The sequence below is a fragment of the Podarcis muralis genome, chromosome 16 (genome assembly GCF_964188315.1).
Source record: "Podarcis muralis chromosome 16, rPodMur119.hap1.1, whole genome shotgun sequence".
In the NCBI taxonomy this organism is placed as follows: domain Eukaryota; kingdom Metazoa; phylum Chordata; class Lepidosauria; order Squamata; family Lacertidae; genus Podarcis; species Podarcis muralis.
In genome coordinates this window covers 9,962,626-10,020,717 of record NC_135670.1, presented here as the reverse complement: position 1 = coordinate 10,020,717, position 58,092 = coordinate 9,962,626, and the positions used below count along the sequence as shown (strand labels likewise).

The 58,092-nt window shown below is 49.1% G+C and overlaps 1 protein-coding gene across 3 annotated transcripts; it reads left to right on the top strand.

Annotated features, from left to right (window-relative positions):
• Window positions 1–7,259: 7,259 nt before the first annotated feature.
• Window positions 7,260–53,340, top strand: ENTREP3 (endosomal transmembrane epsin interactor 3). 3 transcript variants are annotated; one of them, XM_028710331.2, is made up of 12 exons: window positions 7,260–8,406; window positions 12,968–13,024; window positions 17,267–17,380; window positions 18,776–18,877; window positions 20,062–20,169; window positions 22,997–23,157; window positions 23,923–24,022; window positions 25,202–25,289; window positions 28,309–28,848; window positions 32,269–32,340; window positions 34,669–34,934; window positions 50,609–53,340. In XM_028710331.2, the coding sequence occupies exons 1-12, from the start codon at window positions 8,182–8,184 to the stop codon at window positions 50,771–50,773; spliced, it is 1,998 nt and encodes a 665-aa protein (XP_028566164.2). In that variant the 5' UTR covers window positions 7,260–8,181; the 3' UTR covers window positions 50,774–53,340. The 3 variants fall into 3 exon arrangements, with proteins under 3 accessions (XP_028566164.2, XP_028566163.2, XP_028566162.2); XM_028710330.2 differs by having other exon boundaries at window positions 18,773–18,877; XM_028710329.2 differs by having other exon boundaries at window positions 17,267–17,443.
• The last annotated feature ends 4,752 nt before the right edge of the window (window positions 53,341–58,092 follow it).

Sequence of the window (58,092 nt, the reverse complement as noted above, 5' to 3'; positions counted from 1 at the left end):
GAGAGTGTGAGCCACTACCTTAGGGTAGTGATAAAGTGGGATATCAAATCCAAACTCCTCTTCCATATTGCATTAGCTTTCCTGATTGTAACGCCAGTGCTTCTGTCCCGCCACCCCTAACAACAACACTGACAACAACAACAACAATTTTATTATTTATACCCCACCCATCTGCCTGGGTTTTCCCAGCTGGGTGGCTTACCGTACAGCAAGTTGTTTCTCCGCAGAAACCCAAGAAGCCATTTTTATCTGTCTGTTCTCTTAAGCATCCTTTGTTTGCTAAGACGCCAAATGCACATTCAGCAAGTTTTCAGTTTCAACAACTTGAGTTCATCTGATAAACAATCTTCTGAGTACGTGAGCCCACCTAGAGATCTGCACTGATCCGTTGCAGTACAGTGGTACCTCGGGTTAAGTACTTAATTCGTTCTGGAGGTCCGTTCTTAACCTGAAACTGCTCTTAACCTGAAGCACCACTTTAGCTAATGGGGTCTCCCGCTACTGCCGTGCTGCTGCTGCTGCTGCAAGATTTCTGTTCCATAGCTGTCAACCTTCCCTGTTTTTGCGGGAAATTCCCTTATTCCAGCGCTGTTTCCTGCTGCTATCCCGGATTGTTAGATATCCCGTAGACTGTCCCCGGACATGTGAGGCTGCTGATCCCTTATTTTCAAATCTGAAAGTTGACAGCTATGTTCTGTTATCCTGAAGCAAAATTCTTAACCCGAGGCACTATTCTCTGGGTTAGTGGAATCTGTAACCTGAAGCGTCTGTAACCCGAGGTACCACTGTACACCCCTGGCGACTTATTATTGCATAATTATAAGATTTAATGTGTAATCTTGGAAGGTTGCAGAATCTTAAGAAGAGGCTGTGACTTAACCACGAAGGAGGGGCCCTGCCCTGCCTTTGCTAGCTAGCCCACCGCTGCTTCAGAGAATCCCCACGCATCCGAAAACCCCAGAGAAGACCTTCCTGGTCACGCAGGGTGTTGATGTTGTTGTCAGGCAGATCTGAGCCCTGCTGGCATCGATTTCAATAAATAAGACACATGGGGGGGGGGGAGGCTAATGGCTCTCGCTTTGCTCGTAAGCCTGGGAGCCCCGGCTGGTCTTTTCATGAAAAGACTTCTTGGCACCTCTTGCCACCACCTGCCTGGCCGTTTCCCACTGGTGCCAGGGAACGGGGGAGGCAGTTGGGGGGTGGCGGATGAGCAGGGAGCCACCGGGCCTGGCCCATTTGGGGTTTCCGCCAGCTCCGGCGAGCTGCACTTAGCGTAGGGCGGGGAAGGAGCTGGGCTGCGGCTGGTGGTGGAGGAGCATCCATTAAGCAGCAACGGAGGGCCTCTGGGGAGATGCCTTGATGGCAGGAGAGGAGAGCTAAAAGCTGGAGCTGCTGGGCTTTCGCCGCCTCTTCCTTCCCGCAGAACAAACCTCTCAGAACGGCTGCAGCATTTGTGGACCAGGCCATGTTGCATATTATATTTCCCCAAGTAGCATCCTCTGGAACCTCGCAAGCAGGGCATGTGTAGACGGCGGCCTTCCTCTGGTTGCCTCTCTAGGATTTGGAGGTATAGTGTTGCTGGAGCTGGAGGTTCTACTTGGCTACCAAAGCCAATAGCCCCCTTGCTCGCCCAGGGTAGCTGGTTCTGACCTGGGCACCGCTTAAATTTAAATAATCATGTTATTCCTTCCTCCCCCCCCCCCAAAGAATCACGGGAACTGTAGCTTGGTAAGGGTGCTGAGAATTGCAGCTCTGTGTGGGGAAAACTCCCAGGATTCTTTGGGGGAAATAATATCCTTTTTATTATTATTATTTCTTAATTTTTATTGATACAACAAGAAAAAACCCCCACAAATACCAAATTACACACAGGAATAACCATAGACACATCATTTTCTTAACAAACAATAAAACATATATTGGTCTTAACACTAAAGACCCAACCTCCTGTCTATTCCATATTTCAATTTCATATTACTTATTGCCAATACACACTTTTATCATAATTAAATTTATTCTTAATAAACCTAATTTCTTCTATCTACCTTGCAACTATTACTGAAGTTCCTGAAATGCTGCAACAGAATTGGAAATAATATGTTTTAAATGTGTATTTTTTGCGTAGTGTGCACAGCGCAAGTAACTCAGCATGTTTGCCCACAGAAGTTTCAGTCTCTGGTTAAAAGGGGGCAGATACCTAGTAATGGGAAAGAGAGCCTTCCATGCTTGAGACTTTGGGGTGTTGATGCCAGTCAGAGCCAAAATACTGAATCAGGTGCTGGGAACTGGTACTGCGACAGCTGCTGCTTATCCCGTATTTGTAAGAAATTTATCCTCTAGTGTGGCAGCACCCAACCTTCGGAACTCCCTGCCTATTGACATCAGGCAGTTGCCTTCTCTCTGCTCTTTTCAATGCCTGCTAAAAACATTTTTGCTTACACAAGCGTTACGCAAGTTGCTCCCAGTTTCTGGGACCTTCTCCCCAGGGAGAGTGGCCTGGCATCTTCATTGTACACCTTTAGGCGCCAGGAAAAGATGTTCCCCTTCAACCAGGCCTTTTATATAATTATTATATATATATATATATATATATACACACACACACACACACACACACACACACACACACACACTCACACATACATACATACATACCCCTCCCATCTGACTGGGTTTCCCCAGCCGCTCTGGGCGTCTCCCAACAAAATATTAAAAACACGATAAAACATCAAACATTAAAAACTTCCCTAAACAGGGATGCCTTCAGATGTCTTCTAAAAGTCAGATAGCTGTTTATTTCCTTCACATTAGATGGGAGGGCATTCCGCAAGGCAGGTGCAACTGCTGATAAGGCCCTCTGCCTGGTTTTAAATATGTTGTGGAAGTGGGGGGAGTTATTGGGTTCTCTTTGTTCTTATTTTAGTTATGTGATTTGTGTTTTTTTAATTGTAATTTTCTGTAGTGAACCGCCTCGAGAGCTTTACAGGTATACGGCAATACACACATTTAATGAACAACAACAACCCAGTCAGATGGGCAGGGTATTAAAAAAATAAAAATATTATTATTATTAAATAGGACACCCTTATTTTCATCGGAGAAATATTGGAGGATGTGATATCTTTGGACCGTACATAATACGGCACCAAGCGCTTTGCAAATGCTCCCTTTAGCTGGAAGAACAAACACCCACATGGCTTTTAAATCGGTGGAGAAGCTAGCGCAGAGAGAGTAAACAAATAATGGGAGACTCAGCAATGTGCAATTTCAGGCCCTGATGAGAAGAGGGAGGGAGTTGAACTGTAAGATGCTCGTATGAGAACAAGCATTTTACAAAGAGGTCCTCTCTCAGAGAAAAATAATAATCTGTGAAATGGACAAATGGATGCAGAACGGCCATTTCCAGAGCATAAAAGGGGCCCTGGCGGATCAGGCCAAATGCCCCATTTAGCCCCAGCATCCTGTTCTCGTGTAGCCAACTCAGTGCCTCTTGGGAAACTCGCAAGCAGTAACTGATTGCAACAGCAATTCTCCCCAGCTGCGATTCCCAGCAATTGGCTTTCAAAGACATTCTGCCCATGACAGTGGAAGCAGCATGTGGCTAATAATAATAATAATAATAATAATAATAATTTTTATTTATACCCCGCCCTCCCCAGCCAGATCCGGGCTCAGGGCGGCTAACACTAATAAAATTTCAGTACAGTGGTGCCTCGCAAGACGAAATTAATTCGTTTCGCAAGTCTTTTCGTCTTGCGATGTTTTTCGTCTTGCGAAGCACGGTCCGTCGCAACTGCGCCTCTTCAAGCGGCTTTCAGAAAAAAGGAACAAACTCGATTTTCCCTATGGGAAAACGTCTTGCGAAGCATCTCAAAAAACGAAAAACCCTTTCGTCTTGCGAGGCATTCGTCTTGCGAGGTACCACTGTAAAAGCATAATAAGAAAAAAGAAAAAGAAAAAAACAACTTAAAATACAGTGGTACCTTGCAAGACGAATGCCTCGCAAGACGAAAAATGCGCAAGACGAAAGGGTTTTTCGTTTTTTGCGATGCTTCACAAGATGATTTTCCCTATGGGCTTGCTTCACAAGACGGAAACGTCTTGCGAGTTTGTTTCCTTTTTTCTTAAAGCCGCTTGAAGAGGGGCAGTTCTGACGGACCGTGCTTCGCAAGACGAAAAACATCGCAAGACGAAAAGCCTCACGAAATGAATTAATTTCGTCTTGCGAGGCACCACTGTAGAGCTTAAAATGCACCAACAGCCTTTTCCTCCATGAATTTCATAGAATCGTAGAGTTGGAATGACCCTGAGGGTCATCTAGTCCAACCCTCCTGCAATGCAGGGATAAGCAGCTGTCCCATACGGGGATCAAACCTGCAACCTTGGCGTTATTTGGCCAATCCTCTTTTAGAGGGATAGTCACTTTAGTCTGCTGCAGCAAAAACAGAAAAAAATCCAACTTTAGGACACCTTAAAAGTGAACAAATTTGTATTTCTGTGCATGTATGGAAGTGTAAATGCATTAAACCAAGAGTGATTAGTTGCTTATATGATGGCAAAAACCACCCAAAATAAACACCCCCAAAACCTACTGCGGATAGGGATGGCCATTGGTGTGGGTTGGAACCTGCACCTTGAATAATCCTCAAATAAAAACATATCATCAAGACCATGGGTAGGCAAACTAAGGCCCGGGGGCCGGATCCGGCCCAATCACCTTCTAAATCCGGCCCGTTGATGGTCCAGGAATCAGCGTGTTTTTATGAGTAGAATGTGTCCTTTTATTTAAAATGCATCTCTGGGTTATTTGTGGGGCATAGGAATTCGTTCATATTTCCCCCCCAAAAAATATAGTCCGGCCCCCCACAAGGTCTGAGGGACAGTGGACCGGCCCCCTGCTGGAAAAGTATGCTGACCCCTGATCAAGACCCTTTCCAAATGGTCATTGGAACAACATTGATTTCCCCCATTCCCCGAAGTGAGCTGACTGGCTGTATTTATTCAAAAGAAGAGGCACTCTGTGCATGCTCAGATGCAGACACACACACACCAATGATGAAGCACCTTTGGTGTCAGGTTAAAATTCCAGCTCCTCTTTCTCAGCATAAGGGTTGTGAACAGAAGCAGATTTAAGGGAGCGCAACCGGTTCACTAAGGGACGCGGGTGGCTCTGTGGGTAAAACTTCAGTGCCTAGGACTTGCCGATCAGAAGGTCGGCGGTTCGAATCCCCGCCACGGGGTGAGCTCCCGTCGTTCGGTCCCAGCTCCTGCCAACCTAGCAGTTTGAAAGCACGTCAAAGTGCAAGTAGATAAATAGGGACCGCTTTATAGCGGGAAGGTAAACGGGGTTTCCGTGTGCTGCGCTGGTGCTGGCTCGCCAGATGCAGCTTCGTCACGCTGGCCACGTGACCCGGAAGTGTCTGCGGACAGCGCTGGCCCCCGGCCTCTTGAGCGAGATGAGCGCGCAACCCTAGAGTTGGTCACGACTGGCCCTGTCTGGCAGGGGTACCTTTACCTTTACCTTTACCTTTAACCAGTTCACTCCCACTGAGCTGAGAGGGTGCTGCTGAGGGTGCTACAACAATGACTTAGAATGGAAGCTGAACGACAGAGGGCGGGGGGTGAATTTTGGCGTTGCGCAGGGTGCTGCTGAAATCTGAAAGCCCAAATTACTGCTTGTAAATTTGGACAGGCCAGATGATACGATTTTATGGGACAGCTGAAGCCTAATGCAGACCTTGAATTTATTGCCCTGTTTTGGAAGCAGAGGATGACTGAACAGATTTCTCCTTAAATACAGGAGCTATGCATTATTATTATTATTATTATTATTATTATTATTAAAAAGTATGTATGCAGTTATGCCAGGATTAGCACACGAGTCGAGTTCTCAATCAAAACAATACAAAACCAAAAAACCCAGCACTGGTCCTGTTAAAGTGGGCAAGCTGCTACCAACAATACCTAGCTCATTCCTGAAATAATTTTCCCTGTTCTTCTTATGTCCCTTTGCCCCTTGCCATCCAAACAGGAAAACTCTGGAAACACAATTCCCCACACCCACCCTGCCCAAGCTGGGCTCCGTGTACCCTTCCCCTGGCAAGGCAAAAGCACAGGATCCTAGTCCTTGGCTGATTAACTACAACTCCCAAGATGCATCACGGCAGGGCGTGCCCTTCCTCCTTGCAGCATCAGGACCAGCCGAGCATCCTCCAGAGAGAGGGATGCAGGCGCCTGGCAGGGGGAGGTGGCTCCTGGAACATCCCTGGCCAAGAGCTGCCCTGCAGCTGGGCAGGCAGACTCCTCCCATGCCTGGTAAGTCTGCAGCTGTGTTTAGCTCCTGTTTTTTTTTGGGGGGGTGAGGAAGAAAGATGAGATGGGGGGGGCAAAGGGGAGCAGGGTGGGGTGAGGTGGAGGGTGTAGAAGAATCTGTAGCAAGCCAGGCAGGCTGATGGCTGGTCTCTTTCTTTTAGAAGCAGTTTAGATGGAGGGATTTGGGTGTTTTGCAAAGTTGGGGGCTTCCCAGTAGACCTCTGGGGTGGGGTGGGGCAGACCAAAGTTTATAGGGAGAAGCTGAGGGAGGTGAGCCTCCTGCCCACACTGTGATAGGGAAGCCAAGGTGCCCAGCTTTTAACCAAGACGGTTTATTTTATCCTGTGGCAATTCTGTTTTTCAGACGGCTCGGAGTTTTGTGGCCTCTTTAAGAGCTGACGCCTTCTGTCTGCACGGCGCAGAAGAACAATCCTCTCTCCCCACGGCTGGGACCCTCTCCCCACCCACCCCCCAAAAAACTTTTCCTGGGTAATGCTTGAACTCTGGCAATTGCCAGCCTCTGTTCCGGATGAGACTGGTGCCTTCTGCCGTACCAAGCCGAGCTGCCACCATCTCCTGCTCAGGGTGGTTACCGCAGCGTCAGGTCGGTTTGCCAGCGGTTCAGTGAGAATCCTCTTGGGTTTTGGAGCTGACTCCGGACATCTTTTCCTGATCCATCTGCCAACGCTGGGCTGAGGGGAGGAGGGAGGAGGCAAGCCGCGTGGATGGCAGCGGTGGTGCCAGGCCGCCTGTCAGAGGAGCAGCGGTCGGCTGAGAATCCATCGCACGTCCGGGAACCGCTTTGTGTTTCTCATCCATCGGAAACAGCATCAACCGCTTGCTGCTGCTGTTGCGATTCTGTCTCCTCCTTGGGAGCAAACTCCTGTCCGGATAAACAACCACCCCATGGCTGCCGTGCGAGGGTCCCCTTTGGGCCATGATGATCTAGGAAAGATGGATCTTTTGAGGACCCCGGCTGTGGAAAAAGTCAGAAAGCCCCTTCTTTGCGTAACAATCTCTCTGCATCCAGTCCTTCATCTCCTGGTGGCCTGGAGGCCTTCTTCCAAAGGGAGAGCGCAAAGGCCTACAGATTCAAAACTGCACAGTTCATTTTAACCACAGCTGGGCTGAGAAAAAGGGCTAACTTTCCCCATTCGACTCCCAAGTGATGTGGGTAGATGCTGTTCACATGGGACCTGGAGGATTCACATTCTGCTGGACCGATTCACGGGGAGGACGGGAGGGTTGGGTTGGTGGCTGTGTCTCTGCAACCTCTGGGCTTTTGAGGTTGGGATGATCCCTATCCTGAAGCTAAGCTCTGATGTTCCTTCTCCTGGGCAGTAGCTTTCTTGGGCGGGGGGAGATCTGGAAGTTGGCATCTGCATCTCCCCGGAGGTGGCGTACAGCTAAAAGCGAAAGTGTGCCAGGGCCAAACTCTCCTCGACACCCCTCGTCTCCTGTCCTGGAATCCCTCTCCCGTCGGATGCATTTATGTGCGTGTTTGCTCAGGGCAGAGGCCCTCCACGCATGCTCAGAGGCACCCTTTCCCCGTTGAGACATCTTCTAGGGCGGTGCCCTGGTGAAGCCGTGTTGCTGCCTTGGAATTATACACCAGCATCCGCCCGCCTTTTCGTTGGTTTCTTCTCACATGTACAGAGCCCGGAGAGTCAAGTGGATTTGGGGTCAGCCAACGAGAAACTGCTTCTTGGAAAGCTGAGAGTCAACCATAAAAAGCTTGCCTCCTTTGAAAAGCGGATCCTGTGCCTTACGCAGGAGGGTTCGAGGCCTAGCCTTTGAGGACCAGGGTCGCTTCTGTTTACGGCTGCTTCTGGGGTCCCTCCGGAAGCAGCCCTCCTTTGGGCCAGAGTCATGCCCTCCCGGAGCGATTCCAGCTACTCGCTGACGGCCCGCACCACGTCCCGCAGCTTCACGCACCTCCGCGTCCGGCGGGCCTGGCTCCAGATTATCCTCCTTCTCGGCTTCGTTCAGATGATCCTGGGCGTCCTGATCGTGACGCTGAGCCTTCTGGTAACTACCAACATGCCCTCGCAGAGCCACATCCGGAACGCGTGTCCCATCTGGGCTGGTTTTCCGGTGAGTGCATCTTGCAAAAACACAGCTGGGTGAAACCTCAGGCTTTCCCCAGATCCATTTTTGGATCCATTATTGATAGATATTGGGCTTCCCCCACCTTCCCCATCCAGCACACATTGATTAAAATGTTTCTAGCCACTTGCAGATGATGTTTTAAAAGAAGATGAAGGGGGGAAAGGCAAAAAAGCCTGATGTTATTTCCTTATTTAACAGATTTCTGGGATGCCATCCATCAGCCAACACTTCCAAGAAATATTTTTTTTAAAAAATCAAACAAACTACCCGCACTGAAATCAGCAGCAAAAATGAAAGCAAGTTGATAAGTAGCAATCATAATTAAAATATACAGCAGAAAATCCAGTGAAAGCCCAGGGAAATCAAAAACATATAAGCTGGATCTGGAGAGACAAACAAAATAGATACCAGCTAACTGTCCCAAGGCTAAGAATTATACAGTTAGGGAGCCACCACTAAAAAGGCCCTGTCTGATTTCACCGCCCACCTCACCTCTGGCAGAAGTGCCTGATGCAGATTGCCATTAATAGGCAATAGGTTCACAAGACAGCACTGAGAGCAAGTAGTCATTCCAGTTCATTAATTACTCATTAATTACTCAATAAAAGAGAATAAACTACTCTGCAGACACAGTGTGTGTTTCGCCAGAGGGATTCCGAATTCAAACAACAACAACAACTTAATTATTTACAGACACATTTCTAAATACCGCCATATTGTAAAATATCAAGGCGATGTTGTGTAACAAGCCCTTGAACTGGAATATCCCCCCCCCCCCATGAATGGGAAGTCAATTGGGGGCCACAGGTAATGGTGGGGTGGACCCACAGCCAAAAGACCATGTTGGACCTCTGAGGATGGCACCCAAGAGGGTCTCAAGGGAAAGAGCCAGCCTTTCAGTCCTTTAGAGCTTTAAACTAGTGTGAACACCTTAAATTATGCCCAAAAAGCAACCGGCAGCCAATACATCTGCTTTAGAACACGGTTTTATGAGTTCCGCCTGGCCTTTGGGCTGGACTCAGTCTAACCCCCATCTATCTATCTATCTATCTATCTATCTATCTATCTATCTATCTAATCTATCTATCTATCATCTATCTATCTATCTATCTATCTATCTATCTATCATCTATCTATCTATCTATCATCTATCTATCTATCTATCTATCTATCATCTATCTATCTATCATCTATCTATCTATCATCTATCTATCTATCTATCATCTATCTATCTATATCTATCTATCTATCTATCTATCTATCTATCTATCTATCTATCTATCATCTATTTATCTATCATCTATCTATCTATCTATCTATCTATCATCTATCTATCTATCTATCTATCTATCTATCTATCATCTATCTATCTATCTATCTATCTATCTATCTATCTAATCTCTATCTATCTATCTATCTTATCTATCTAATCTATCTATCACATATGTATCTATCTATCTATCTATCTATCTATCTATCTATCTATCTATCTATCATCTATCTATCTATCTATCTATCTATCTATCTATCATCTATCTATCTATCATCTATCTATCTATCATCTATCTATCTATCTATCATCTATCTATCTATCATCTATCTATCTATCTATCTATCTATCATCATCTATCTATCTATCATCTATCTATCATCTATCTATCATCTATCTATCTATCTATCTATCATCTATCTATCTATCATCTATCTATCTATCATCTATCTATCTATCTATCATCTATCATCTATCTATCTATCATCTATCTATCTATTATCTATCATCTATCTATCTATCTATCTATCTATCTATCTATCTATCTATCTATCATCTATCTATCTATCATCTATCTATCTATCTATCTATCTATCTATCTATCTATATCTATCTATCTATCTATCATCTATCTATCATCTATCTATCTATCATCTATCTATCTATCTATCTATCTATCATCTATCTATCTATCTATCTATCTATCTATCTATCTATCTATCTATCTATCATCTATCTATCTATCTATTTATTATTAGATGGAACCCCTTATATGGGATTTGTATATAATTTTTCCCTTGGCTCTTTTTTCTGGCCCATGTAGGACCACCATGGATAGTTGTCCCCGGTAAATATTTGATGTTTTCTCCCCTTATGGCTTTGATCTATGGGCCACCACTAAAACGAGGCTGCATTTTAAGCTGTGTTTTAAACTGTATTCTAACTTATATTTTAATCAACTGTTGTTGTTTATTGTTTTGTTTTAATGTTTCTACTGTATTTATATTCAGTGTTAGCCGCCCTGAGCCCTGTCTTGGCCGGGGAGGGTGGGGTATAAATAAAAAATTATTATTATTATTATTATTATTATTATTATTATTATTATTATTATGGCAACCCCAACCAGTAATCTGGCTGCTGCCATCTTGCACCAAACTGAGTCGTCTTCTAGGGCAGCCCCACGTACAGCGCATGGCAGTCCTCTAGCACCCAATCTCTAAATATCTCTGAGAGGAGGGCCTGGAACCTCAAACGACACAAAGATACTTGGCTCCCGCCCCCTTCTAAGCATTGTTTACACTGAGATCCAACGAAATCCTGCTCAGAATAGACCCATTGCAGAGAGTTGGCCTCAGTTAACCCTTGAGCATTAATATCAGTGGGTCTCCTCGGAGCAGCACTTAGCTTTAGGCACCAATCCTGCGTTTCCTCAGCTCGAGGGAGGCAGTTTCTGCCGGCTGTGTTTTCAATCACATCGCCTATAAAAAAAAATGTAATCATGAATAATTTAGAGCAAATGAACTCCATTATAAAATAATAATAATAAGATCCACAGCCTACTGAGAAATGCTGCATCCCTCCTCTGCTATCAGAGGCAACTCGGCTGCCAGCAGCCATGGGAAAGAACGCTGAGCTTTGCAGCCTCTCTCCTCTGTTTAATCCGGGACAGAGATGTGCCGACTTATTCCAGGAGGTCCTTCCTAGCAGCTGCTAAAAAAAACCTCTGTGATTTGGTCACGCTTTCTGCAACTGTATTCCAGCTGAAACAGCTTCGAAACCGGCGCTTCTCCAGATTTTTTTGTTTGTGGCGCAGTTCTGCAGCTGAGCAACGTGCATGAAAATGCATGCGCTGAGGAAAAGCGTGCCTAAAAATGCGTATGCTAAAGAAAAGAGCAGGCCAAAATGCATTGCGTGTGGGGAAATGTAAATGTGAGGGGAATACGCTTTGCAAAAATGTGTATTTTAGGCAAAGCTGCATAGAAAAGCGTGCCCGTTAGGAGGTTTGCACTAAAATGCTGGCAATTTATTGTGAAGAAATGGTTGTTTTTTTAAACAAACTGTACAGTGATGTGAAAATAGGGGAGAACTGAGCTTAAGATTTGAAAATTATTATTATTATTTATTAAATTTGTATGCCAACTTTTAGCCGTAGATCTCAGAGCCGTTGACAAGATAAAACTGCAATATAAAAAACACAAAATACAATATAAAGAACAACAACAAACCAGTAACGCAGCCCCTACCATATAATTAAAAGGGCATTGGATGTCAGCTCAGGGCCTGGTTAAATAGGAAATCTTTCTCCTGGTGCCTAAAAGTTTATAATGAGGGTGCCAGGCGAGCCTCCCTGGGGAGGGCATTCCACAATGGGGAGCCACCACAGAAAAGGCCTGTTTTCGTGTTATCGCCATCCAGACCTCTCGTGGAGGAGGCACTCAATGAAGGGCCTTGTAAGATGATCTCAGGGTCCGGGTAGGTTCATATGGAAAGAGGTGGTGCTTGAGGTATTGCGGTCCTGAGCTGTTTAAGGCTTTATAGATCAAAAACAGCACTTTGAATTGGGCGTGGAAACTACAGTGGTACCTCGCAAGACGAATGCCTCGCAAGACAAAAAACTCGCTAGACGAAAGGGTTTTTTGTTTTTTGAGCTGCTTCGCAAATCGATTTTCCCTATGGGCTTGCTTCGCAAGACGGAAACGTCTTGCAAGTTTCTTTCCTTTTTCTTAACACCGTTAATACAGCTGCGACTTGACTTCGAGGAGCAACTCATAGAACGCGGCGTGGTAGCCTTTTTTTGAGGTTTTTAAAGACTTTGGTGATTTTTGAAGCTTTTCCAAAACTTTCCCGACACCGTGCTTCGCAAGACGAAAAGAATCGCAAGACGAAAAAACTCGCGGAACGAATTAATTTCGTCTTGCGAGGCACCACTGTAATTGGCAGCCATTGCAGTCGGACCAGGATTGGTGTGATATGCTCACATCGCCGTGCCCTGGTGAGCAACCTGTCCGCTGAATTCTGCACTAGCTGAAGTTTCTGAACCATCTTCAGAGGCAGCCCTTTGGAAAAATGAGAAAAGCTTCAATTAATGGGAGCGAAAGCTTCCAGTTTGAGGAGACATATTTCTTCTTTTAAAAACAAAATGGGCCACCCCACCCCTGGCCAAGCTCTCAGCAGCTTCCTTCTCACCTAGAGAGAACCAGCTGTGGTCACACAAAGCCACTGGTAGATCTTTGGCAATCAAGGCAACCTCTCTTCTCTGTGTGTCTTGATCTCTAGTTGGCATTCTCCGGAGTGGTTGGCATCGTCTCCTGGAGGCGCCCGTTCACCCCGGTGGTAAGTATTGACGCTTCGTTTGTGTTTGGAATGAACTAGTCTAGCGTGGTGTAGTGGTTAAGAGCGGTAGACTCGTAATCTGGTGAACCGGGTTCGCTTCCCTGCTCCTCCACATGCAGCTGCTGGGTGACCTTGGGCCAGTCACACTTCTCTGAAGTCTCTCAGCCCCACTCACCTCACAGAGTGTTTGTTGTGGGGGAGGAAGGGAAAGGAGAATGTTGGCCGCTTTGAGACTCCTTCGGGTAGTGATAAAGTGGGATATCAAATCCAAACTCTTCTTCTTCTTAACTGAATTAGTTCAGAAATCTCTGGGCTGCGCCTGAAAGTCATTCCCGTAACGGCCATGTTAAATGAACACAAAGAAAGTTCTTTTGGCGGTGGAAGTTTGGAAGGTTTCTAGTTCATCTTCAAGTTAATTTGCTTTTTTAAAAAAATAAGCTTTGGACTTTTCGGGCCATTAAAGTAGATAATTGATGAGGGAAATACATGAAAAAAAACCATTCACATGTCACCGTGTGTTTTGATGTTTTATTCGTCTTCTTTAAGTATACAATGGTACCTTGGGTTACGAACTTAATTTGTTCCAAAGGTCCGTTTTTAACCCCAAACCGTTCTTAACCTGAGGCGCATTTTCGCTAATGGGGCCTCCTGCTGCTGCCACTCCGTTGCCGCGTGATTTCTGTTCTCATCTTGGGGCAAAGTTCTCAACCTGAGGTATTATTTCCGGGTTAGCGGAGTCTGTAACCCGAAGTGTTTGTAACCCGAGGTACCACTGTATTCTATACTTCAGCAGCTTGAAACTGTCTGAATATTGAGGATCATTCGGACAAAGAATCGAACTCTGGCCTGAACGAGTTTGCTTTGTAAAGGGACGGTATTTTGCCAGAATTTGTTCTTCTTTGGACATCTTGAACTTGAACCAAAACGAGTTCCGTTTCAGAACGAACTTCCGAAGCTCTGAAAAGCAAATGTTCTTAGGAAACACAAAGGGGGAAAGGGTTGCTGTGCCGAAGGAAGGCTAAGCAGGCATAAATGGAAACAAATTGTCAAGAAGCGCATTTATACTTAGGATTCCTTCCAGCTGAGGTTGTGCCAAAGGCTTTATGGAAAAGGTGGGTTCTGAGGAGGCCTCTGAATGGAAGGCAGGTGGAGAGAGGCATTATCGTTCCAAATGTGGAGCATCAAGAGAGGGAGATTAAAAAGAGAGAGAGAGAGATGAGTTGTCTTAGAAGGAAACCAAACGACAGGTGAGAGGGACATGATTAGGGCTGGGCAATATATTAATATATTGTCCAAAACTGGTTTGAAGTCCCTATCATGATACCGGCTTCATAATTTTTGACCTAGCAATATATCACAAATCGTAATGTGTGTGTGCGTTTGTGTGCTATGCAAAAGTCACAAGGCATGAAAAACCGTGAACCAGCCGAGCTCCATCCTTATTTCAGACATTGTGATATATCAGTATATTGCGATGTTGGCGATATATCACGAAGTTGAAAACCAGATATCGCCCAGCCCTAGATAGGTAAAGGGTAAAGGGACCCCTGACCATTAGGTCCAGTCGTGGCCAACTCTGGGGTTGCGGCCCTCATCTCGCTTTACTGGCCGAGGGAGCCGGCGTACAGCTTCCGGGTCAACCAGAGCAGCGCACGGAAACGCCGTTTACCTTCCCGCCGGAGCGGTACCTATTTATCGACTTTCACTTTGACGTACTTTCGAACTGCTAGGTTGGCAGGAGCAGGGACCGAGCAACGGGAGCTCACCCCGTTGCGGGGATTTGAACCGCCAACCTTCTGATCGGCAGGTGCTAGGCTCTGTGGTTTAACCCACAGCACCACCCGCGTCTAGACATGATAGATATGCTTAAAATGCTGCAAGTGGACAAGAGGAAAGTTTCTCTCTCTCTTTCCTGTAACGCTGGAATTTGAGGACGTCAGATGAAGTCAATTGAGGGGAAGATTTGGGTGTCAGACAAAAGAGTCGTTTTTTCCACATGGCACCTACTGTGGAATTCACTCCTGCAAGAATTTGCAACAGCCACTAACCTGGACGGCCGTAAAAGAGAATTTTGTGGAGGATAAGGTTGTCAAAATTCTACTAGCCTTAATGAAATTTGTTCTCCCTCTACTTTGTGCTGTTGTAGAAGTCCTCCTTTCCCAGCTCTACTCTGTAGGGTATAACCCTACTGGTAGCATCTTCCACTGCGTGGCAAGTTCCCGCCCCCCCCCCCGGTGGAAATAAAGACACATGACACAAATATTTAGGTTAATGGGCAAAAAATGGCCACAACTTTATTGGTTACAGGAATGAGTGGTATTGGCTTAGGCAATGGTCTTAACCAACTATCCGGCTTCAGCCCGGTTCTTGAAGACCGGGAAGGGTTAACCACCAGTAGGGGGAGTTCTGCTGATGCACATCAACTAGGAACTCCCCTGGGGTCACCGCTCGGGGGCCTGCCTTGGGCCCTCAGCTCCTTAGGCTTCGGACAGGGCAACGCCCCCCGGAATCCTTTACCGGAATACCCTTCGATATTCAGGGGAGGTGATGGCGCTTCCTCCCCCGCTTCATCTACACGACAATACCCCTACCAATGCCTAACCGCCTGTGACAATTTGCTATGAGGTAGGCGAAAAACCAAGTGGCTGGTGCCAATTTGCCAAGTGGAAAAAATTCCTACCAGGCCCCTTAACGGCGACCAACCGAGGTCCAGAGCAAGGTCAAAACGAAAACCTAAAGGGTGGGAGGGTGGGAAACCGGAGCAGCTGGAGGCGTCAAAAGAGGGAGATCCCTGGCCGCGCCTGTGTGATATCGCGCCAGCCATGCCCCCCCCTAGGCCAGCCGATTGGCTGGCCAGGGGATGACGTGGCCAGGGATCCCCTCAATCGCGCAGTGGCAGAGAGCCAGCCCCCGCGCACGTGGAGAGGGCGTGAAGCACGCAAGTCCACCTCCTCTTGAGTTCGGAAGTGGTTTTGTGCACACTTAATCACACTTAATCATTAGGGACGCGGGTAGCACTGTGGGTTAAACCACAGAGCCTAGGACTTGCTGATCAGAAGGTCGGCGGTTCGAATCCCCGCGACGGGGTGAGCTCCCATTGCTCGGTCCCTGCTCCTGCCAACCTAGCAGTTTGAAAGCACGTCAAAGTGCAAGTAGATAAATAGGTACCGCTCTGGCGGGAAGGTAAATGGTGTTTCCGTGCGCTGCTCTGGTTCGCCAGAAGCAGCTTAGTCATGCTGGCCACGTGACCCGGAAGCTGTACGCCAGCTCCCTCGGCCAATAAAGTGAGATGAGCGCCGCAACCCCAGAGTCGGCCACGACTGGACCTAATGGTCAGGGGCCCCTTTACCCTTTACCTTTAATCAGCCTGGGGTGGAAGGAAATCTGCTGTCTGAAGATATTCCTCGCTGTGAATGTTTTGGGATGGGCCGTAGCTCAGGGGGCACAGTATCTGCTTTCCATGCAGAAGGTCCTGGGTTCAGTCCTCAGCATCTCCAGGTAGGGCTGGGAGGGAGAGAGACCCCTGCCGGAAACCCTGGAGAGCTTCTGCCAACCTGTGTGGACCACAACCTGTGCAGCCTAGGACCCACGTACCTACGGGACCGCCTCTCCTGGTATGCCCCGCGGAGGACCTTAAGGTCCACAAATAACAACACTTTGGAGGTCCCGAGCCTCAAGGAGGTTAGATTGGTTTCAACTAGGGCCAGGGCCTTTTCAGCACTGGCCCCGACGTGGTGGAACGCTCTGTCACAAGAGACTAGGGCCCTGCGGGACTTGACATCTTTCCGCAGGGCCTGCAAGACAGAGCTGTTCCACCTGGCCTTTGGCTTGGACTCGGTCTGACCCTTATGTTTCCCTCCCCTTATGGTCTTGATTTATCAGCTACTTTAAAATGAAGCTGCATTTTAAATTGCATTTTAACCTGTATTTTAAATTGGTTCCCCCCCCCTTTTCCTTCGCCCCCCTCTCTTTCCCCCCTATTATGTTTTTACTGTGATTTTATTGGTGTTAGCCGCCCTGAGCCCGGCTCTGGCTGGGGAGGGCGGGGTATAAAGAAATTATTATTATTATTATTATTATTATTATTATTATTATTATTATTATTATTATTACTGAGCTAGATGGGACAGCGTTCTGGCTCTGTGCAACGCACCTTCTTCCTCTGTTTGCTGTGTGTGTGTCTCTTCCCTCCTCGTCTTCCTTAGGGATTTAACGGCCTTCTTTCTCCCCGCCACCCCCCAGATTACCTTCTTCACGCTCCTCTCAGTGCTCGGAGTCATGCTTACCTTGGCTGGCTCCATCCTCTCCTGCCAAAATGCCCAGCAGCAGGTGAAGTCCCTGGAGGCTTGCGAGCCGGTAAGACAACGGGACCGTTATGCGGTCTGGAAGGAGCAGGGGATACGGAGCCTGGACTTCGAGGTGGGGTTTGACGTAGAGCAGAGCTAATACGTTACGTTCTTCCTCCAGCGCAGCCTTCCACAACCGAGTGCTCTCCAGGCATCGCCAAGCTCCCAGCAGCCCCCTGGCAGCTGGCACGGCTAATGCTGAGGGATGATGGGAGTTGTAGTTCAGCCGTGTTCTTGGACTCCCGCTCCCATCAGCCTTGGTCAGCCTGGCCAGTGGTCATGTATGATGGGGGTTGCAGTTCAACAATGTTATTGGGTTTCTAGCTCCCATCAGCCTCAGCTAACACAGCCAATGGTTATGGATGATGGGAGTTGTAGTTCAGCCATGTTCTTGGACTCCTGCTCCCATCAGCCTTGGTCAGCCTGGCCAGTGGTCATGTATGATGGGGGTTGCAGTTCAACAATGTTATTGGGTTTCTAGCTCCCATCAGCCTCAGCTAACACAGCCAACGGTTACGGATGATGGGAGTTGTAGTTCAGCTGTGTTCTTGGACTCCTGCTCCCATCAGCCTCGGCCAGCCTGGCCAATGGTCATGGATGATGGAGGTTGCAGTTCACCAATGTTATTGGGTTTCTAGCTCCCATCAGCCTCAGCTAATACAGCCAATGGCTATGGACGATGGGAGTTGTAGTTCAACAATGTTATTGGGTTTCCAGCTCCCGTCAGCCTCAGCTAACACAGCCAGTGGTTATGGACGATGGGAGTTGTAGTTCAACAATGGTCTTGGACGATGGGAGTTGTAGTTCAGAAATGTTCTTGGGCTCCAGTTCTCATCATTCTCAAGCGGCGTGGCCAGTGATCAGGGAGAATGACTCCAGCAACATCTGGAGGGCACCAGGTTGGGGAAGGTGGCTTCAAAGGGGGGGAAAGCAGCTTTCAAAGGGGGCTCTTTGGAGAAGAGGGATTGGGGAGGAGGGCCCACTTAACTCTTTCTCTGCCAGCTGCCCCCCCAAACGCCCAACTGCATCCCTCTTCCCTCCTCTCCATGCATGTACCATTTTATATTAGAGTATTTCTTTGCGTATTTATAGCAATGGGAATATGAATTGTTTTAGTTACCGCGTAGTTCGGTTTAGTCACCACAGGGCTGTGGGGACTTGCATGGTTGTGCGCCAAACACTTTGTGGAAAAGGTGGGTGTCGAAAGAAGTAAGAGGGGAGGCTTACAAAAGTTGTTTTGGGGTGGGGGCAAGTCCAAGGATAAAGGGGCAACAGGGGAGGAAGGGAGGAGACTACGAGGCCCATGGTGCTGTGCAACTGCGGGCAGGCCCAGAAACCTTGCCTCGGGTTAAAGTAGAGCATTCGCCAGCAGCACACTTATGAACTTTTCCTGCCTCCCCAGCAGGGCACCTCTCCATCTCAGCTGTGCCCTTGCTGCCAGCTCGGAAGCTGCGGAAGTAACGCAGAACTGGATCCAAATTGCTCCAAGGTCCGCCTGGTCCTCAAGGTGAGTACACAAGGACACTCCGGATCGCAGATGGATCTATTGGCAGTTTTTGATGAAGGTTACATGCTGCATCCGACATTTTATGGGGGGGGGTGAATGAGAGAAAGAAGGAGATTAGGCTTCTGAGATTTAAGTGGGTCTTTCCTCCGTGACATTGTGTTCTAGAATAAATGGAGCCCGAGGCCAGCGGCTTTCAAATTTCAGCCGTGCCCTGTTGGACGCCAAAATTTGGCACCCCTCTGCCTCTCACTGCATTACAGTGGTGCCCCGCAAGACGAATGCCTCGCAAGACGAAAAACTCGCTAGACGAAAGGGTTTTCTGTTTTTTGAGTCGTTCCGCAAGACAAATTTCCCTATGGGCTCGCTTCGCAAGACGAAACGTCTTGCGAGTTCTTGCGAGTTTGTTTCCTTTTTCTTAAAGCTGCTAAGCCGTTAATAGCCGCTAAGCCGCTAATAGCCGTGCTTCACAAGACGAAAAAACCGCAAGACGAAGAGACTCGCGGAACAGATTAATTTCGTCTTGCAAGGCACCACTGTACATCATTGTGGTGGCGCCCTCTGGGCTCGGCACTCAGTGTGGGCGAACCAGCCACACTCCCCGAAATCTGCCTCTGCTGAGGCCGCTTTTACACCATGCATTTAAAGTACCACAATACCACTCTAAACAGAATCCAGGGACCTGTAGTTTGTTTAGGGTGCCGAGAGTTGTTGATGTTTTATTGCGTTTTTAATATTCTGTTGGGAGCCGCCCAGGATGAAAAGCAGAGTGTTTAGTGTTAAGTTGTGGGTGAACATATCAGACGACACAGCGATTCTTCAAACAGCTCTTGTTTATTCACAGGCCAGGACAGAACTGAGCTGAAGGGCTCAGTCAGCCTGCTTATATAGAGCTCCAGTACCACGTTAATTTAACAACTTTCTAAAACTATCCAATCACTGAACGTCACTTTCGATCCTTCATTTGCATAACTATCTACAGTATCCCCCTGCTGGCCCAGGGTGAGAACTTCAGTACATAACATTTAGGGTCTGTAACAAGCTCTTCCGGGTCAAGGAAAGCTACCTTTGTGTGCCACAAACGGGTTAGCGTCTAGGCAGCCAGACTTATCAAACGTTCCTTTGCAACCGCAGTGACAACGATCTGTTTTGACACCCCCCACCTCCCCACTTCCCTGCCCCTTCAGGACCTCCTCTTCAGTGTGTGTGGCCTGACTGTCTTCGCCATCGTGGTGTGCACCCTCTCTGCCATTATGTGTTGCATCCAAATCTTCTCTTTCGACATCCTCTATGCGGTGAGTTCCAGAGACCTGCTCCCAGCTTGCCTCAGATTCACTTGGGAACAATCTGAGCGCTTTCAAAACCTCTCCTTGTCCTCTCAAAATCTCTCAAAATCTCGCCTTTCACACTCCCATTTACTGCATACTCACTGCCAGTTTAAAAACAATAATTTAAATTTATTTTTTAAAACAAAAAATTAGATTAACATTAAAAAAATTTAAGTTAAAATGGTAAAGAATTTAAATTTAAAAATTTCAAAAAATTAAAATTATCAATTTACCCCACCTTTTTGCCTGACAGCTTACAGGTAAAATCTTCATGCAAACTGCACACGCATCCTGTATTTTGTTATGAAATACAGTGGTGCCCCGCAAGACGAACGCCTCGCAAGACGGAAAACCCGCTAGACAAAAGGGTTTTCCGTCGCGGAGGCGCTTCGCAAGACGAAGTTCCCTATGGGGTTGCTTCGCAAGACGAAAAAATCTTGCGCGTCCCCGCGGGTTTTTTCCGCTCCCCCCCCCTTTTCCTAAGCTGCTAAGCCGCCTATCAGCTGTTCCGCTGATAACCCGCTTAACAGCTGATCGCGAAAAGCCGCTAGACAGCTGTAGCGCTAATCCGCTAAGCTGTCAATAGGCTTGCTTCGCAAGACGAAAAAACCGCTAGACGAAGAGAATCGCGGAACGGATTCTTTTCGTCTTGCGAGGCACCACTGTACTGCTCTAATAACTTTTCTCAAACCAGCTCCACGCAAATTAGGAGTATTTAAGCTTCTCCTAACTCGTCTCTAGCTGAGGTGTGAATGCCTTTACGTAGGGTAATGATGCCCCGGTTCTGCTGTGTAGCCAAACAGAAACAAATCTGACACTAATGAAGTTGTGCTGATGTGAACAGCTGGAATGGGGGGAGGTGGGCCTGTGAAAAGCACCAGATGTGTGTTGGGGAGAAAAACAACTTCACAGCTGATAGCGGATCAGAACGTTTGCTATCCCTGCCATTCTTGTATGCTAAGACAGCGCCCTCCCGGCCAATCTTTAAACCCCCACCCTCCTAAAAAAAAAACCCCCACCCCTCACTCACCACTTCCCTTTCGAGCAGTGGGGTTGCAAGGAGAGTGTTGAAGTTTCGCCCTCCCCTTCGATCTCCTCCTTCGAAGTGGTAGCATCTACGTTATACATTTCTTTCTTTTCTTTCTTTTTAAAAAGTTCATATCCTGCTTTTTACCATCTAGGTCTCAAAGCGTCTTATCAGAATAGAAATCGAAGCATACCGTGTTTTTCACTCCATAAGACGCACTTTTTCCCTCCTAAAAAGTAAGGGGAAATACAGTGGTACCTCGCAAGACGAATGCCTCGCAAGACAAAAAACTCGCTAGACGAAAGGGTTTTTTGTTTTTTGAGCTGCTTCGCAAGACGATTTTCCCTATGGGCTTGCTTCGCAAGACGGAAACGTCTTGCAAGTTTGTTTCCTTTTTCTTAACACCGTTAATACAGTTGCGACTTGACTTCGAGGAGCAACTCATAGAACGCGGTGTGGTAGCCTTTTTTGAGGTTTTTAAAGACTTTGGTGATTTTTGAAGCTTTCCCAAAACTTTCCCGACACCGTGCTTCGCAAGACGAAAAAAATCGCAAGACGACAAAACTCGCGGAACGAATTAATTTCGTCTTGCGAGGCACCACTGTATGTGTGCGTCTTATGGATGCAGGCGGGAGGCTCTGCTCAGCGCTCCCTTTAAAGAGCTGCACGGAGCGTGTGTGCAGCTTTGGGGGGCTTTTCCCCGAGGAGGGAGAAGGGACTGACGGGCTGCCCTCTGTCTCTTCCCACCCCTCCCGGAAAAGCCAGCAAGAGCCGCTACCAGGCTCTGCTCAACGCTCCCTTGTAAGGGCTCCCTTTCGTCCCTCATCCGGCTTTGCTGGGAAGCCAGCAGTACAAGAGGCGCTGCGCAGCTATTGCTCTTGCTCTGCTGGCTTCTCAGCGAAGCGGGAGGAGGGACGGAAGGGTTTAAAGCAAGAAAAGCGAGAGCCGCTTACATGCTCTGCGCAGAATATTTTTTTTCTTGCTTTCCCCCTCTAAAAACTAGGTGTGTCTTATGGTCAGGTGTGTCTTATGGTGCGAAAAATACGGTAATTTAAACCTCAGAAAAGCAATTTCAACAAACAGCACCAGAAAATGTAAACCCTCAGAGAAGCATTCGTGGTGCAAAGGTTCTCCTGAAATAAAATGGTTTTAATTAGGTGTCTGAAACTCACCAGGGATGGCAGCGCCTGTCTGACTTCTTGTGGGAGGGAGTTCCACAGAGATGCACCCGCAACACTGGAGGCACAATTCCTTGTCGATGTGTCGTGATTCTGGTCACATGGAAAGCCCATGGCGTCTTCCAAAGAATCCTGGGAACTGTAGTTGACCCCTTAAGAAGCAACAATTCCCAGCACCCTCAGCAAACTACGGTTCTTAGGATTCTTCATTTGGATGTGACTCTTAGACAGGCCGTAAAGTTTCCCAGGTTCTGATAAATCCCATTTCTGGGCTTCTTTTGAACTGATGGGTTGCAAATTATGCCCAGGAAACCGACTTAACCCCAGGGCTGCATACCCACCATACATTTAAAGCACACACCCGCTTAAAGAAACCTGGGAACCATAGTTTGTTAAGTGTGGTGGGAACCGTAGTGTGGCGAGGGATAGACTAAAAGTTCCCAGGATCCTTTGAGGGATGTTGTGTGCTTTAGACACACGGTGTGTATCCAGCCTATGTCAACAAGAGAAAGGGCTCCTCAGAACATCAGGCGCCTTGCAGATCTTGCCCAGCCCCTTCACTTACCCTGTTTTCTGTCTCCTTCCACAGCTGTCCCCTCCACGTTCCAGCTCCGTGACGCTGGATTGCACATCACCCCCGGACACGTTCTTGCAGCATATGTTGGACCTGGAAGAGTTTGTTCCCCCAGTGCCACCTCCGCCCTATTACCCTCCAGAGTACACCTGCAGTTCAGAGACGGATGCCCAAAGGTGTGGGAGATAAGAGGGGGAGCCTGGGGGCGGTTTGGGGGACAAAGAGGCTGAGGATGGAAAGAAGTCTTCCTTGTTTTTAAATACAGCGGTACCTTGGTTCTTGAACAGCTTAGTTGTCGAACAAATCGTCTCCCAAACGCCGCAAACCCAGAAGTAAGTGTTCTGGTCTGTGAAAGTTTTTCGGAACCCAAACATTTGACGCTGCTTCCGCGCCAATCGGAAGCCACGTCTTGGTTTTCGAATGGTTTCGGGAGTCGAACAGACACCCGGAATGGATAAAGTTCGAGAACCAAGGTACAGTGGATGCTCGGGTCGTGAACGTGATCCATGCGGGATGCACGTTCGCAACCCGCAGTGGTGCGTCTGCACACGCGTGGGTTGCGATTCGGTGCTTCTGCGCAAAGCGCAATTTAGCGCTTCTGCACATGTGCGATCGCTGAAACCCGCAAGTAACCTGTTCCGGTACTTCTGGGTTTTGGCGGGTGCGTAACCCGAAAAAACACAACCTGTAACCCGAGGTATGACTCTACCACTATATGCAGGTTCCTAGTCCTTATTGATGCAAAATACAGACTTGAAACTGTGTGGGTTGTGTGTCTCTCACAGGTGGAGAGTTGCAAGACGGGCTTCAGAGAATCTCGTCTCTTCCTTTTTCACTGCATGCCATTGTGACCTCCTTGGGGGAAAGAGTGAGATATAAATGCATAACCAAGAAGGAAAGTGTGTCATGGACAATGAGGTTATTATTTCTCCTCCTGACAGCATAACCTACAATGGCTCAATGGACAGCCCGGTTCCTCTCTACCCCACCGACTTCCCTCCCAGTTATGAGGCCGTCATGGGACTCCACGGAGACAGCCAGGTATTCAATGGGTACAATTCAAGGCAAGAAAGTCTTCCTTTGGACTAGTTTTTGGAGCCCTGAAGCCTGAAGTGTCATGGGGATCCCTTTGCAACCAGCAACGAGGTCTGGGTAGCCCCTGCTACCTGGTTACAAGGGGGTTGTTCCATGACAGATTACCACACCTTTACAATATCTGGGCTATATATATCAATATATTCCAGGTTCTTTCCCTGGAGGGAAACCAATGTCTTCCTAGAGGAAGTAAAGGAGACTTGAAATAATAATAATAATAATAATAATAATAATAATAATAATAATAATAATAATATGCCGCCCATCTGACTGGCTTGCTCCAGACACCCTAGGCAGCTCCCAACAGAAAATAGTAAAAGCACAACAAAACATCAAACATTAAAAACTTCCTGATACAGGGCTACCTTCAGTTGTCTTCTAAAAGTCAGAGACAGTTTTACCTCAGTTTTCAAACTCGAACACCGTAAACCCGGAAGTAAATGCTTCAGTTTTCGAATGTGCCTCAGAAGTCGAACTGTAAACGCGGCTTCCATATTGAGTTTTTCATATTGAGATTTCCATTTTTAGGCTTCTGTTTTGAGTTTTCAGTTTTCGAACGTTTCGGAACTCGAACGGTCTTCCAGAAGGGATTACGTTCGAAAACTGAGGTACCACTGTAGTTGTTTATTTCCTTGACATCTGATGGGCAGGTGCCACTACTGAGAAGTCCCTCTGCCTGGTTCCCTGTAGCTTTGCTTCTCGCAGCGAGGGAACCGCCAGAAGGCCCTCAGAGCTTGACCTCAGTGTCCAGGCTGGACGATGGGGGTGGAGACGCTCCTTCAGGTATACTGGACCGAGGCTGTTTAGGGCTTTAAAGGTCAGCACCAACACTTTGAATTGTGCTCGGAAACGTACTAGGAGCCAATGCAGGTCTTGGGACCGGTCGTAAGCTAGTTTCCATCGCCTAGCCAGGCAAGTGAGAGGCGTGGCTGCAATGTGATGGGACGCATTTCAGCCAGGCAAGAACCCGAGAGGAAGGCTTGAAGCAGGGCCCAGTAGGGGGTGTGGCTTTGGGAAGAGTCATGAGGGCCAGAAAGAGAGGCTTGGAGGGGCCACATTCAGCCCCCAGGGGCGAGGTGTTCCTGACTTTGCTGCGCACCAACATTTTCTGCCTTTGCTCTGCAGGTGACTCTGTTTGACTCGCAGTTTACAGATACCTCACATGGTCCTTGTTCCTGCAACCGGGTCCCTTCTGTTGTCCTCAGTGGTGAAGGTAAGGATCTTTGTAGGCAAGCATCCCTAACGATAGCACTGGGTCTGGGTGGACCGGATCTCTGACAGGTACAGTGAGGGGGGAAAGCATTTGATCCCCTGCTAAATTTGCTCGTTTGCCCTCTGACGAAGAAATGACCAGTCCATAATTTTAATGGTAGGTTTATTGTAGCTGTGAGAGACAGAATAACAACAGGAAAACCCCCAGAAACCCAGAAGACAAAAGTCAGAAATTGATGTGCATTATAACGTGTGAAATAAGTATTTGATCCACTATCAACCAGGCTACCTGGTATCTTCACTGTATGTAACGAGCTGAGATTAGAAGCACCTGCTGTAAGGGAGAGGCCTTACCTGTAATCCCAGCTCGTTACAGTACCTGTACAAAAGACACCTGTCGACAGAAGCAATCAATCCAGCAGATTCCAAAGTAGCCACCAGGACCAAGACCAAAGAGCTGTCCAAGGATGTCAGGGACAAGATTGTAGCATGTACAATCTGGAATATTTACTTTGCTGCCCCCTCCCCCACCCAAAAAATTCCTGTGGACGCCTGTACTTGGTTGCCCTACTCTAGGCGGGGGAGAAATTTGATTTCACTCTGCATTCAAAGACCTAATTGGTACTTTGCGGAACTATACGTGAATCCACACTTCAGAATCCACACTTTTCCGGGTTTTGCAGTTCATTTCTCCAGTGAAGTAATGTGTGGAAGAATATGAGCACCAGATGACTGTTTTGATAGTAGAATGTGATTCACCCTATTGCGTTTGGGTTTTTTTTTTTTGCTTTCTAAACTATGTGCAAAATGAGAAAAGAGTATTTTTAACAAAATAAAACACGCATGCACTAAGGCAAAATGTCCGTAAAAGGCATACCCCCGTGAAAAGAACACACCCAAAAATGCATTATATATGGGGAAATTGCTTTCCCAAAAGGCACATGATAGGGGAAATTGCATATAAAAATGTGCACACAGGGATAAATTTGTGCTAGAATGCGGATGAGTTTTAATGAGGACTTCACTTTCTTTTTCTTTTTGGTAATAATTTTTATTTGGTTTTGCATATTTTTATACCACCACACGTCCGAAGTTACAAGATTCTCCCAAATCTCTGGACCTCCCACCTTCCCCTTGATGGGTTCTGTTATTAAACCTTTCCTACTGCATCTTTTTAAAACAAACCAAGTTGTGTGTGTTTTTTAAATAACTCCATTGTATCCATAGTTCTTGTTACAAGTGTTATTGCAATCCTGCTAAAGTTTTCAGCTGCTTACAGTGGCCTTTAAGGTAAATTGTAAATTTCCCCCACTCCTTATTAAATTTTTGGTCTTCCTGGTTCCGGAGCTTTCCGGTCAATTTTGCCATTCCGGCATAGTCCAACAGCTTCATTTGTCATTCTTCTCTGGAAGGGACTTAATCTTCCTCCATAAGGACTTAAAAGACGGCAACGATAAAAATCCCAAACTGGTGTGGAAGAACGGGACCTGAGATGGGGAAAATGCAAAACGGAGAGGGCTGCAAATGGACACAATAATAATAATAATAATAATAATAATAATAATAATAATAATAATAATAATAATAATAATAATAATAATAATAATAATAAAAATTTATTTATACCCCGCTGTGGAGATCACACAGGGCCCCCGGACGTTTCATGGTCTATTGACCCTGTGCCACCACTGCGGTTGCTTTCTTCGCTGCCACCACCCCACTTCTCACGGGACACACGGAGTCCAGTCAGTTGTTCGCATAAACAAATAATCAAGTTTATTTTTACATGCAGGAACAAGCGTATGGTTTCGGTTTATTTTTCTCTTGTCAGTTTCTTAAATCTTAGTTCCTAACAACTTCAAACTGATTATTCCAACTAACTATCTGACTCAACCTAACAATTCCTCTCACTCTCTCACCACACAGCTCGACCAACCCACACCTATTCCACCCTCTTTCTTCTCCAACACCCAAGTCTCAACTCCCAACTGACAAACCTCAACTGACTTTCAAAACCTCCCACTCTATCTTTTACTCCCCCCTTGCATTCTCACTGGCCAATTACATCACACCCATTTTAGCCCTTTCCTTGACCCATCCTAGGAGGCAAATGCCACACCCGCCCATCTGGCTGGGTCCCCCCAGCCACTCTGGGCAGCTTCCAACAAAACATTAAAATATAATAACCTATTAAACATTAAAAGCTTCCCTAAACAGGGCTGCCTTTAGAGGTCTTCTAAAAGTTTGGTAGTTATTTTTCTCTTTGACATCTCGTGGGAGGGCGTTCCACAGGGCGGGTGCCACTACCGAGAAGGCCCTCTGCCTGGTTCCCTGTAACTTGGCTTCTCACAGTGAGGGAACCGCCAGAAGGCCCTCGGTGCTGGACCTCAGTGTCCGGGCAGAATGATGGAGGTGGAGACGCTCCTTCAGGTATACTGGACCGAGGCCATTTAGGACTTTAAAGGTCAGCACCAACACTCTGAATTGTGCTCGGAAACGTACTGGGAGCCAGTGTAGGTCTTTCAAGACTGGTGTTATGTGGTCTCGGCGGCCGCTCCCAGTCACCAGTCTAGCTGCTGCATTCTGGTTTAATTGTAGTTTCCGGGTCGCCTTCAAAGGTAGCCCCACGTAGAGCGCATTGCAGTAGTCCAAGCGAGAGATAACCAGAGCATGCACCACTCTGCGAGACAGTCCGCGGGCAGGGAGGGTCTCAGCCTGCGTACCAGATGGAGCTGATAAACAGCTGCCCTGGACACAGAATTGACCTGTGCCTCCATGGACAGCTGTGAGTCCAAAATGACACCCAGGCTGCGCACCTGGTCCTTCAGAGGCACAGTTACCCCATTCAGGACCAGGGAGTCCCCCACACCTGCCCGCCTCCTGTCCCCCCAAAACAGTACTTCTGTCTTGAGGATTCAGCCTCAATCTGTTAGCCGCCATCCATCCTCCAACCGTTTCCTTTGATGCTGGAAGCGTGCCATTTTTACTAAAATGGCTCTCTCTCGCTCTCTCCCCTGCAGCGGTTTCCATGGACAGCGGCTCCCTGATTATGTCGGAGATTGTGGACATTCCTGGCGACAGCAGCCCATCCGAGGACTCCTGCCTGCTGGACGCCAGCGGTTCGGTCTGCTCGGTGGATTACGTCTTGTTCCGCTCCATCCAGCGCAGCCGGGCTGACTACTGCTTGAGCGTGGACTGCGGGCAGTGCGGCCTCCACCCTCAGAGCCCCACCCTGCAGGGCCCTTTTGAGGAGACGCCCCAGGCGCGCCTGCGCGGGGAGCGCTCATACTCCTGCTCCACGCCCGGCTCCACGGGCTACGAGGGCTTGCGGGAGGCGGGCAGTGCCCATACGCACAGCTGCCAGCGCCTGGAGAGCTTAGGCCAAAGCGCCGGGCCTTGCTTCCCCGAGGTGCGGGTCAAGCCCAAGGCCTCGCTGCCAGGACGCAAAGGCGCCGGGCGGCAGCGACGGAGCAGCGAGGCCTCGTACCGCCTGCCTTCTGTCCGGGGTCCTCTGCTGAGGTCTCACAGCGATCCGGGGATTGTCACGACCTGCGAGAATGGTGAGTAGACCGAGCTGAAGGAAGCTGGATGGCGGAGAACATGACGTGGGTGTGTTTTGTTGCGATGTGGACAGATGCTAGGAAAGGATATACAATGGTACAGACGCTTCAGGTTACATACGCTTCAGGTTACAGACTCCGCTAACCCAGAAATAGTACCTCGGGTTAAGAACTTTGCTTCAGGATGAGAACAGAAATCGTGCAGCGGGAGGCCCCATTTGCTAAAGTGGTTCTTCAGGTTAAGAACAGTTTCAGGTTAAGAACGGACCTCCGGAACAAATTAAGTACTTAACCCGAGGTCCCACTGTATTTATTAGATATTATCAGTGCTGTTTTTTCTAGAAAAAGATGTCCATTAAACTTTAATTAGTTTAATGTTTCTGTGAAGCTGCTGCTGCTGCTGCTTTGTCTCCTGCAGACGCGTCTGCAGCTGCCTGTAAAGGCGGTGCTTCAGTACAACTCCACAACTCTTTTGCTTGCAACCAAACCCTTACTCTAGCCTTCCAATCTTGCCAATTTTTTCCCATTGAGTCGCGTAAATGGGACAGCAAAACTTTCCTGGGACTCTGCCATCCTCCCTGGGGCTTAGGAACGATACTCACACACCTGTAGACCGTCTCCCAGCTGCTGAGGTGGCTCCTTGAGGAATAAGACGTCTTCCAGCGAGTACAAACTGTGCAGTGCCTGTTTAAAACCTTTTCTAGGCACGTTGCAGGACTCAAGCTGCTTTGAAGGCTTTCGTTGTTGGCAACCGCTTCTGTCTTCACTCCAATCCTTTCATAAATCACTCTGAACTGCACTCCTTATCTCCTTCTTGACGTACAAACAGCCATAACCTGTCCATTAAACTTTAATTAGTTTAATGTTAAGTAGACGTCCAGTGCGCTTCCAACGCCATAAATCTTATCTCAGCAGAGAATTTCGTGCAGCGGTTGAAGAAGGCAGGAGAGTCAGTACCTTTCAATGAAGAATCCTGGAGCAAGCACTTTGGAACTCAGGAAAAACTTTATTTACAAAAAAAAAAAAAAACCCTGGCGATAAAGCACACATGCTTTTATCTCCGGCATAAAGAAAACTTTACTCTAAACTTAACTCATATCAGCAAACATGCCCATGGCCACAAACTGAGTCTGCGAGTCAGATCAAAGGAGGGAAGAGGGAGAACACACGGGTGAACTGACTATTTATACAAACTAACTCACATTCCTGGATGCTTAATGACTTCCAGCTGCTCAGTGATTAGAGCGACTTGTTACCTCTTAACCCTTTAGTACCAACAAAAGAGGTACTGGAATTCACCATGAGCGCCTCCCTCGTTCTCTTATCATGGCAATGGTGCCAGTGGCGGAGGAAGGGGGTGTGGGCTGCCCTGGGTGGCATCACAGATGGGGGGTGTGACGAAATGACAAAAATATGAGTAAAAAAAAAATTGGGCTCATGAAACTTTTTAGTTCAGTCAACAAACGTAATGAAACGCAGCAGGCACTGGGAGACTGGCATGTTCCCTCCCTCCTGGTCGATCGTTTGGGAGCTTCAAAAGCTTTCTTCAGCCCGAACACCACAGCGACCGATGCCAAGAGACATCCACACACTTAGGGATCTGCAGAGTCTGCGCAGCTTGCGTAACAGACCTCAGCATTTTGGCTAATCTACTTTATTTACATATAAACACACATGGAGCAGTGCAACATGGCTCCCTCTCTCTCTAGCATCAGACAGCAAAGAGAGAGAGAACAAAGGACAATAGTCCCACTTCACGGCACACAGTAACACAAACATCCTGTCTCCGTCACTTCCCACTCTGTGGAGTCAAAACATACACCGTCATGTGAAGGACAACAGTCCCATGACTGCAACCACGGAGCAGGAATTCTAACACTTACCGCACGGCCTGCAGCGTGCCCGAGCCACGTGTCTCTCCTGGGAGTGACGTGTGGTGGCTTGGGCACCTGCAAGTTCCACACGGCCTGAAACGGCAGCATGGGGCTTGCGCCTGCGTACTGCCTCTCCCTCAGCCGCCCTACAGCTGAGGGGGAGGCGGCGGAGAGGCTCCACGCAGCGCCCCCCGCCCCCATGGGTGGCTCACCCATGCAGCACGAGCGTGCCGCACCGGGCACCCCAGCAGCTAGCTATGCCACTGAATGGCGCCCACCTGGGAAAAAAACCAACCCCTGGATATTATCCTTCCTTCCTCAAGTTTGATTTCAGCAGAATTCCATCCTTTTGCAGCTACAAAGGAAACTTGGCCTAGTTTTAGCCTTTTGGTTTGAGTAATCCAGGATGCTTTAAGGCAGACTGGATTTTCCTGGCATTTCTCCCCTTCAAATGACAAGCACACAGTCTCGTAAAAGGTAAAATTAACATTCACTTTCTCGGAATACTTGTTGAAGAGTAACCGGTACAGCAGCTTTGCTCAGGCAGGCGTCAATTGGTAATTCAGCTACAAAGGCATACTTAAATGGTAAAGGGACCCCTGACCATTAGGTCCAGTCGTGGCCGACTCTGGGGTTGCGGCGCTCATCTCGCTTTATTGGCCGAGGGAGCTGGCGTACAGCTTCCGGGCCATGTGGCCATCATGACTAAGCCACTTCTGGTGAACCAGAGCAGTGCATGGAAATGCCGTTTACCTTCCCACCGGAGCGGTACCTATTTATCTACTTGCACTTTGACGTGCTTTTGAACTGCTAGGTTGGCAGAAGCAGGGACCGAGCAACGGAAGCTCACCCCGTCTTGGGGATTCGAACCGCCGACCTTCTGATCGGCAAGTCCTAGGCTCTGTGGTTTAACCCACAGCGCCACCCGCATCCCCAAGGCATACTTAAGTCTGTCTTAAAATGTAGTCTGAACTTGGAGCTCAAATATGGCAGATGTCGTCACGTTGCTGGCACAGCGGAAAGAGATGGAAAGAGGGAGAGGACGTGCCCAGGCAGGTAGGAGAATATATAGCTATGCCCACCCCCAGTGTCAGGGCACAGTAGGCTTGTCTCTCACCAAATTCTCTCCAGCAGGTTTGCAGGAAAACTCTGTGAGCTTCAGCTCCTTTTATGTACCTATCTAGCAAAACACAAATTGTTGGTTTGTCTGCATCTTAAATATCCCATACGTGCTGTTTTCAAGACCGTGCTTTCTCACAAGAGCATGTGCTACGTATTATTGCGCCCTCCCCAGCATTTTTTGGGGTGAGATCTCAGTGCGAAATCACACAAGATCACAGCACTCAAAGTGGCCAGCATGTTCGCACACAGAAAAATGGGATTTCCCGGTTTTTCCCCCACGGGACACTTGCAAGTTATGTACCACAAGATGCTGGGGATTGAATCTGGGATCTGCATGCAAAAGGTGTTCTCTGCTTCTGAGCTACCAAAACGCCCCATTTAAAACCATTTCTTTCCCGCCTTTCATTTCCTCACTCCCCACCAGAAGCGGACTTCCAGGAGGTATTCTGCGCCAAGGCGTCGGAGGAGGATGGGCCCAACTCCTCAGCAGATACAGGTGAGGGAAGTGGCTTGCTTTGGTAGCCATCTTTGGACCTGGCTGTTTGTGATCAGGCAGATCCAGCCAAAGGTGCTGGCTGCTGAAGCTGAGTGAAGTTGCCATCTTTGAACCTGGCAAATAATGAGCCAGCGGATACAGGTTGAGGTCAGCGACTGCTTGAATCATGAGGACTGCCACCTTGGAATCCAGACAGTTCCCACCCACCTGTTCCTCCGTGCAGATAAAACATGTCAGGAGTTCAAGGAGCTAATTGCCCTCGCAGGATGTCTTGTCCCTACTTACATCGTTTTACTTTTAAGACACAAAGCAGATGATTAATGACAAATTGCCTTGAGTATTATTACTAACAGTTTTTGGCATCATTGTTCTTATGAAAGTGTAATACGCTGTGTACTCATTCTTACTACAGTGCAGCCTAAAACATTGTGAACATGCTCAAAGACCTCTCCTCCTTGCATGGCAACTGTGATCCTCAAAATGGCCACCGCTGAGAGTAACCACCTGCCCCAGCGGTGTCTTTAGCCTGCACTAGAAACTGGACTTTTAGTGTTGCAGCTTCAGCCCTCTGTAATCAATTAACAGTTGAAATGAGACAGGTGTCTAGCCATAGCTGTCAACCGTCCCTTATTTGGCGGGAAAGTCCCTTATCCCAGCGCCGTGTCCCGCTGCTGTCCCTTATTGATGATGTCCCTTAAATTTCCTGGGTTTCAAAGGAAGCAGCTCCTCTCCCTCCCTCCCTGCCGGCCAGGGAGGAGGGAGGCTCCAACTGTGTTGCTTGGCTGCGTTGCTCACCCAATAAGGAGTCTAAGAACGACTGGGGGGTGGTGGAGCTTGCATGCCTTGTGCCGATCAAATCGGCTGCGTTGCCTGGGGACTTGCCTTTGCTCAGCGCTTCCCAGCGGAGAGGTGATGATGGTTTCTCTTGCTGCACCTCCTTTGCCGGGTTGCTGCGCTGTGGGAACCACCGCTTGAGGCTTCGTTTGGCTGCTGGCTGGGCTTTCTTCCTTTGGTTTGGAGGGGCTCAGAAGTTGAACATACCTGTGCTTGGAAAATCCCTTATTTTGGCTGCTGATCCCTTATTTTTGAGGCTGCTGGTCCCTTATTTTCAAATCTGTAAGTTGACAGCTATGTGTCTAGCGCCTTGAAATTGAGGTGGCTATTGTAAACACTGTATGTTTAAGAAGTATTTCCTGCTCCTGTGACTCAGGGTCCTTCCACACCTCCTCCTTATTGTCTCTCCATAGCTATTTGTGCTCATTATGGTGTCAGGAAGGTTATACAGATGACTCCTCACGTGTGAGCGATCTACTTGTGTGTGACAGAGCTGGGAACCTGGAAGTGGAACCTGGAAGTGGAGAGCACCCTGGAGAATCCTTGTGGCTCGTAAGGAGACCCTCCCCAGGCTCTGGGGGAGGGTCTTCTCACGAACCACGGTGTTCCCCGTTTTCATGCGTTCCACTTATGCGTGCAGAGCCCCTGAATATAACTCCCGCATAAGTGGGGAGTTGCCTGTGCACAATCCCACTTCCAATATTGTTTTTGCATACAGAAGTTTCAGGGCGGACGTAGTGCTTATTTTCCAGTTGGTTCGTGTCCCATCACTGGTGGAAGAAGAGGAGTGCGGAGGGAACGCACCGCCCCCGGCAGCGCAATCCCAGTGGGGTGCCATCGCGGCTGCCCCCCTGCCTGCGCCGGGTGCCACGCCCCCAGAATGTGTGCCATGCCCCTACGGGCAGCACACCTGCCCCCAGGACGTGCGCCAGCCCCGTCCCCACCTGCTCTCCGCGCCCCCGGTGCTGGAGCATGAAGCTCCGCCACTGTGTCCCATAGCATCCTGTAGAAATCACGCAACTTCTGATCCCCCTGTGTCCTGTACCCCACCAGCAATTGTGATGTTCAGGGGTAGAGCGCCTCTGAAGATGCAGGCTATTTTAAAGGTAAAGGTAAAGGGACCCCTGACCATTAGGTCCAGTCGTGACCGACTCTGGGGTTGCGGCGCTTATCTCGCTTTATTGGCCGAGGGAGCCGGCGTACAGCTTCCGGGTCATGTGGCCAGCATGACTAAGCCGCTTCTGGCGAACCAGAGCAGCGCACGGAAACGCCGTTTACCTTCCCGCCGGAGCGGTACCTATTTATCTACTTGCACTTTGACGTGCTTTCGAACTGCTAGGTTGGCAGGAGCAGGGACAGAGCAACGGGAGCTCACCCCATCGCAGGGATTCGAACCGCCGACCTTCTGATCAGCAAGTCCCGGAGGCTCTTATTACCTGCCATTAATACCTTGCCTCCCTCTCTTCCTTCCTTCCTCTCTCCCTCCCTTCCCAGGGCCCTGCTCGGAAGCTTGCCTTTTGCACCCGTCGCTCTGCGAACTGCCCCTGCGGGCTCGCTTGGCAGGGAAGGCCAAGCTGGAGGTGCCACGGAAAGCGCCGCTGCAGCACCTGTCCAAGACTGGCACGCGCTCCCTGGGGGACCTGAAGGTGTGCCGTGGGACGCGTGGGCTCGTGGCCCGTTTCCTGCACAGGTCCAAGCGCAACCTGGCTCTGGCGGGAGCAGAAATGGCAGGGCGAAGCAGCAGTCCGGGGCGCAAGCAGGTACGGAGGGCAAAACAAGTTTTCACCAGCTGGTGGAATTTCCTATTTATTTTCCTGTTTATTTTTTGTTTTGCGTGAAATGGAGTTCTTATCAGCTCAGCAGTCGCGGTGGCTGGTGGGACGGAAGGCAAGTAAGTGAAGATGATGATAATTAATTTATTACTTATACCCCACCCTTCTGACTGAGTTGTACCAGCCACTCTTGTCAGCTCCCAACAGCAGAATACAGTGGCACCTTGCTTTATGAACTTAATCCGTTCTGGAAGTCCGTTCTTAAACCAAAGCATTCTTAAACCAAGGCGTGCTTTCCCATAGCAGCGGGGGACTCAATTTACAAATGGAACACACTCAACAGGAAGCGGAACATGTTCTGCTTCCAAGGCAAAGTTCACAAACCAAAACACCTACTTCCGGGTTTGCAGTGTTCTTAATCCAAGTTGTTCATAAACTAAGCTGTTCTTAAACCAAGGTACCACTGTATAAGAAACACAGCAAGACACCAGACATTAAAAACTCCCCGAGTTGGTAGAGCACGAGACTTTAATCTCGGGGTTGTGGGTTCAAGTCCCATGCTGGGCAAAAAGATTCCTGCCTTGCAAGGGGTTGGACTAGATGACCCTTGTGGTCCCTCCCAGTTCTACAATTTTTTGTTCCTTTTTGTTCTCTTCATTTGGACAATAATTCTTTTGTTTTGTTTTAGGAAAGCCCTTTTCCTCTAATAGTAGGGCGGGAGGTGGGGGTGGAATTAACATCTGGCAACCCATGCGCCACTTTGGTTTCAGATACTACATGGGTAAAAGGTAAAGGGACCCCTGACCGTTAGGTCCAGTCGTGACCGACTCTGGGGTTTTGCGCTCATCTTGCTTTATTGGCCGAGGGAGCCGGCATACAGCTTCCTGGTCATGTGGCCAGCATGACTAAGCCGCTTCTGGCGAAACCAGAGCAGCGCACGGAAACGCCGTTTACCTTCCCGCTGGAGTGGTACCTATTTATCTACTTGCACTTTGATGTGCTTTCAAACTGCTAGGTTGGCAGGAGCAGGGACCGAGCAACGGGAGCTCACCCCGTGGCGGGGATTCGAACCACCGACCTTCTGATCAGCAAGCCCTAGGCTCTGTGGTTTAACCCACAGCACCACCCGCATCCCTACTACATGGGTAGACAAGTCTAAAAAGGCCTGGGGCACAAATTGTCACGGCCCTCTAGCAGCTAATTTACCAGAAGTAATGTATTTAGCATTAACTCTGGAAAAGTATACTCGATTCTGACCAAACTTAGCCTCTGGAGCTACTTGTAAGCTGCCTGTGTGCTATCCCCCCCCCAAAAAAACCTCCCCCCCTCAAACAACAAATATAATAAATTTAAATTCACCCACGGCGGATGGAAACAGGAAAGAACCCAGGAGGAAGGACTCCATGATTAGGAAAGCAAAGGCAAAAATATAACCCCCCCACCCCCAGTTTTGAAAGCCCAGGAAACCCCCATATGATGTGGGCCACTTCAGGTATTTAAGGAGGCAAATTAATTGTGCTGACTAATTAGGGGGTTAAACATCATAATTGCCCGAGGCTTAGGGAACGGCTCTTGAAAGAAGGCGACAAAGGAACTGAACCAGCTCCTGTTTAGGTTTCACAATGAATTCTTCCTTGATTAAATCCCGGGCGTGTGGGAGGCTGCTTCAGAAATTGAACACCCCTTCTGACTTTTCCCTGAGAGTAAGCCCAGGTATCCCCTTCATGGATCACTGCCTTGCCGTGACGAAGGGGCTTGAAGAACTCAGAGAAGCTATGAACTACGCCAGGGGTGTCAAATTCAAATTCATCGGGGGCCGCATCAGCAGTTTGGTCACCCTCAAAGGGCCGGTTCGAGTTCGAGTGTCTTCAAAGCCCATGACACCTTTAACAGCTGGATTAAGTAATGCAGAGCTTCTGGCTCATGGAACACTACACCTTGATTTCATTTGAATACATATATGAATATAAAAATTGTTTCCTGTTTGGCTTGGTGTTTAAGTTACACAAGATGTGCAGGTTTTAATTTTTCTCATTCCCCAAATTTTATTCGAGCATTTGTTTGGATTTTTTCCCCTTTGCTACCTACCCTACACCTTTGAGGAGGGCGGGAACTGATGGCCGGACCCTGTAATAACATTGAGGAAAAAATTGCATGAAATAAACCAATTCCTTATCAGCTTTTCCCCCATATATAAACCAATATAAACCAATTCCTTATCAGCTTTTTCCCCATATATAAACCAATATAAACCAATTCCTTATCAGCTTTTTCCCCATATATAAACCAATATAAACCAATTCCTTATCAGCTTTTTTTCCATATATAAATTTTTGCAACACGCACCCTGCAGAAGCCACGCCTGACGTTATTTACGTATCAAATTTGCTTTTGAATCGCGAATCCCCAGAGGCAGAGGATGCTGTTCATTGGGCAGCGCGGAAACGCACCTAAAGAAATAAATAAAGAAAAGAAAAGCAAAAGCACGCTGCCCCAAGTATTCACAGGGCGCGCTCCTGAAACACAAGCGTGCTCTCAGTCTCCCTCTCTCCAACGCGCGCGAAGCCGGCTCTGCCCTTCTCCACGTTCCACCTCGCGCAGGCGCGCTGCGCTCCCGCCGGGACTTATTTCACCCCGGCGAGCCCGAAAAGAAGTTGAGAGCAGCAGCGGCAGCCTCCCATATCCAACCCCGCCCTCGCTGTGTCAAGTCTCGGCTAGGTAGCTGGAGGAGGGGGAGGCCTGCGCCTGCGCAGAAGGGACCCGAGGCGCCCTGCGCGCGTGCCGCAGCCCAAGCTTCCCTCACAGATATATATAGACCAGGCTACACGGGCCACATGACGAGGTCTCGCGGGCCAGATTCGGCCAGCAGGCCTTGTGTCTGACACCCGTGAACTACGCCGAGCAGGGCACACAAGATGAACAGGTCATAGTGGAGAGTTTTGACCAAACGTGATCTACCTGGAGGAGGAACCGGCAAGCCACTCCAGTATCCTTGCCAAGAAAACTCCATGGACAAAGACAACAGGCATATAAAAGTTATGACGCTGGAAGATGAGCCCCTCAGGTCGGAAGGCGTCTAACATGCTGTCAGAGACTGCCTCCAGGTCCCAGCTCACAGAAGACCAACGCTAGCCAGCAGAACTGTACAAAAGTCTTTATTGAAGTTTAGTTCCCATTTTCAAACCCTAGCGTGCGTCTCTACGTCTAGACCCTAGACCAGCGAAGCCTCGTCTGAGTCTCCGCCCCCTGTACACCAGTTTAAGACTCTAGCCTTACTCCACCTTCTGCGTTTCTCCTTCCGCCTCTGGGTCCTACTACCCCCCGGGGTGCCTTCCTTCCTGGACGCCTCGGATGCGGACCCCTCGGACTCCTCCCCCTCTCTTCGGCGGGCTTTGGGACCCGGCTCCCTCTCCGGGCTGCTCATTGCGCCACCCTCTTGTACATTTGAACTTGGCGCGCGCGCGCTGCCCCTGACCTTCCTTTTGACCGTTTCCTCGCTCTCTGATGCAGGCGTGGCTAACCCTGACTCATGTCCTTCCGCTGACGGAAAGCTGCCTGCTGCCGATGCCTGGGGCTCCTCCCCTCTACTGCTCTCCGGTGGGGAAGCTGGTCCCGATTTCCAGCTGCTGCTCTCTGAGTCCCCTCTGGCCCCTCCTTCCTGAGGTGTTCCCTCTGGCAACCCCCTAGCTCTGATCACGGGAGCCCCTTTCTGTGAATCCTCTGATTCGCTGGAGAGACTTAGAGACCTCGGACGGCTATCATCGCTGACCTCTCCCTCGGATTCCTCTCCCTCGGTCTCTAATTCCTCCCTTTCCTGTCCCTCTGCTCCTGAACCCCTGACATCCATCCCCCCCTCGAAGCCCCCCCTTCCCCCCTCCCCTCCTTCCGGTGTGGGTACTGGGTGCTCCGTCGTAGCGGGGGTGCGTGCAGGATACAGTTCGTCCCCCATGTACTCGTCTACGTCGCTCTCCTCTGCTTCCATCTCTCTGTCTCCGTGCTCGAACCCCACGTCTTCCCCCAACACGTCCATGTCCGTCTCGCCCCCCTCCCCCTCTTCGGGTGGTCCCAGCCAAGGACCCCTCAGCCACTTCCTGCGCCACTGCTCCTCTTGTCGATCGTCCCACCAATAAGAGCTGTCTGAGGCAGACCCCGGTGGCGAACCCACCTGGGAGCTCGTGACTGGGGCCTGTTCCTCGTCCGAGGCGAACCCCTGGAATGTGCTGGCTGAAAGAGTGGGTGTGAAGAGCCAGTCGTCGAAATACTCGGCTGGCATGGGCCTGTGTGGGAAGAGGGCATGAAACTCCTCTTTGAGCAGAGGCTCCTCCAAAGCATAGTCCGGTACCCAGCTGTTGGCACTGGCCGGGGTACCCTCTCTGGCTAGGAGATATTCTACTCCCTCTTCCCCCCATCTCGAGTCTAAAATCTCTGTGACCTCGTTGATGTGCCCCCTCCTTGGCGACCCCCCCTTCCTGGGCCCTTCTCTGAGCGGGTCTGGTGCTGTGTCTGGCTCCTGAAATCTATGAGGTGCTTTGTAGGGCGTGAGCACCGATCTATGGAACACCGGATGCATTCTGGAACCCTCCGGAAGAGCCAACCGGAAGGCCACTGGATTGACCTGTGCCTGGACTTGGTAAGGTCCTAGCTGCTTATGTCCTAGCTTCTTCTTCGCTAACGATCTGGTCGGCACTGCTTGCGCTGCTAACCAGACCCAGTCTCCCACCTGTATGTCTTCCCCAACTCTTCTGTGTCTGTCGGCCTGCACTTTGTATGCGTGTTTTGCTAGTTCTAACTGCCTCCTGAGTTGTTCGTGGACTTCCTGCAACTCCGACGCTAAGGCTTCCGCTGCCTGTGGCTCCCCCTCCCCCACTCTCTCTAAACTCGGGAAGGTTCTGGGATGCCTCCCGTTGTTGGCGAAGAACGGCGTCACCCCCGTCGACACGTGCTTCGTATTGTTGTAAGCGAACTCGGCGAGTGGCAGGTAGTCCACCCATGTCGTGGGCTGCTGATTGGCGTAGCATCTCAGGTACTGCTGCATGATGGCGTTGACCCTCTCCGCTTGCCCGTTGGTCTGTGGGTGTCTCGCCGACGCCAAATTGACTTTGACGTTCAGAATGCCCATCAGCTTCTGCCAGAAGTTCGAGATGAACTGTCGCCCCCGGTCGGAGAGAATAGACCGTGGCAGACCGTGGACTTTGAACACGTGGTCTATGAACAGTTTGGCGGTCTGCTCTGCCGTGGCTACCTTCGCACACGGAATGAAGTGTGCCATTTTAGTAAACATGTCCACCACCACTAGCACTGCTGTCTTTCCCCTCGAACTGGGCAGATCCGTGACGAAGTCCAGGGCCACCCTCTCCCACGGTTCAGACGGTGTCTGCAGCGGTTCCAGCAGTCCCGCCGGCGGTTTGTGAACTGACTTGGCCCTTTGGCAGGTGTCACATCTCGAGACGTAATCCGCTACTTCCCCCCGCATCTTGGGCCACCAAAAGTCTCTGGCTACTAGTTCGACAGTCTTTTCTTTGCCAAAGTGCCCGGCGGTGGGAGCGTCGTGTAGCTGCTGCAGGACCCTTGCGCGGAGGTCGTCTCCCGGCACGTAGAGTGCTCCCTTGTGGAGGAGCAACCCATCTCGTATCTGGAACTCGTCGGCCTTCGCTGTGCCCTTGTGCACCTCCTCCATCTTGGCTTGTGCGAAGGGGTCTTCCCGCAGCGCGCGACGTACGGCGTCCAGGTCCACGGTTGCCGACGCGCATGCCCACGCTTCCGGTGCGAAAATGTGCTTGGCCGCCGACGGTGCCGCCTCCTCAAGGTATTGCGGCTTTCTGGACAATGCATCCGCCATCACGTTGTTGTCGCCTGGGATGTACTCTATCTTGAAGTCGAAATCCGCGAAGAACTCTGCCCATCTAATGTGTCTCTGGTTGAGGAACCTAGCCGTGCGCCAGTACTCCAGATTCTTGTGGTCCGTGTGGACCTGCACTGTGTGTCTGGCTCCGATAAGGAAGTGCCGCCATGCCTTGAACGCTGCATGGATGACTAGCAACTCCCTGTCCCAGATGGTATAATTCTGCTCCGACTTGCTGAGCTTCCTCGAGTAGAAGGCGCACGGCCTCCAGTCCCCCTGCTGGTCTTGTTGCAACAGGACGGCTCCCACGGCTCTGTCTGAGGCGTCTGTCTCCACCCTCATGGGTCTGCTGGGATTCACATGCAGCAGCTGCTCTTCGGACGCGAAGAGACGCTTGAGTTTCTGAAAGGACTGCTCCGCTTGCTCCGTCCAGATGAATTTCTTCTTCTTGGAGCTGAGCGTGTCGGTGATGGCCGCTGTCTGCATGGCAAATCCCTTGATGAACTTGCGGTAAAAGTTGGCAAAGCCGACAAACCGCTGGACTTCCTTCCGATTGCGTGGGCTCTTCCAGTCTAAAACTGCGCGAACCTTGGCGCTGTCCATGGCGAGCCCCGTGTCCGACAACTTGTATCCCAGGAAATCCACCTCCGTCATGTCGAACTGGCACTTCTCCAGCTTGGCGTACAGCCTGTGCTCCTTCAGTCTCTGCAGAACTTCCCTGACATCCCTCTCGTGCGCCTCTCGCAATTCTGAAAAAATCAGGATGTCGTCCAGGAAGCATACGCACTTCTTGTAAAGGAGCCCCGCCAGCACATGATGCATAAATGCTTGGAAACAGTGAGAGCCATTTTGTAATCCGAAGGGCATAACTCTGTATTCGTAGGTGCCCAGTGGCGTGAACATGGCCGTCTTCCACTCGTCGCCTTCGCGCATGCGAATCAGGTTGTACGCCCCACGTAGATCCAACTTGGTGAAAACGCGTCCTTTCCGCACCGTCGCGAGCAGGTCGTCTATCTTGGGCATGGGGAAGGCTGAGGGCTTGGTTTTCGAGTTTAAAATTCGATAGTCCACGACCAGCCTCCTTTGGGGCGTGTCCCGCTTCTTCACAAAGAATACTGGACTGCCTCCCACCGCTTTTGACTCCCGGATGAACCCACGCTTCAAATTGTGATCTATGAACTCCCTGAGTTCCTGCAGTTCATCCTCAGACATGGAGTACAGTTTCCCAGTTGGCAGCGTCGCCCCCGGCAGGAGGTCAATCTTGCAGTCATAGGGCCTGTGAGGAGGTAGCTTGTCCGCCTCCTTCTCGCAGAATACCTCCAAAAACTCCGCATACTTGAGGGGTACTGCTTGCAGCGTGCCCAACTGTAACTGCGGGTCTTCCTCTTCCCCTTCTGGGCTGGGTATAATGCAGTGTTCCGCACAGTAGGAGGAGCCAAAAGTCAGTTGGCGCTGGTACCAAGCCAATGCTGGGCTGTGCCTGTGCAGCCAACTCATGCCTAATACTACAGGCGTGTCTGACAGTTGGGTGACATTGAAGCTGATGACCTCCCGGTGATTCCCAATTTGCATCACCATCGGCGGCGTCTGCTGTACCACTTGCCCCCCTAGCAGTTCCCTGCCATCCACCGTGACAACCTTCAGGGGCAGCGTAGCTGGCAGTAACGCTACGTTGTGTTGTTGGATGAACTCCAGTCCTATAAAGTCTGCATTACTGCCAGAGTCAATTGTAATAGGCACTTCTAAGGTGAGTCCATTGGGCAGCTGGAGCGATGCGGTGAGCTGCACCACTGGTTTGGGTGGGAGGGGGTCTGTGGGCTGCAAAATCTCTGGGGACTTCCTCACTGACTCGTCTGGCTGGGCCCCAGTGCCTCCGTTTCCAGCCAGACTCCGTCGTTTCCCTGCTGTGGTTCTCTCTCCTGAGTTTTTTCCAGTACTGTCACTGAAGCTGCAGTGTGCTTGTGGAGCCTCTGGGGACACTCTTTCGCCATGTGCTGTCCACTATCACATATATAGCACTTCCTGTTCCCTCTAGGCAGCTTCGGTTTGACTGCTCCCGGTGTTAAGGCTCTGGTAGCTGAGTGAGCCCTAGCACCGCCAATCTCCATCTGCTCTTCTCCCCCTCCCTGTGGAGGCGTGGACTGCGCACGCGCTGCATCTCTGGGCAAGAGGGGGGGCACTCTCGCTGGTGTGTGTCCCCAACGCCCTTCCTCTTTGCTCCATGGGCGTTCTTCCTGCCTCACCCCAATCGATAGCGCTCTTTCAACCACTTGCTGAGTGGTTGTGGGTCTCTCTCCCCGTGCCATCTCATCCTTGATCTGTGGGCTCAATCCCTCCAAAAAAAGGTCTCTAACTGGCGGAGAATCCTTATCCCAATTCAGCGCGTTGACCAATGCAAAAAACCGGGAATGATACTGCCTGACGCTGGCTTTCCCTTGTCTTAGCCCAAATATGTCTTTCCGGGCAATTTCAACGTCTATGTTTGATAAGAAACAGGAATCCATTGCCTTAATGAATGCATTTGCGCTTTGGAGCGCTGGATCCTTATCCCTCCACAGATTGCGCATGCATGCTTTCGCGTCCCCATGCAAATGGGATAAGATGAACCCCACTTTCTCTTGCTCATCTCTAAAGTCTCTATCCAACAGCTGCAGCGCAAACAGCACGTCTGCTCGGAAATTGGGGTACTGCTGCAAATTCCCATCAAAATGAGATACAATGCTGCCTCCTCTCTTCCCCAACCCAATCCCCTCGGATCTGGGTCCCGGTAGCCCCTGCTTCGCAAGCCCTTCCAACCTGGCTTGAAGATCTCTGCAGGCAGCCGCCGCTTCTTCCTCTCTCTTCCTGGATGCGATTATTTCAGCGCTGAGTTGTGTCACCGCTTCTTGCAGGGAAGCTATTTTCTGTTCTGTAGTCATCTCGCCTGACTTTTGTGAGCTCGCAAGGCACCAGTCTTCTGCCCTCCCTGCCTCGCTCCCGTAGCGATGCTTGAGGCGAAGAAAACCGACGAAATGTTGAGACGAGGCTTACTGTCAGAGACTGCCTCCAGGTCCCAGCTCACAGAAGACCAACGCTAGCCAGCAGAACTGTACAAAAGTCTTTATTGAAGTTTAGTTCCCATTTTCAAACCCTAGCGTGCGTCTCTACGTCTAGACCCTAGACCAGCGAAGCCTCGTCTGAGTCTCCGCCCCCTGTACACCAGTTTAAGACTCTAGCCTTACTCCACCTTCTGCGTTTCTCCTTCCGCCTCTGGGTCCTACTACCCCCCGGGGTGCCTTCCTTCCTGGACGCCTCGGATGCGGACCCCTCGGACTCCTCCCCCTCTCTTCGGCGGGCTTTGGGACCCGGCTCCCTCTCCGGGCTGCTCATTGCGCCACCCTCTTGTACATTTGAACTTGGCGCGCGCGCGCTGCCCCTGACCTTCCTTTTGACCGTTTCCTCGCTCTCTGATGCAGGCGTGGCTAACCCTGACTCATGTCCTTCCGCTGACGGAAAGCTGCCTGCTGCCGATGCCTGGGGCTCCTCCCCTCTACTGCTCTCCGGTGGGGAAGCTGGTCCCGATTTCCAGCTGCTGCTCTCTGAGTCCCCTCTGGCCCCTCCTTCCTGAGGTGTTCCCTCTGGCAACCCCCTAGCTCTGACCACGGGAGCCCCTTTCTGTGAATCCTCTGATTCGCTGGAGAGACTTAGAGACCTCGGACGGCTATCATCGCTGACCTCTCCCTCGGATTCCTCTCCCTCGGTCTCTAATTCCTCCCTTTCCTGTCCCTCTGCTCCTGAACCCCTGACACATGCTACTGGGGAAGAGCGGAGGGCAAGTACAAGTAGATCCAGAGCTGATGAAGCGGCTGGGCCAAAGCCGAAAGGACGCTCAGTTGCGGATATGCCTGGAAGCGAAAGGAAAGTCCAATGCTGTAAAGAAAAATATTGCATAAGAACCTGGAATGTACGAACCATGAACCTGGGTAAGTTGGAGGTGGTCAAAAATGAGATGGCAATAATTAATATTGACATCCTGGGCATCAGTGAACTAAAATGGATGGGAATGGGCGAATTCAGTTCGGATGACCACCACATCTACTACTGTGGGCAAGAAACCCGTAAAAGAAATGGAGTGGCCCTCATAGTCAACAAAAGAGTGGCGAAAGCTGTACTGGGATGCAATCTCAAAAATGATAGAATGATCTCGATACGAATCCAAGGCAGACCTTTTAACATCACAGTAATCCAAGTTTATGCCCCAACTACTGGTGCTGAAGAAACTGAAATTGAGCAATTCTATGAAGACTTACAACACCTTATAGAAGTGACACCAAAGAAGGATGTTCTTCTCATTATAGGGGATTGGAATGCTAAAGTAGGGAGGCAAGAGATAAAAGGAACAACTGGCAAGTTTGGCCTTGGAGATCAAAACGAAGCAGGGCAAAGGCTAATAGAGTTCTGTCAAGAGAACAAGCTGGTCATCACAAACACGCTTTTCCAACACAAGAGACGACTCTACACATGGACATCACCAGATGGGCAGCATCGAAATCAGATTGATTATATTCTCTGCAGCCAAAGATGGAGAAGCTCTATCAGTCAGCAAAAACAAGACCTGGAGCTGACTGTGGCTCAGATCATCAGCTTCTTATAGCAAAATTCAAGCTTAAACTGAAGAAAGTAGGAAAAACCACTGGGCCGGTAAGATACAATCTAAGTCAAATCCCTTATGAATACACAGTGGAAGTGAGGAACAGGTTTAAGGATTTAGATTTGGTGGACAGAGTGCCTGAAGAACTATGGATGGAGGCTCGTAACATTGTACAGGAGGCAGCAACGAAAACCATCCCAATGAAAAGGAAATGCAAGAAAGCAAAGTGGCTGTCCAACGAGGCCCTACAAATAGCGGAGGAGAGAAGGCAAGCAAAATGCGAGGGAGATAGTGAAAGATACAGGAAATTGAATGCAGATTTCCAAAGAATAGCAAGGAGAGACAAGAAGGCCTTCTTAAACGAGCAATGCAAACAAATAGAGGAAAACAACAGAATGGGAAGAACCAGATATCTGTTCAAGAAAATTGGAGATATGAAAGGAACATTTCGTACAAAGATTACCATAATAAAGGACAAAAGTGGTAAGGACCTAACAGAAGCAGAAGACATCAAGAAGAGGTGGCAAGAATACACAGAGGAATTATACCAGAAAGATATGGATGTCTCGTACACCCCAGGTAGTGTGGTTGCTGACCTTGAGCCAGACATCCTGGAAAGTGAAGTCAAATGGGCCTTAGAAAGCACTGCAAATAACAAGGCCAGTGGAAGTGATGGTATTCCAGCTGAACTATTTAAAATTTTAAAAAGATGATGCTGTTAAGGTGCTACACTCAATATTCCAGCAAATTTGGAAAACTCAGCAGTGGCCAGAAGATTGGAGAAGATCAGTCTACATCCCAATCCCAAAGAAGGGCAGTGCCAAAGAATGCTCCAACTACCACACAATTGCACTCATTTCACATGCTAGCAAGGTTATGCTTAAAATTCTACAAGGAAGGCTCAAGCAGTATGTGGATCGAGAACTCCTAGAAGTGCAAGCTGGATTTAGAAGAGGCAGAGGAACCAGAGACCAAATTGCAAACATGCGCTGGATTATGGAGAAAGCTAGAGAGTTCCAGAAAGACATCTACTTCTGCTTCATTGACTATGCAAAAGCCTTTGTGTCGACCACAGCAAACTATGGCAAGTTCTTAAAGAAATGGGAGTGCCTGATCACCTCATCTGTCTCCTGAGAAATCTCTATGTGGGACAAGAAGCTACAGTTAGAACTGGATATGGAACAACTGATTGGTTCAAAATTGGGAAAGGAGTACGACAAGGCTGTATTTTGTCTCCCTGCTTATTTAATATATATGCAGAATACATCATGCGAAAGGCTGGGCTGGATGAATCCCAAACTGTAATTAAGATTGCTGGAAGAAATATCAACAACCTCAGATATGCAGATGACACAACCTTGATGGCAGAAAGTGAGGAGGAATTAAAGAACCTTTTAATGAGGGTGAAAGAGGAGAGCGCAAAATATGGTCTGAAGCTCAACATCAAAAAAAACGAAGATCATGGCCACTGGTCCCATCACCTCCTGGCAAATAGAAGGGGAAGAAATGGAGGTAGTGAGAGATTTTACTTTCTTGGGCTCTATGATCACTGCAGATGGTGACAGCAGCCACGAAATTAAAAGACGCCTGCTTCTTGGGAGAAGGGCAATGACAGGCCTAGACAGCATCTTGAGAAGTAGAGACGTCACCTTGCCAACAAAGGTCCGTATAGTTAAAGCCATGGTTTTCCCAGTAGTGATGTATGGAAGTGAGAGTTGGACCATAAAGAAGGCTGATCGCCGAAGAATTGATGCTTTTGAATTCTGGTGCTGGAGAAGACTCTTGAGAGTCCCATGGACTGCAAGAAGATGAAACCTATCCATTCTGAAGGAAATCAGCCCTGAGTGCTCACTGGAAGGACAGATCGTGAAGCTGAGGCTCCAGTACTTTGGCCACCTCATGAGAAGAGAAGACTCCCTGGAGAAGACACTGATGCTGGGAAAGATGGAGGGCACAAGGAGAAGGGGGCGACAGAGGACGAGATGGTTGGATAGTGTTCTCGAAGCTACCAGCATGAGTTTGACCAAACTGCAGGAAGTAGTGGAGGACAGAGGTGCCTGGCGTGCTCTGGTCCATGGGGTCACGAAGAGTCGGACACGACTAAACGACTAAACAACAACAACAACAAAGCCCAAGTATAAAGTCTACCCTCATCAATACTCCCTGATCTCTTGGCGCCGATTGTGGAGGTTAGTTTGACGATGCCCTGCCTTTGCGGAGCGTTCCTTCAGATTGGATTGCAGGGCAGTTATATAAGAACAAACACTGCACCGTGTTCACATGCCTCCCTGTTAATCTTTCATGTCTTCCTGTTAAACACGCTTTAGCTCATTTCGCCATCCTTAATCAGAATGTTAAATGTCTGGTGTTGTTTTTGCAAATGGATTTGTTGTGGTCGGTGACAGAATAAGCCCATCCTCTTTAGTTGCGCAAACCTAAATTTCGGATAAGTGCTTTAACCCCTCCCACAAAATCCCAAGAGACTGTGCCTATGCTGTACATTTAAAGCACATTTCCCCACCCACAAAGCATCATGGGAACCGTAGTTCGCCCCACACTGGTGTGCAATGCCCAGTACCCTGAACAAACTACAGTTCCCAGGATTCTTTGGAGGGAAACAAATACAGTGGTACTTCGGGTTACAGACGCTTCAGGTTACATACTCCGCTAACCCAGAAATAGTACCTCGGGTTAAAAACTTTGCTTCAGGATGAGAACAGAAATCGCACGGCAGTGGGAGGCCCCATTAGCTAAAGTGGTGCTTCAGGTTAAGAACAGTTTCAGGTTAAGAACGGACCTCCGGAACGAATTAAGTACTTAACCCGGGATACCACTGTAATGTGTGCACAGCCATGATGTGGAAGTGGCTTAAAATACGCGTTGCTCTTTTTATCCCTCTACAACACCAAAGCAGGAATAGAGACAAAGCAGGAAAAGCATTGGCCACAGACAGAGCAGGCTTCCCAGAGTTGTGCCATCTTGGCTAAGATGGCTCCTTTCTTGACCCTTGCTGCCAGATGAAACTTGTTGTTTCTGCCCAACTCATAGACCTGAGTGATACATAGGCAAGGCAAGGGTTAAAGGCACAGCAATTGCATTGCATGGTTTAAGCCAGGGGTCAGCAAACTATTTCAGCAGGGGGCCGGTCCACTGACCCTCAGACCTTGTGGGGGCTGGACTATAATTTTTGGAGGGGAATGAACGAATTCCTATGTCCCACAAATAACCCAGAGATACATTTTAAATAAAAGGACACATTTTATTCATGTAAAAACACGCTGATTCCCGGACCGTCCGCGGGCCGGATTTACCGTATTTTTCGCTCTATAAGACGCACCAGACCACAAGACGTACCTAGTTTTTGGAGGAGGAAAACAAGAAAAAAAATATTCTGAATCTCAGAAGCCAGAACAGCAAGAGGGATCGCTGCGCAGTGAAAGCAGCAATCCCTCTTGCTGTTCTGGCTTCTGGGAATAGCCGCGCAGCCTGCATTCGCTCCATAAGACGCACACACATTTCCCCTTACTTTTTAGGAGGGAAAAAGTGAGTCTTACAGAGCAAAAAATATGGTAGAAGGCAATTGGGCCTGATCCGGCCCTCAGGCCTTAGTTTGCCTACTCATGGCTTAGTGTGAGCTGAGATGTTGAGCCAGCAAGTGGCACCTTGGTGAAGTATACCTGAAGGAGCGTCTCCACCCCCATCGTCCAGCCTGGACACTGAGGTCCAGCGCCAAGGGCCTTCTGGCGGTTCCCTCACTGCGAGAGGCCAAGTTACAGGGAACAAGGCAGAGGGCCTTCTCGGTAGTGGCGCCCGCCCTGTGGAACGCCCTCCCATCAGATGTTAAGGAAATAAACAACTACCAGACTTTTAGAAGATGCCTGAAGGGAAGTTTTTAATGTTTGATGTTTTATCGTGTTTTAATATTCTGTTGGGAGCCGCCCCAAGTAGCTGGGCAAACCCAGCCAGATGGACAGGGTATAAATAATAAATTATCATCACCATCATCACCATCATTATTATTATTATTATTATTATTATTATTATTATTATTATTATTATTATTTTGCAGAGTGGGGTGGGCACAGCAAACAACACACACATATATTAAAATTGCTTTGCAAAAGCATTATTAGTGAAAATAATATAGAAAAAAGCTATATATGTGTGTGGGTGGGTGCGTGTCTATTTTCTACGTTATTTTCATCTGTATTTATTTTATTAAATTTCTATACCGCCCTTCATCCAAGGGTGGTTTACAGTACAAAGACACATAGCATAGCAACGAACAAGAAAACAACTGTGACATAGGTATCTCTGTACCCATTAATTAGCTGGAGAACTGCGTTGCAAAATTCGGAGAACTGTGAATTTGGAGGGACGGCTCCATGTATTGCTTCAGAAGGTATTTGCTAGGTTCGCCTTTGAATGCAGACTGAACTGGACCCCTCCCTCCTGTTAACAACGCAGTATCTGAAAATGCAACGCAGCCGGCTTAGCTTCAGGCTTGTGGAGGGTGGGGAGGCGAGCAACCACCAGTATAACCTCTTGTGCAACAGCTGCTAAGTCTGCATTTTTGCAGCAGGAGGATGGAAAAAAAGAAGTATCTCTGGAGAAATATGTCAAACAGCCTGTGGGGATGTGAGCAGCTCTCTCCATGGGCCCCTAAGACAATTTTTTACTTTTCTGCCTCGCCCTCCTAAAAAGAAGAGCTGAACTTCTGCGGCGAACCTCTCTGAAACAAGTCTGGCTCAATAATAATAATAATAATAATAATAATAATAATAATAATAATAATAATTTATTATTTATACCCCGCCCATCTGGCCGGGCTTCCCCAGCCACTCTGGGTGGCTTCCCCAAAAATATTAAAATACTGCAATACATTTAGCTGCTAGAATCCGTGATTCCTGTTTTGAAAGCGCCGCTTGCCAATCTCTCTGTGTGGTCAGAGCTGCTCTCCTTTTAGTACGATTTCTCTTTAAAAAATAAATAAATTATTAATTTTATTGAGTACAAATTAGAAAAAAATACAAATATACATTTTATACATTTTTTAAATATTTTTTTAGTACGATTTCTTAAGCTGCAGCGCCAAACCTTAGCACTACTAACAGTTTTCGAGGGCAGGGAAGAAAATTGCAGCTCTGGCATAATGTTCCTTTACAGGCTGTCATTTTGTTTTTCTCTCAGGTGCCCAGGCAGAGGCTGGAGCGGAGCTCTCCGGAAGGGATTCACCTGCAGAGCTGCGGGGACCTGAGCTCTACCTCCTCCTTGCGGCGCTTGCTCTCTGGCCGCCGGCTGGAGCGAAGGCGCCCCCACAGCCTTAGCGGACTCGTCCGAGAGAGCAACCTGTAAGAGGGCGTTTAATGTGCGTCTTCCCGATGCCGACCATTGTGGCTGCTTCGTGACTCGGGCCTTGGATCAGGAAGCCCGGGGCTAGATTTCTGGAGGAACTGGATTGGGGCTCCTATAGCAAAAGCAAGCAAAACAACACCCACCCACCCACCTCAGTCAAGAAGACGGAAGGAAGGAATGCAGGAGTTCCGCCCTGCGGAGATGGTGCAATGACCAGGTGTTGATTGAAGCATCGCTCTCGTTCGCTCTGCAACCTCCTCCAGGTTGTGTGGCGTGGGAAGGAGCACTCGCTCTCCAGTGACTCCTGAGGGCTTGTACGATGGGGAGCGCTGGCAAACGCTGCGGCCGCCAGCACTCTTGGCTCCCGCAAATTGACTTGTATGTATCCAAGGAAATGTTGACTGCCTGCCAGCCAGCTGCGGCACGCAGCGGCAGAGGCGGATGCCTTGCACAGGGCAGTGGCTCGCTTCCCCACGTCCTGATGCTTCACGGCGTTGTGTGGCGGGGTGGGTGTGTGCATGGCAGCCGCTGTCCCGTCTGAAGAGATGCGTGCCCAGGAATCCCGCTTGACCTGGCAAAGGTTTCCTTGGCACGAGAAGAGGGGTGGGGTGGGAATGACCCCAGCTCTTCTATGCACATTTAATTGACATCACCAGGGATTTCCCTGCATGGCCACCTGAGAGGTACCCTACCTGGACATCTCACCTCCAGCTGCTGCTCCCCCTCCCACGGCCCCCCGTGCACACACACCATGCCCAGGAACTCAGCTGCCCTAGCGTATATGTAACATCAAACCCTTTGCCTACTACTGATACCTCACTTTTAGCTGTGCCTTTGATTGATTGGTTGGTTGGTTGGTTGGTTGGTTGGTTGGTTGGTTGGTTGCTTCCTCTCTCTACCCAGGTGCTGGGACAGGGCCCGATGAATTCTCTGGAATCACTTTGGAGAGAAAGAAAGCTTCCCACTAGGGTTGCCGGGTCTCCCAAGACTCGTAAAGACCAAAGCTGGCTCATCTGCCCCAAAGCTGCCTCTTTCTCACAGTGGCCCCAAACAGAGATACCTTTGGGATGCCCAGAAAGCAGGGAATGAGGGCAAGAGCTGTCCCTCTGCTGCCTCACTTCTGTCCTGCAAAAATAGACTGCCTCTAAGCCTGGAGGTTCCATTGATAGCCACCTCCTCCTTCCCTAACCTTTTAAAGCCATCCAATGACGCAGAAGGAGCCGAGCATAGGAGCTTAAAGGGTGAGGCCTGGCCACTGATGGGGCAAGATGGGGCTTAGCACCGCGCGGTGTGGGGTGGAGCAGGTCTGGCTCCAGATCTGAGGCGAGCCCCAGCCTACCCCAGTCTCCTGTCATGAGTGTCTTTTTCCCAGAATGCCCCTCCAACGACCCTGCCGTGGGGCATTGTGGGAATTCTGTTTCAGCAGGCGGCAGGCAGCTACCAAACCACCACAGGGTTTCTGGCAAGAGTGGTCAACCCTGTGTGGACATGCAGGGGCCTCAGCGACTGCCCTCGGGTGCTGAGTGCTGGCACCAGCCCTGGGCAAAGGATGGCACATCTCAGGCGGCAGAGGGGTGGGTGTCGAGTTACACCTGCTGCCTCTGCGCAAGAGGAGTCAGAGCGAAGAACAAAATGTTCTCAAGTCAAGCAGCGACTTCCCCCACTCCCTTCTCTTGACCCCTTCTCATACTGATCTATTTTACTCCTCACCTCCCGTTAATAATTTGGATTAATCGTCTACTGTCACAATCAATAGGAAGAGTTGAGCAGACAAATAAATGCTATCTACATTGTTAACAAGGGACACAGGTGGCGCTGTGGGTTAAACCACAGAGCCTAGGACTTGCCGATCAAAAGGTTGGCGGTTCGAATCCCCGCGACGGGGTGAGCTCCTGTTGCTCGGTCCCTACTCCTGCCAACCTAGCAGTTTGAAAGCACGCCAAAGTGCAAGTAGATAAATAGGTACCGCTCCGGCGGGAAGGTAAACGGCGTTTCCGTGCACTGCTCTGGTTCGCCAGAAGCGGCTTAGTCCTGCTGGCCACATGACCCGGAAGCAGTACGCCGGCTCCCTCGGCCAATAAAGCGAGATGAGCGCCGCAACCCCAGAGTCGGTCATGACTGGACCTAACGGCCAGGGGTCCCTTTACCTTTAGATTGTTAGCAGTTTCGGTTAACAAGCATTCTTCCTTGCAGGGTCCAGGGGTCCCTTACTCTGTCCCAACCCAAAATTTACAACTCCTGCCCCTCCCCCACGGCACCCGCTCTAGCCTTCTTCACTTGAAGACTCTGAAAAGGGAGGCTTTTTAGCCCCTGGCAACCTCAGGTCAAACTCCCCAAGACCCGGCAACCCTATTTCCTGTTGGAGGAGGAAGTCTGCATGTACACCAATGCCACACACAGCCCCCAACCGGTTTGGTTCCACACTTTCCTCTGTCGTGTGTCCTCCCACTCTTACCTCGCTCTTTTGCAACACAGGTGCGCACATCTGTAAGATGACAGGGCTCCCTTTTCTCTCTCTCCTTTTTGCAGAGCTGAGGGGAGTACGTGGCGGGGGGCGAGGGCAGGGTGGAGAGACTCTCCCTTCCTTGCAATGATGCCTATCTTCCCTTTAGCAGTTGCATGCGTCAAGGAGGGGGAATTTGGCCTGCGAAATGCGGCGATGCAGGTGTTGCCAAATTTCCAACCGTGGCTGCTAAGAGGCAAAGGAGCTAAGTGGAGTTGGGAAAGCTGGCGCCCTGGGAGACGCTCACCACTGTCAGTCTGAGTTGCACAAATACTTATCTGAGACAAACCAAATAAAGCCATATCTATCTAATCTGTAGCTGCTGGTTTTTGTAAGAGGACTTCATTAAAAAACACCTACACACAGCTAAGATCTCTCGCAGACCTTGTTTAACATTTGATTTGGTTGCGCTACGCTGATGTAGGAATTAGGCAATGCTTTGTCTTTAGTAGAACATCATGCGATTGTTGTTGACATGTCTTCCCATTATACAGCACATTGAACCCACACATTTCACAGCCTTTCCTTATCACTTTCTAGGTTGAATCTCCACGAGGTCTTATCACTTCTCACCTCCCAGACTGGCTCTGGTGTAATTAGCAATTGCTTGACACCTGTCGTTCAGCAAGTGAAGCCTTTTCTCCTGTTGCTGCATGCCCTGTATTGGGGAAGAAGCTCCTTTTGCCTGTCTGCTAATTTAAAAGCGCAGGAGCCAAGCCAGATGGAAAATGGTGGCTACCCAGCTTGTCACAGAGTCCTGACAATCAAATTGTCGGATGTCCAATGAAGACTGGAGATGAAACTAAAAGCATAAAGAAGTCAGGAGGGGATGGAGGGCTGATGGGGTGGGGTAGGGAACCGATTCTACTCATTTGAATGTGGCAAAATGTGAATTATTTGCAGACGCTGTTCAAAACCATGGAAGCCTCTTCAGTGCAAACTCTCATTAACTGTAGGACAACCTTTCAGTGGGCATGGGTGCTGTGTTCACCCCAAGAAGTTAGAATTTTTAGGGGTGTTCTACTTAGCTGGGGTTGCTTTCCTTTGAAAAAAATGTCACCGGACGATTATTGGGGTGTGTGTGTTCTTTTTTAAAAATCGTGATTATTTACAAATATACAGGTCTGTCAATATATGGCAGTGATGGGGAGCTGTTTTCAGACTGAGGGCCACATTCTCTTCTGAGCTACCTTTCAGGGGCCACCTGCCAGGGGAAGGTGGGGCTGGAGGGGAACAAGGAGTGCGAATTTTACCTCAGTACAGGAGGCTAGTTTCCGCACACACTCGCTATTGCTGATATTAATATTGTGCAGCATGAAGTGTTTGGATGCATAAGAACCGGCTTCTTTTGGAAAGAAAGCATTGTCCAGACCCATAAAAATATTATTCAAAGTTTACTTGCAGAACTCATCAAAAACGCAACAAAAAAAAAACAGGAAATGATACACCCAAAATATCCATTAAATCTTGTGCAATGACCAGCACAGGCTCAGCATCTTCTTAGAAACAAAAGATAATTTTTTAAAAATCCAAACTGTGTCTCTTCCCCCAAAGCCTGCATTCCAGCACCCACCGGCCTAAGGCTATGCAGCTTTTGAAGAGCCATTTGCATCCTTTTGTTCTCTGTCGGGTTCAGAGAAACACTGAAGCCACCAACCAACCTTTCAAGATGGCGGTTTTGGAATCCCAAACCTTCATCGCCTGATCTAAGGTTACAATACTCACCTGTTATGCTGGCAGGAAACAACCATTAGTTAATTTATCAACTCAGCGGAAGCTCAGAGAGAGCTTGCCATTCCATTCCCTCCCAACATTTCTCCAATGAAAATAGGGACGTCCTGTTCCATAATAATACATAATAGTTTTATTATTTATACCCCGCCCACCTGACTGGGTTACCCCAGCCACTCTGGACGGCTTCCAACATATAAAAATAATATCAAAACATTAAAAAATAATACTACAGGGCTGCCTTCAGATGTCTTCTAAAGGTTGTAGCGTTACTTATCTCCTTTGCTTGTGAGTGGCATAACTCTATACCCTCCAACTTTTCTCAGATGAAAATAAGGAAAAGCAGGACATTCAGGGATCAACTCAGAAACCGGGATGGCTTCTGTAAATCCGGGACTGTTCCCTGGAAAACAGGGACACTTGGAAGGTCTGCTGTTCTTTAGCTTCAGTGGAATCTCCCCTTGTTAAACCTTTTCACCAGTACACAGACATTCCTATTTCGGTGTCAATTCAGCCAAGACCTAACACTCACACAACCCTCTCTGCCCACCATCCAGGACTGTGGAGAGTCTGGAAAGCCAGAGGGGGAGGCATAGACAGCCGCATTTGACCCCCAACACTTCACTCTGAGCGCTGCCCCCCAGTCCTGGTTTGCAATAGACCCTGCTAACACACACACACACACACACAGAGAGAGAGAGAGAGAGAGAGCGCTCTGTCTTTATTTTTTTGAATGAAATGAATTAAGCAATTGGATTCGAATTCCAAGCGAAAGAATAGGGCAAACGTGTGTGTCAGGGAACTGCCATCAGTGCCGGAGGGAGAGAGCGAGCTCCAGAGGGATCCCAGAGAGCGTCCCGGGATTGGGAGAGGCAGCCCATCTTCTGGGGAAGGGAATCAGCTCAGCTCCAGTGGAGAAGGGGGGCAGATGGGGGAATCAGAGAGGGGGGTCACATGACTCCTTGCCGGGGACCAGCGGGGGGAGGAAGGGTCCTCCGCTGCCTACGCCCTCCTTGCGCAGAAGGCTTCCGTGCAGGGAGAGTAGGAGGAGACTGGGTGTGAAAGAACTTCTTTGCTGGAAGAAGTTTAAGAAATGCCCACTGACGGATTCTGCCAGCGATTGAGACAGCCACGGGTGAGTGGCTGTCCGGACAGTAAAGGTTCACTCAGGCAACCCAGCCAGGTGTTGGCACAGGCTTACGCACGAGCAACCCCTAGAATCATTACAGTGTGGCTCACAGTGTAATCAGCAGCGGCTGATAAGATGCCACTAGAATGAGGTGATCAACATTGTAAGGACGTTGGAGGAGAGATAATTGTTTTCATTAATGAGATTTCTGTGCCAAGTATTTGTTGAGGCCGAGTCACACCAAGGGTGCAATTTGTTTATGGATTTGACACGGTGCCAACTGTTTACAGCAAGGGTGCATAACTAGGGCACTCCAATGTTTCCCCCCCCCTAGACTACAGATCCCATCATCGCTGACCATAGGCCATGCTGGCCACCGTGTCTGATGGGAGTCCAGCCACATCTGGAGGGCCACAGCTCCCCACCCCTGTTCCACAGAGCACAGTAGATTTGTAAATCAGCAGCTTCAGACTGGAATCCCCGTTTGAAACTATTTTGGGGGTTCAGGGGAATGTGGCATTATACATTCCTTCATCCTAAAAAACGCATCGGCACTATGCCTTTAAAGCGCTGTGATACCATTTTAAACAGTCATGGCTTCCCCCAAAGAACCCTGGGAACTGTAGTTTGTTACAGGTGCTGAAAGTTGTTAGAATAAATACACCCCTTCCCCTCACCGAAGTACAATTCCCAGAGTTCCCTGGGCAGAGGGGTTGATTGTTAAACCACTCTGGGAATTGTAGTTCTGTCAGAGGAATAGGGGGTCTCCTAACAACTCCCACCACCTGTAACAAACTACAGTTCCCAGGAGTCTGGGAGGGGGGAGGTCATGATTGCTTAAAGTGGTATAAGGTAAAGGTAAAGGTACCCCTGCCCGTACGGGCCAGTCTTGACAGACTCTAGGGTTGTGTGCCCATCTCACTCAAGAGGCCGGGGGCCAGCGCTGTCCAAAGACACTTCCGGGTCACGTGGCCAGCGTGACATTGCTGCTCTGGCGAGCCAGAGCCGCACACGGAAACGCCGTTTACCTTCCCGCTAGTAAGCGGTCCCTATTTATCTACTTGCACCCGGGGGTGCTTTCGAACTGCTAGGTTGGCAGGCGCTGGGACTGAACAACGGGAGCGCACCCCGCCGCGGGGATTCGAACTGCCAACCTTTCGATCGGCAAGCCCTAGGCGCTGTGCTTTTACCCACAGCGCCACCCGTGTCCCAAAAAAAGTGGTATAAACAATTTTTAATGTCTACCCACAGATAGGGTCTAAGCGTCCATTAGACTCTCTCTGTTGTTTTTGCCGCAACGAAAATGAAGATGACAGCTACCTTTCTGGAATTTCACAGATTTAGGAATTTGAGATTTGAGGGATGTCAAAATCTATTTAAAATGGCATGTTGGTACATCGACTAGGATAGGTTATGGAAAACCCATTGATGGGTTAAAAAGATGCCCTGGCTGGTGCTGGAAAAGATTTAAAAAATGAAAGACAGTAAATGTAACTATGATTAATAAATAATGTTTGCAAAAAACACCGCCTCGGTGGCTGGCGCCATCTCATTCCTTCCTCCCTCCCACATGGAAGATGACAGTGGCCAAAATATGTGATGACTTCCCTTGCCATACTGTACTTGAATGATGATCTGTCCCACAGGAAAGAGGAATTCAGTTGAGGGTTGACTCTACCCTACTACCCGCAACAGGATCATGTGCCAAAGACACGTAAGGCCAACATTTTTGGGCCGGTAGGAACATAAGGAACATGCCCTCCAACATTTTTCTGATGAAATAGGAGCGGTTTTGTAATTTATTCTCTGTCTACCTGACTGGTTTCCCCAGCCACTCTGGGCTGCTTCCAACATATACAAACACACACACACAAATTAAACTTTTTTAAAACAAACCTTCTCTGTATAGAGCTACCTTCAGATGTCTTCTTAAGGTTTTATAGTTACTTATATCCT

Coding starts and splice junctions, on each gene's coding strand:
- ENTREP3 (XM_028710329.2), top strand. CDS start 8,182: ATGCCCTCCCGGAGCGATTCCAGCTACTCGCTGACGGCCCGCACCACG. Junction 13,025..17,266: donor GGCGCCCGTTCACCCCGGTG/GTAAGTATTGAC, acceptor GCCACCCCCCAG/ATTACCTTCTTCACGCTCCT. Junction 17,444..18,775: donor TACGGAGCCTGGACTTCGAG/GTGGGGTTTGAC, acceptor CCTCCCCAGCAG/GGCACCTCTCCATCTCAGCT.